The 72089-nt window shown below is 37.0% G+C and overlaps 1 long non-coding RNA gene across 1 annotated transcript; it reads left to right on the top strand.

Moving 5' to 3' along the window:
- The first annotated feature begins 19224 nt into the window (after nt 1-19224).
- Nucleotides 19225-48705, top strand: LOC132485371 (uncharacterized). The gene is made up of 3 exons (XR_009531406.1): nt 19225-19284; nt 19406-19523; nt 48512-48705. It is a non-coding gene; the product is annotated as an uncharacterized LOC132485371 (long non-coding RNA).
- Nucleotides 48706-72089: the final 23384 nt, after the last annotated feature.

Genomic DNA, 72089 nt, shown 5'->3' on the forward strand with positions numbered 1-72089 from the left:
GGCATGATATCCACCACAAGGGAGATAAATTGAGTGGTGAATGAAGACACTAAGCACATTTTTGAAGGTAATTTAGAAAGGAGTACAGCGTGAACCAGAAGTCTTTGAACCAGAAATCTTCTTACTTAGGGTAAAATGGAGGAGAAGAGCAAGTTAGTTTTGAAGTTAACAATGTGCTTGTGTTCCCTTCACCTCGTTCTTATCTTCTGCCACATACCACTTCCAGGTACTCACTCAAATATAAAAAGTAGACTGTTGGTACACACTTGTCTCTGTGTCAAGGCTGAAATGAAAAAAAGAAAAAAAAAAAAGCCTGTAAACAGACCGGATAGAAGAATTCCAGAAATAATGAATTTTAAATATATCTTGTTTGGTTACTTATCCCCTTGGGCCACCTAGGGAATGGAAAAGTGGGGTTTAACCCTAGGGAATGGAAAAGTATTTTTTTCTAGTGTCTTTACTGCATATTCATCTGTGATTAAGTAAATATTGTTAGTCACTATAACAAAATGGGAAGATGAGAAGGGGTGAAGTTATGATAGGAGAATGAGTCTTTGAAATTCAGTTAATCAGAGTTCAAAGTAATTTGGTTACATTGACCACAGAAATAAGGGGTCAGCCTTATTTTTGACAAAACTGCCTACAAATGAAGTCCAAGTGATTCGATTGGACATGATGGACTGTCCGTGACAAAGAATCCACTGTTCTTCATGCCATGAGTTGTACTAGGGTCATTCCTGTTTTTAATGGATACAATGAAGTGTGTCGTTTAGTCCACGTCCTGCCTTATTTGCTGCTTCTCAGCTCTTCCTGGATTCAGCTTCACTGTCTCAGAACCCTAAAAGTTATTGAATACAACCTGGATACGATCCTCTGATATGGTGGGATAGAGGTCAGGAGAACATTTATGCTTAACTAAGGTGTCCCCATCTACTTGTCACATGCTATGATTGCAGTCCACCATCAGATTGTCTTCAATCTGCTTGAACTTAACCCAAAGTGCCTGCCTTCATTTAGTGCCCAGGAGGACTAAGACCACAGATTACTAACAACCTATTGCAAATTATATGGAGTTGTATAATTTTCTCTCTCTCCTGTAAGACAGTAGTTCTCAGAACATTTGAGGGTGTTATGGATGTTTGGAGTAGAGGCGGAGTGAAGAAAGATCTTGATGGGGCTCTAGAGGTGAAAACCTGTTTACTAATCGTTGCTCGAGATGAGTTTTGAGAATCATTGTTCTTTCACTTTCTGTTATTATTAGAAAATTGCTTATTTCACCATCTCACTTCTTCTTGATTATATAGCACCTTAAGCAAAGAATCAAAGACTTTTATATCATGGCTCTTAAAGCTATGAGAGTCTTTTAAAGCAGGTCCAGTTAGTTATATAGTTAGTACATTGTTGTAAACATGGGTTTCTTTGGCTTCTATGTATTTTCTTTTCCTACTTTTCAGCTATTTCATGGATCACAGCCATCCCTTCCAGAAAGTGGCAGATAAAAAGAGAAAAATTAAAGCTCATAAAGTGTGTGGGAACTCTGTCTCCTATAGGTCACATAATGGCACTGAACAGTTTGACCACTATTCTGGGCTACTTATGGGAACAAGACAGGCTTTTCTGCCAGTGACATATCTCTTATACTTTATTCTCAACAGTCTATATAAAGTTTTTGCAAATAATTAATACAAGAGCCTATGATACAATGGCATATTTGAAAACATTAAATGAATTGATTAAATGAAAATATTAAATGAATATTAAGTGAAACTTGTAAATGAATGTATACAACCTCAAAATGATCCGTGACGAAGGAATCTCTCATGCCCAAAAAATGAGTTGAATACACAGGGCCTTTTCAAACTTGCTAAATGGATTCTCAGTAGAAGAAGGAAATAATAAGTAAATGAATAGTAATAAAAATAAGCAAGTTAATCACTCTCTTTAAAGGACACTACCGGTCCTCTCATTAACAATAAGCATTTCTATTTCTTGTCATTTGCAATGCCTCTGGCACAGTGTAAAGTGCTTAAATGTATTACCTCATTTTATTCTCACAACAACACTGTGAGCTGGTTATTAATACTTCCATTTTATGAATAGAAAACAGAAGCTTAGATAGATTAAGCAATACGCTCAGTTAAAAATGGACAAAACTAGATCTTGAGCCTCAGGTTTATCTTGTTATAAACACTATATTACTCTTGCCATGTGAAGTAGAATAAAGGTAAGTAATAGTCTCTTTCATTTTCTTTCTTTGTTTTAATTATTGGAAAATTAGGCTTGGTGACTCACTGAAGGAGATTGTGGCCAGGTCAATTAAATGACTAGCAATGACTATTTACCTAGTGCCTAAGGGTAAATGGCTTTGGGATAACTGGTTGATGGAGATAGACAGTCCTTGGATAACTATTACCTCTACTATTTACTAACAAGGAGTTCTTGGACGAATTAAGTATTCTGAGACTCAGGTTTCTCAACCAAAAATAAAGATAATAAGACTTATCTTGTAGGAATTGTTGTGAGGATGAAATATTTGTAAGTATATGGCAGAGAATCTAGCTTACATTAGGCAGTAAGTAGATGATAACTGTTGTTAATGCTTGGTACTTGGACATTACAATTTAAAAGTCAACAAGACTATTTGTATATAAACAATTATGCAGAAAGGAGTTTTCTCTAAACATGGAAAAAGAGACATTATTTAATTTTTAAAGTGCCTGTTTTGTTACTTTGAGGCAAGAAGATTCTTTAAAAAAATAAGTCAACTTTATTTAGCTATAATTTACATAAAATAAGATGTGTAACTTGCAAGTACACAGTTTGATGAGTTTTAACAAATGCATATGTCTTTGTAATCAGCACCACAATCAGGATATAGACTATTTCCATCATTCCATGAAGTCCCCATGAGCCCTCCCCGCCCCTGCCCCAGGAAACCACAGATCTGATTTTTTTTTTCACCCAGATTAGTTTTATCTGCTCTAGGACTTCATATAAGTAGGAATTAGACAACAGATATCCTTTTGTGTCTGTTCTTTTGCTCAGCATGTCTAAGATTCATCCATGTTGTTGATCAATCTGCAGTTCATTTATCTTTCATGATGAGTAGTGTTTCATGCTATGAACATACCATAATTTGTTTTTTTGCTTGTTTGTTTTCCAGACTGGAGCTATTATGAATAAAGCTGCTATGAGTATTCATCTACAAGTTATTCAGTGGATGTATTTTTTATTTATTTTTGGTAAATACTTAGGGGTAGAATTGCTGCATCTTTAGAGTTAGGTATGTGTTTACTTTTGTAAGAAACTATCAAATCTTTTTATAAGTAGTTGTATTATTTTACATTCACACCAGCCGCATACAGAGATTCCGTTGTTCCACATCCTTGCCAACCCCTGATGTTTCAGTCTTTTTTCATTTTAGCCATTGGGTATGAAGTGGTATTTCATTGTTATTTTAATTTGCATTTCTTTAATGACTTATGATTTTAAGCATTACTTTCATGTGATACTTTTTTGTGTGCTATACATTTTTGAAATATATATTCAATTTTTTGCCCGATTTTTTTCTTATATTCTTATTAAGGTGTAAGAGTTTTTTTAGACATTCTGGAAACAAAACTTATGTGAGACATATGTATTACAAATATTTTCTCCATCCATGGGCTTACCTTTTCATTTTCTTAATGTCTTTTGAAGAACAGGAGTTTGTAATTTTGATAAAATCCAGATGATCAATTTATTTTCCTTTTGCATCCTAAGAAATCTTTTTCTAACCCAAATTGACAAGACTTTCTTCCAGAAGTTTTATAATTTTAGCTTTATGTTTAGGCATATGACCCATTTTAAAATACTTTTGGGTATAGTATGAGGCAGGAGTTGAGGTTTTCTTCATATGGATATCCAGTTGATTCAGCAAAATTTGTTGAAAAGACTATTTCTCCAAGACACCCCTTTGCACCTTTGTCAAAAATCAGTTTGCCTCTATGTGCAGATCTATTTCTGGACTTACTATTCTTTTTTACTAACATGTTTATTCTCATGTCATTACCACACTGTCATGATTATTACAGCTTTATAGTAAGTCTTGCAATCAGATAGTGAAAGTCCTCCAAAAATATTTTGACTGTTTTTGGTTCTTTGCATTTCCATATACATTTTAGAAACAGCCTGACAATTTCTACCCCAAAAAATGCTGGAATTCTGATAGAAGCTTCATTGAATCTATATATCAGTTTGGGGACAATTTATACTTTAACAATATGAGTCTTCCAGTCCATGAACATGGTATACACTCCACTTATTTAGGTCTTTAATTTCTTTCAGCAGTGCTTTGTAATGTTCAGTGTCGAAACTTTGCATCTCTTTTGTTAAATTTATAAGTATTTTATGTGTTTTGAGATTATTATAATGAAAATATTTAAACTTAATTTTCTTATTGTTTGTTGCTAGTTTATAGAAACAGAACAGATTTTATAAATTGACTTTATATCCTCTTTAAAACTTTTAGTTAAGATTTAAGGAGGAGAATAATAAGAGACTGTGAAAGAAACCTGACGGATGTAAATAAGAGAACAACAAAGAATGATTCTATATGATCACAAGGAATGACTGTATATGAACAATTTTAGAGGGTAGGTAATGAAAAAATAGCACCATATCTGCGAACTATTGCTATGTAACAAATCATCTCAAAACCTGGTGCCTTAAAATAATACACATAGTATTATTTCACAATCCTTTGGGTCAGCTGAGTGGTTATTCTGTTTTCAGCTGGACTCACTCATACAGATACATTCAACTGTACCTTTGTCTCAGAAACATATCTGGTACATACTTTATTCTATCTGTGAATGAATCAATTTATTGGGGAAAACAATTTTGCCCATAAAAAAATCTATTGAAAAGAACATGAATAATTCATTTCACATACTCACAATACTGGAAATAATCAGATACTACCAAAAATATTCACCTACTAATTAATATAAAATATTAATACTTCTAAACTAATTATGATGATTCATTAAAAAATCATAATCAAAAAGAAAGTATAAAGTATTTTATTTACTTATTAAATAAATTTAACCCATCACAGAATCAATAAAAGAGTTGCATAAGAGGAATCAGGAGTAGTATTTGTATACATGAAAGTTTGTTTAATCATGGATAGAAAGGAAATAATTTTTAAATTAATGTTAATAATGCATTAATATACTTATATGTCTAGTCCAGTACTTTTAATATATAATATAACATGTCCCAAACTGATTATTTTTCTGCAGCAAACTTTTTACTTTATTTTCCTCTCTCTTAGTAACCATAACCCCAGCTGGCTAGTCCAGAAACCTGGGAGTCATCCCTCAGGTCACCCTGTCCTTTACCCCAACATCCAATCCATTTTAGAATATGGTCCATTGGACCTCCTTTAACATTTCTGCTTTTCCCCATCTCCATTTCAAACACCCCTGACAAAGTCACCAATTATCTCTCTCTTAGGCAATAAGTTCCTAGCCAACTTCCCCACATTCATTGACCCATGCCCACCCTCACATAGTCCATACTGTAGCTAGGGTGATTATTTTTACAAACACACATATGACGATGTCATTCCTGTCATCAAAACAATTTAGGAGAAGCTCACTTCCCTTAGAGTGAAGTAGAAAATTCCTACTACGGCCTAATGGACTCTGCTCTTGCCAATTTATGTAAGTTCAATGCCACCACCACCGCCACATCCCCATAGCCCCATCTACACTGCTACTGTTCATTGCAGTTTCCAGACCAAACTGTCATACTTTCTCCCATCAGAGTCTTTTTTGCATGAATCACTATTTCTTCTAATCTTTAACTAGCCAACTTCATCGCATTCTTCAAGTCTTAGAACAAATATCATTTCTTTCTGGAGACTTTCACCCCAAAACAAGGTCAACTCCTTCTTTTTTGCACATACGTAGTATACTGCACTTGTTTGTAAAACTAGCCTCACCTGTAATTATGTGCTCAATGCCCGTCTTCTCAATTGAACCATAGTTTCCATAAAGATATAAATTTCATCCATATATATTCATCCAAGTTGTTTATTTCCATCTGTAGGAATGAGGACTTCCTTTATGTGTTGTATGTGGACCAAGTACAATATCTATTCTCAATACATGTTAATAAGTAGTAATAATAAAAATACTTTGTCCTAACTTAGCATGGTTTCAACAAATATGTATTGCACCCCCAGAATCAGTGTGCCAAATGAAAAGTCACTTCAGCTGTCTCAGCATGGGAACTTAAGTGTTTACTCACTTGGGAGAAAAACGGGCTTAATTTAACCAGAATAGCAGAGCATCTGCTCCAGAAAGGCCTTGGGCTGAAGCAATTGGAACCTTAATCTCACCAAAATGACAAGGTTTTGGCTGAAGTGAATGGGGAATCTTGCCCAATACTTGACCACACCAAACTGGCTTTAGTCAGGCCCTCACATATCATGTACCAACATCTACTTGTTTCTTAATTTAAAAAGGGTAAAGGTAACTTAATTGTAAACAATGCCATTTTATAGTGGACTAAATAGTTTTAGAGTTATCCCATTTAAATTTTCATTTGTAAATTGAATAATTCATTTAACTGAGTATTCACATTTTCTTAGGACTCTGGTTATTTTATGAGCTGCCCTTTGTTGAGAATGGTGTTTGGACATCTCAACAATGACTGCATGGTGAATTGTGAATGAGATGAGGAGAATAAATAATTTGAGGTGATCTGACACTAAATTGCAAGGTTTATGAGGCAGAAAGCATGCATGAGCATTGAAACGGGGCTCTTAAAAATGCTGCGACTTGCTCTTGGAAGTAACAGGACCCCAGCTAAGAGCAGCTCCAGCTGCAATCCAAATGGTGATATTTTCATATGAGAAGTGCTAAATGATCATTTCGTGATCTTTCAAGCAAACCACAGAGGAAATTCATGAATTACTACAGCAGACTTTGCTTGTGTTGACACTTATGTACACAATGAAAGAGGCTTTTCTGTAAGTGTCTACATTAAAGGCTTGCTTTCACAAAAGAAAAATATCCTTTACAACTAGCTATAGGAAAAAGAATAAAGAAACAGAAGTTACTGTTTTATTTATCAATACATTTTTACTATGCTATAACTCTGTACTAATAATCAGCTATATAAGCAAGTGATTCATAAGAAAAATTGACACAGTTTACCCATTTCCTTATGAGTAAATGGATATTATCAAGTTGATTATTTCTGGAAGTAAATAATACATTTTTTGTATGTGATACTAAGGGACCACTAAAACTACTGCTATATCTGCTACAGTATATTTAATCATCTTTCACAAAAAGATATGTCTTTCATGATGGTACTCCAACTTAATTTCTGATCAGCTCTGCCATAACACTTTGTAAGAGAATGGAGATATATCTTAAATATTCAATGTTTATTTCACATTGACTAGATATTGAGACTAAATGTGATGTCTGAAGAAATTTCTTTTTAAAGAAAACTGGCTGTCGTAAGTATGTGCTCTCTATTTTGGCATTTTCCTTGGAGACTGAGTAAAGTTTCTAATTGCTTAATTACCTATTAGGATGACTGACTATTGTTTATTTATTTATTTAAAAAAAATTTTTTTTGGGGGTACGCGGGCCTCTCACTGTTGTGGCCTCTCCCGTTGTGGAGCACAGGCTCCAGACACACAGGCTCAGCGGTCATGGCTCATGGGCCCAGCCGCTCCACAGCATGCGGGATCTTCCCAGACCGGGGCACGAACCCGTGTCCCCTGCATCGGCAGGCGGACTCTCAACCACTGCGCCACCAGGAAAGCCCTGACCCTTGTTTATTGAATTGACATCCTGTTGCGCTGGTATGGAGCCCAAGTTCTATTTGAGTTACAAGTTAGGAACTATTTTTCGTGATTTTGAGCCTAGTGCATAATAATTGCTAGAACTAAACACTTACCCTATGTCTGCCAAACTATTAACAGAATAGATATAAAGGATGAAATGGTCTGAGAACAAGTGCCAATGGGTTTTAGAATAATACTAAAAGCCAATGAAATGCTGTGGAGATGTACTGAAGCAAAATGTCAATTTTGGGAACTGGATGCTCTAAAAATAGGACTAGATTTATGCAGCATTGTATTGAGGGTTATCTATGAGCTTGATTTATAATCTTTTCTCAACAGACTCTCAATTTCTTGGAATTTTTCTCAATTTTTGGTAATAATTCCTGAAAGGAAAAAAAAAAAAAGATTATAGCAGACATGTGCTTATAATGTCTCTACTCCTCTTCCAAATACTTCATGTCCTCAGAACATGGCTTCCGCTGAGAGATTTGAAATCATTTTCTGGATTTACTGATACAGGCTACTTGCTACTAGGAATTTGAGAAATTCATGGGAGGTGTCTCACCAGGAACCCAAGAAATGGAATTTTAGGTGTGGCTAGCAAATGGCTTAAAACTGCTTTAGTAGACTTCCCTGGAGACAGAAAAATACTGTCTATGGGTCTAGTGGACTCAAAGCCACACAGTTTTTTCCTTTCTGTAGTGGACTTTCTCACTGCTCCAGAATGAGTGTATGGCAGGTTGGAGTTTTTTGGAATTCATGTTTCAAGTTCATAACTATGAGTGGGTAAAAACTCTGCTTTTGCATTCCTACAGGAAACCACTAAAATGAGTCATCCTCTAGGGGGCAGTAGAGCATGATACAGGCTCAGAATTTTCTGGATCAAGTTCCTGAGGGAATGATTGATCATGAAGAACGATTAATCTTAGACTTGAGAAAACCTTAAATAGGCTCTAACTTTACTATAGTGCCCCAGAATCCCCTCAAATTTTTGTGGCTAGTGAAGCTAAACAGTGCTGAGGTAGACCAATTGATGAATGCAGCTGCCCTGAAGGAGAATCACAGATGAATGAACCTAAACCCCAGATCTGCAGAAGACTTGAAGAGGAAGGGATGGGGCAAGACTGACTGAGCCTCTTGAAGTGTGATGCTCTACAGTGAGACTTCTGACCCTGAGGAGCCCCTGTCTTGCCAAAGGAGTTCCAGTTTGGGGAGTGTCCCTCCTTATTTAACTCCAGTATGATTTTTCAGCTATCTAACTCCCTTCATTTTATAGTATTCAGGATGACAAGAAATTTTTTCTAGGCGACTTCTGATTTCTCAAAACTTTGGTTATTCAGCTTGGTCCCATGCTGCCTCAGTTATGTTGGTACAGTTCATCTAATAGTCAATTGCCTGTGTAATAGAAAGAATTCTGTGAAATTACCTTCATCCTCATGTTATGAAAACAAGGACCCCAGGAGGGTGGGTGGGCACTAAAATCCTAATGCTGATGCATTTCCTTTCCAATTTTCTAGGAGAAACTTAGACAGACACAGGTATGGTACACTTTCCAGAGTGCCTGATGGGAAGCCTGTCTGACTGAAGAGAAGAAGGAGAAAAGCATGTTGGAGTGTGATGAGTGGTGGTGGTGAGTTGTACAAACACATATGGCATTCTCCTCTTGGTCGTGGGTGCATAAATATCTGATGGGAGAAAGGGTAACAGAGAAATAGAATTACTTTGAAAGTATCCATAGCCTCCCTCACCACTTTGTTTTCTTCCAAGAAGAAAAAAGTATTACTGATTGGATCTCATTTTCTATGCAGGATTTTAGTGATGGCATAATTCTTATGAGAAAAGCAATCAAAGCACAGGGTGAGAGTAATTGACAGAGGGCTGCATGCATCAGGGAAAGTCTCTAGGCAGCTAGAGCTATTGGTAAGGGACTCATAGGAGGGTCCCTCCTCTGGAAGGAGGAAAATGAGAGAGAAAGGGTGGCAGTGGGAGAACCATATTAAGGGACTGAGTTGAATATTGAAAAGTGATGAGGAACAAGAAAACTATCCAAAAAAAAAGTTAAGTCATGTGGCTTATATTAAAAACACGCCATCCGTTTTCAGGCATTTTTCCCCCACCAAGAGACTTGGCAAAGATTCCAATTGCTTTTATTTACTATTTGAGAATAGGCCATTTGGGGACAGGGATTCAATTATATTTAGGTTACAATTAAAAAGTATGTTGACTTGGAATATCATTATATATTTATTACCCTAAGTTACTTCTTTTAGCTCTTTCTTCACTTTATATTTTGATGATACACTTTCCTAAGTAGCAATAAATCTGAAAAAAATTTTAAAAATCAACAACAACAAAAAAGTTCTAGCTGGGTATTACCAGGCTTCCTGCCAAGTACAGTAATTGTTACTTGTGGAATTTCCTTAGAATGGCCAAGGCATTTGACTCAATAACTATAACTCTGGAATGAGTAGCTGGGTGGAGACATTAGTCTGTTGGAATGTTGGTGAGTGAGTTCAAGCACATATGCTGGAAGAAGAGATTTATCGATGGATTCACTCAGGAAATCCAAGAAATACATGGTCTATGTTTTCTTCAAATCAAACACTGAATTTCATTAACCTATGCTGTTGGTTCCCCTTTTCTCTTAACAGATTGTTTGCTTCTTTTTTTCCTACTCTTCTTGCCTTTTGTGTTTTTTATACCACACTAATAATCCATTTATTAAATGATACTCTTTTTTGGATATATAAGTACAAAGGCCACAGTTAGGTCATGTTAAGAAGGGTGGGTTCAATTATTTAAGAGCACATATTGACTGGAAATAACCACAAAGTATGAGGAACTAGGGCAAATAGGAACCAGAGGACAACTACAGCACTGCTCAGCCAAGCAACACAGAACGCTCAGTTCCCAGCCACGATGTCCAGATCTGGATTTTGACATTCTTCTTTCACTGAATTTGAGTTGAAACTGAATTTCCTTGTCGTTCTATCCAAGTTGGCAATGTGTGGAGCAAATTTATAGAAACTTATAGTGTAAATGTAAGCAAATAAATTGCAAATGGTACACCCTAAGTGCAACAGTTAATTCAAAAACATTCATCTGTGAATGGGCTGGTTTATCTGCAAAGCATTAGTTAGGATGTGCCCAGTGCAGAGAACAATTAAGGAACAGTTTTGAGTTTTGAATGGTTTTTCATCACTGCACATTTATTAGGTCCTGAAAGTGATTACACTACCTTTAGTTTCCTCCCCCTTTTTATTTCAATTTGTTGAACATATCTGTACACAATTTATTTTTGCTTTTGAACTTCCAGCCATTAACATAAACAATTAAATAGTATAAAGTTGTTCTCCTCTTTGATTTGTCCATATGTTAAAAACACTAAACCATGAGATGTGGTTGTGCAGATCTCATCTGAGAATTTGCAAATATGTGGCTCCATTTGCAATGGGCCTGCTGCTGTATAGGGATGTCCATGTGCCTCAGGGCTCTCATCCATTGTTTTTCCCTTGCACATGTCACTTTAATGTTCATTATTTTAGGAAATTACTGTACCTAATCAGCATATAATTTGCCTTTCTTGTCAATTAATGTAAATAAAAAGATCATCATATTTTCTAAGAAACAGATAAAAAAGCTACTCAAGGAGATAATATTCCTCTGTTATACCTATATAACAGGAAATGTTTCCCTACCCCTTGCACTGAGACATATGAAACTTTACCCCAGAATTTCTTTTTTTTTTTTTTTTTTCTTTTTGCGGTATGCGGGCCTCTCACTGTTGTGGCCTCTCCCGTTGCGGAGCACAGGCTCCGGATGCGCAGGCCCAGCGGCCATGGCTCACGGGCCCAGCTGCTCCGCGGCATATGGGATCCTCCCAGACCGGGGCACGAACCCGTATCCCCTGCATCGGCAGGCGGACTCTTAACCACTGCGCCACCAGGGAGGCCCTACCCCAGAATTTCTTGAAATAAATTTAAACATTGTTTAAAAGGATGTTTATAGAACCTTTCAGTTCACAAATCCCTAGAAGTTAATTTGCTTTGCTTAGAATTCAGCCCTTGACCACATAGAGAAGGAAGTTTGAGAAGTAGTACAGTCCCAACTCACTAGAAGTCAGCAGAGGAAAAACACTGTGCTTAAGCTGATTTTAAACTCAGAATGTAGCTCATTAACATTTTGTAAATATGACACATCCAAGAACCACATTTATTACAAATCCAAGAATAAGTGAGGTCATCTGTTTCAAGCTTGTTAGAATTTTGCTTTGGGACTTTATGGGGGATGTGGCCCCTCTTGTGTGACTTCCTGAACTGCAGGAGTGAGAAAGGTAAAATCTACACCTCTCAGAGTCTGCTGAAGCTAGGGCTGAAGGATTAGGTTCTGCAGTCAGATGGGATGCCCAAAATTTGAAACTTACTTAAGGCATAGGTTTCCCTTCTTCAGTTTCTGCTGATTTTGCTGGTAAGCATGATTGCGCAGGAATTAGGATTCCCTGCTTCAGATGAAGGCCCCAGGTCTCTTCAGTAGCTTTGCAGGGCCCAGTTATAGTACAGAGCCTAGGAGGTGCAGAATGGTTCTAGAGCTAACAGCTACACCTTCCAGATCCCTGGATTGCACAGTTAAGGTAAGTGTTCCCAGAGCAATAGTTCCAGGGACAGCTTCCAGATTTCCAGCTTCCCTAAATGTGGTCAAGATAGCAGCTCCCATAGTGGGCCAGAATCATTCTGAAATTATTTCTAGAGTCCAATTCTCTGTCTCTTTAAATGATTTTATAAGTATCTAATTCCCTGATTTAAATTACTTCCAGCTTGAAATAGAGTGTTTTCTATTACCTGTGACTGAATTCTGATTGATAATAGTGTTTGAGGTAGTAGGTTAGGTATTTAACCTACTTGGGTTTGAAGGAAGTGAGGATTGACCTACCATTAAACAATGGAACAATAATAATCTGTGGAAGCTAGTGGTGAAATAGTTAAATTATTACCTGTATTCACCTGGCTTGAGGTGCCTAGAGGAAACATGACTTTGATAACTGAGTGATAACGTGGCACAGTATGAAGACATGATGAGTAGGGGTGAACTGGCTACTGCATACTGCGTTAGAGAGATTAAAAAGAGAAATGAAAAATTCAGGGCTTTAAATTATCCACTCAGTGTGGTTAGAGGACTAGGAAATTTTTAGCTTTAAAAAAATCTTCTTTCTTGTGGCTGTTGGTAGCCGGAAACCAGAGTCTGACCCTACAGCTTGTTAAATTACAACATGGGTTGAATTCAAACACTTGCCAGGTTTCTTACGTAAAAATGCATATCTTGGGAAAAAGTAAGATTCTGGAATTTGGAGAGGTGATCCTTGGAAGAATTTGGAAAGTTCTGTTTACTCCAAAACTAAACCCATTGACCTTCCAGTGACAGCAAATGTAGCCCCTTCTATCCTGTGTTCTAATCTTTCCTTGCTTTAAAAAGCTGTGGTGACTTTTGTTGAAGTTGTCACCTAACCAGGGGATATGAATTTGCCTCATGTTCCATTCTACTTAAAGCAGTCCTTCTGGACCTGTAAGTAGAATCTGATCCCACAGGGACCCAGTTACAAAGGCATACATGAAAGGAAAATACGTTGCACTTCAAAACACTGCAAAATTTTGCCAAAAGAAGTAAAGAAATGTGCTGATTCTCACAAGATTTATAGATCTTACTGTGTACCTCATTGCACAGAAGCAGCCAGCCTCATAGAAGAATGAAATGGCTTATTGAAGACAGCAATTATGATGGTAGGTAGAAGTCAGCTCCTTTTGAATTGGGGTCCACAGAGAACGTGAAATCTTGTCTCAACCAGTGACCAATGTATATATGGGTCTGGGAAGAAAGAGGTGCAATTGGGAATATCACTGTTCACAGTATGCTGATGACAGTCTTCCCAAACTGTTGCTTCTACCTTACTATGACTAGGAATGCAAAGCGTTCATTGGCCAGGTCTAAGTTCCATGTCAACCCTCAGTATCAAGCATCGGGTCCACTCAAAACAAATGGTTTGAGAAGTGGGCAGATGGTAGTTCTCCAAAGGAATATCTGAATATGATTGCCAGAAGAAGGGAAGGGAATTCTGGGTAGCAAAACAACTGTCATGTCATCTAGGAAGCCATTGCCCCAAGTATCCCTTATACCATCATAATGACTGAAAATCTACCACAAGCAAATAATTACTGTTGTTTAAAATTTGCCCTTTTAAAAATGGCAGGGACTTCCCTGGTGGCACAGTGGTTAAGAATCTGCCTGCCAAAGCAGGGGACACAGGTTCGGTCCCTGGTCTGGGAAGATCCCACATGCCGCGGAGCAACTAAGCCCGCATGCCACAACTACTGAGCCTGCGCTCTAGAGCCCGCGAGCCACAACTACTGAAGCCCGCGCGCCTAGAGCCCATGCTCCGCAAGAAGAGAAGCCACCGCGATGAGAAGCCCGAGCAGTGCAAAGAAAGGTAGCCCCTGCTTGCCGCAGCTAGAGAAAGCCCACACGCAGCAGTGAAGACCCAACACAGCCAAATTAATTAATTAATTAATTAATTAATTAATTCTAGAAAAAGACAAAAAAAAAAAAAACCCAAAACCTGCAAACACTTTCTACTTAGTGGATTATCCTCATTGTAAAGATGAGAGATTAAGTAATCTGTCTAGAGTGGTAGAAATGGGACTTCATACAAAGCTGTTTGACCACAAAGCCCCTACTTTTAAAGAAAACAAAGTAAGCAAATCACGCATATGCTATAAAATTTAAAAGGTGCAGTTAAGGAATATATAGTAAAAAATAAATTTCCCTTTCACCCCTGCCCATCAGATACCAGTTTACCTGGAGTGTCTGTTACCAATTTCTTATTTAATCCCCTATGTATATGTCCATACATGTACAAGCATATACACACAAATATTTATCCTAAAAACACAAAAAGATAGCACGATAAGATTATTTTATGCTTTTTTAAAAATATATCCATCTGACTGTCTTGGCGATAATTACATATTAGTAAAGCAGTATGGCCTTGTTGATTTTGCTAATATCTACAGTGTTTATTGTCTATATAGAGCTTTATTTGTGTAACTAGCCTTACTTACACATCTTTAAGTTCTTTCCAAGCTTTTGCTATTATTAAAAATTGCTGCAATGAATATCGTTGTACAGATAGCTTTTTGCTCATATTTAAATATATTTGCAGGATATAGTCCTAAAAAGAGACTTTTTGAATAAAAGGGTATGTGTGTTTTTAATTTGTTAGTCACTGCCAAATTGCCTTCCAAAAGGATGATTTCAGTTTTTACTCCCACCAGCAGTATTTGAAAGCACCTATTTTCCTGTACTATCCTGCTCAACTCGGTACTATCAAACATTTTGATCTTTATCAATCTGATAAATGGAAATGGTTATTTTTCTTATAGGTTTAATTTGCTTTTCTTTTACTATGGGTGATTTTTAACATCTTTTCTTAAGTCTAAAAGTAATTTGTATTTCCAGTCATGTTAAGTGTTCATATCCTTTATCTCCTGGGTTGTTAGTCCTTTCACTTTGATTTATGGTAGTTAACTGTAGACTAATGAAATAAGCTTTATTTTGCTCTGTTACCAATAGTACCCTCATTTGTTCACAGTACTGTTACTCTAGGCAGAATCTTATTTTCACTTCACTTATGGTTTCTATTGCTGTATTTTATTTTTATTTTATTTATTTATTTATTTATTTATTTATTTTGCGGTATGCGGGCCTCTCACTGTTGTGGCCTCCCCCGTCACGGAGCACAGGCTCCGGACGCGCAGGCTCCGGACGCGCAGGCTCAGCGGCCATGGCTCACGGGCCCAGCCGCTCCGCGGCATATGGGATCCTCCCAGACCGGGGCACGAACCCGTATCCCCTGCATCGGCAGGCGGACTCTCAACCACTTGCGCCACCAGGGAGGCCCTCTATTGCTGTATTTTAAAATATGGTAGTCTTTTTGGTGTACAGAGTGAGATTGGGATCCCATTTTCCTTTCCTTTCTAGATAAAAAAAACCTTCCCATTCCCACAACTATGCAATGTTGCTTTCTTGAGACGATAACAGCTTAACAGCTCTGTCTGCCTTGTGTCCCTCATGGTCCAGTAATTTATCAGTGCCTTTCAAGCTGCTTCCTCAGAGTTGAGCTTTATTTTCTCTTATTATTAATTTATTATTTCTATAGAGGCATAAATGTTGATTTGGTATGTTGTATAACTTAAACTTCCACAGTGTCACATGTCATTTGTATCCTGCATAAAGTGTGAAGCTCAGCCAAGAGGCGAAGTCATTTCCAATTTCACGCAGGCAGTAAGTACAGAAGCTGGGGTTGGATCAGCTCTACCGTGCTGACTACAGAAAGGGTGAAGACTGGAGGTAGTGGTTGGAGCTGCCAAAATCACAGGCCTCAGAGGTGAGCAGGCGGGGATGGAAGGAGCATGTGAGGACAGAGGGAGCGCTGCCGCTCAGGTGCCTGGGAGCCTGGGCTGGGTCCTCGGAGGGCACACCTCCCCACAGCCACCAACCCCCCCGGGCAACCCCCGTATAGAGGACAGAGCTGGGTTGGGTCTAGCAAAGTGTGGTGGATTCCTTCCCTTAAGGCACTGGGGTTGTCATCTGAAGAGAACAGGTGGACCGACTGGTCAGAGGGAATGCAAGTTCCTGCCATGCCCCCCAGCTAGGCAGCCCCTGGGCCAGCTCCCCGCTGAAAGAGCAGGACTTGATCCAGGTCCACAAGGACGGAGGGAGATGTTTAGGGAAGGCTGGCCTCTGCCTCTGCTCAACAGACTAGCACTCTGACCACACAGCAGCCCCGTACACAGTCTTCAACACATGGATCAGGCTGGGGCCTCTGGCTACAACCCACGGGAGAGGGACAGAACCAGAGGCAGGGGTTAGTCTGAGATGGCTTGGAGCTCCCAGAAATCTATCTTCTGGGTATTTTCCCCAAGGCTCAGCTGGTCTTGAGCACTCCTGCCAAGGATTGGCTCAGGCAGCCAGGGACCACGTGGAAAACCTTGCCGTTGTTTTGATGCTGATGGCTCTCAGGAAGATGGCAGCTATTCAAAAGGAATGTACACACCTCTGAGATTTTATGAACCTGACCTTTTAAAAATAAGCCCTAGATTTTCTAAAGCCTGCTATAGCACCTAGCTTGAACTTGGTAAAGTGTGTGAAACTGATTTAAAAAAATTGTGTGGGCCTCTGGGTATAAGTACATGAATAGATTTCTGAGGGAATCTACTTAAACCTTCTGAAATCTGTATTTTTTCAGATAACTGTATATTGTTGTTTCAAGAACTTGACTATTAGATTATTAAGTATTGTATCCAACAGCAAGATTTTTACCTTGGTTTAAAATGAAATAAATAAGTAGATAAAGTGCCTTAATATTGATTGAAAACAAGATCTCTTAGAAAATGTATGTAGTACTGTGTACTCGGCCTAGTCATATAGGTATACTTTTTATAGTAAGAATTCATAGTACTTTCTGGATTCTTACCAGATGCAATAAAAAAGTAATTCACTTTGTAATGCGTTTCTGCCCAAAATTGAAAAATAGAAAGTCAAGAAAGTAGTTACTGTTGCTATTAACAGAAAATGACGTTTGTGTTTCAATTTGGTAAAATAATTTATGCAATTAAGAAGAAGTGAGGCATGGTGGAGACAGCAAGGGTTAAGAGTCAGATACAGCTGGTACCAATTCTGCCTCTGCCACTAATGGCTCTGTATTCAGGGACAGTTACTTAACATCTCTGAGCTCCCTTAGTTTTTTCTTTTGTAAATGAGGATAATAAAAACTATCTTAGAAGATAGTTGAGAGGGTGATGGCACAAAACAGTCGCTCAGTAATGTTACTGTTTATTAATGACATGGAAAGTGAATTGTCAACCAAGAGCAAAATGTACTTCCTTTGAATCAGAAAGAATTAGGTTCCCAAACTAAAGCTGGTTACAGTTACTAAATGTAAATTAAACCATAATCTCTTTGGATTATTGACATTTCTTTATATCTAATAGAAACAGTTTGGAATTTGTAGGAAAAATTTATAGCAAAAAATCAAAGCCTCGTGGGTGGAAATATTACTCCCAAATTTGGAAACATTAGGTATCCACAAGCAAGTCTCTCAGCTACTCTCTGCCACAGTGTTATTATTTCTAAAATACTTACGATAAGGAGCCACTTTCAGGCTAAAATTAAAAGACAAAATGGCTTTGTTTTGGAAAAACCGATTCATCGATATTTTTTTCCCATTGCTATAAAAAGTATTTGAAAATGAATCAAAACAAAGTGGTAAAAAATCTTGGTATGTATTTTTTCCTTGGATAATGAGGTACTCATTCAAGTCCTCTTGGAAAAGGTTATTTTGTGCTCTGGTCAAGGTGGCCTACTTTCTTTTTGTGTGGAAAAGAAATACAAATAACTTCTGAAGTTATTTGAATTAGAAGTTATTTGTATTTTCCCAGGGAGAAAATTAGAAGTTATTAGAAGTTAGAAGTTAGAAGTTTGAAATTAGAAGTTATTTGTATTTTCTCAGGGAGTGTTCACTTTGGGAAGAAAGAAATTAGAAGTTATTTTTATTTTCCCAGGGAGTGTTCACTTTGGGAAGAAAGAAAATTATATGCCTGAAGAACATGGTTGGCCAATTTATTGTTGTTTGTCTATGGTAGGCCTAAAAGGAAATACATAGAATTCAAGGTTTTTTTTTTTTCCCTAGGAAATGCAGTGTCTCATTTTGTTTTATGATAGAGTACTATTCTCTCCCTCGTTTTAGTGTGTTCAAAGGTGAATTATTTGAGCCCACAATCTGAACCAAACCATATATATATATATATATATGAAATATATTTATATATATATTCATATATATATATGAAATGGAGCAAAGAGAGCATATCAGAAGTCTTTCCTTACAGGAAGGTTTCAATAAGTATGTTTTCCCTCTTCTGAAAGATTGCTCAAACACATTTTAATTCCTCTAAAGTGCTCATTTTGAGAAATTGTCTACAAAAATAAATTCTTCCCTCTGAATTTTTTCATATTCATATGGTCTTTTTCCTGTGTTCTCTATGGAAAAATGAGTATATCAGCCACCTGGGATATTACATAGTTGAGGACTGTCATCAAGAGGAATGTGTAATTGCAATTATCCTTAGCTCCAAAGGAGTTTGCTATGGACACATAAAATAAATTGATTTGTACAAATGGTAGAGCCAAAGAGGAATCTTTAGAACCAGGTGTTGGCAGAATTATTTCATTCATTTGTCCTAAGTGCCCTCTCCTGGTCACTGTGAGTAACGTGCAAGAGCTTATTCTTTTTCTAGATCTGCTTTGCTATGAAACATGGTATGTGCGACTATACATGTACTCCATGCTGGGCTTCCTATATGAGGAAAGAAATCTGGAGAAAAGTGAGTCTCAACCTTACAAGAGTTAGAGTCTTATTTCCCTCCCTCACCCTAGTACCTTTGACCATCAAGATATATTTAATTAGCCTTGTATGGGAGGGTAATACTTTTGTTTGTTGCCCAGCGTGCTCTTCTCTTTTCCTCATGACTTCACCATCGATCCAAGGGAATCCTGTATATGACCTGTTTGTACATGACAAGAGTGATGTGTGGAACAGGAAGCCAGCCTAGAACTTGAGCAGGTGAGGAAATGAACATCCTCCTCTTCTCCCATGCTCACTCATACAACAGCATTTGTGTAAGCCCTAGGAGCGACAGAACTCAGGAAAAGGGAGCATCCCAATGTGATTGAGTGTTAAACCTAAATATCTGTGAAATCACTGAATTTTACTTTAAGTTTTTGGTATCAGGCATAATGGTGGGTGGCCTCAGAATGAGAAATTATGTGAAATTTATTACTGAAAAATTTTACCTTCTATACCTGTTTAAAAATTGTGATTGAACTAGGGATTCTTCTGCCTAATGACTTCAATAGAAAAACACAATTTTTGATCAGAGAGATTAGCATATCAGAGTTGGGAGTGACTGCATATGTCGCCTAACCTAGTTTCTAGTCTAAGATATAATCAGACTTTCGATCCCTTCTGATAGAAGAGGTAAGTGTATTTCCCCACACAAAGAATAGGCTTGCTTTCTGTTTGTTAAAAAAGCAGTAGATTCCTCAAGGTCAGTGTACTTTAGCTGTGATGCAAACCCACTGTGTGCATCAAATCCAAATCGATCTGAGCATATTGGTTCATGTTGATGGGACTTGGGGACAGGAGAACCCGTGTAAATATGCAGATACTCATACTCCTTGCTGTGCCATGAGTAATGGAGTTCTGTGTTCCTAATCAAAAACTTGTGTCTTCAGCCAGCACCCATGAAACAGTAACAGGCTAATTTCTTACTCTGTAAGTAGAGCAAAATCAAATCCCAGACCTGACAATAGCCTTCCACCCAGCTGAAAATATTTTTTCACTGTAGCATTCTATAATTAATATTTTTACCTTCTTTATATGTTAGAAATGAGAGCAATTCCAAAAGCTAATTCATTTATCTTATTCATCTATCCCACTGTGGTAATAAACTATTTATAGAAATCAAATTTTAAAACAATCAATATGTTATTGGCAGAAAAGCAGACACATAACTCAATGGAACAGAACAGAGAGCCCAGAAATAAACCTACAAACTTAAGATGAATTTATCTAAACAAAGGAGGTAAGAATATACAATGGCAAAAACACAGTCTTTTCAATAAGTGCTGCTGGGAAAACTAGACAGCTACATGTAAAAGAATGAAATTAGAACATTTTCTCACACCATATACAAAAATAAATTCAAAATGGATTAAAGATACAAATGTAAGGCCAGAAACCATAAAACTCCTAGAAGAGAAAATAGGCAGAACACTCTTTGACATAAATCGTAGCAATATTTTTTTGAATCAGTCTCCTAAGGAAAAAGAAACAAAAGCAAAAATAAATAAATGGGACCTAATTAAACTTAAAATCTTTTGCACAGCATAGGAAATCATTGACAAAATAAACAGACAACCTACTGAATGGGAGAAAATATTTGCCAATGATATGACTGGTAACAGGTTAATATCCAAAATATATAAACAATTTATACAACTCGATATCAAAAAATGAATAGCTCAATTAAAAATGGGCAGAAAACCTGAATAGACATTTTTCCAAAGAAAATATAAGATGACTAACAGGCACATGAAAAGATGCTCAACACCACTAATCATCAGAGAAATGAAGATCAAAACCACAGTGAGATATCACCTCACACCTGTCAGAATGGCCATCATCAAAAAGGCTAAAAATGACTTAAGTGTTGGCAAGGATGTGGAGGAAAGGGAACCCTGATGCACTGTTGTTGGGAATGTAAATTGGTGCAGCCACTATGGTCAACAATATAGAGGTTCCTCAAGAAACTAAAAATAGAACTACCATATGATTCGGTAATTTCATTTCTTGGTATATATCCAAAGAAAGTGAAAACACTAATTCAAGAAGATACATGTACCCTAATGTTCATAGCAGCCTTATTTACAGTTGTCAAGATATGGAAGCAACCTAAGTGTATATCAACAGATGAATGGATAAAGACCTGAGATATATGAGATATATATATATATATATACACAAACACACACATACATACACAATGGAATATTACTCAGCCATAAAAAGAATGAAATTCTGCCATTTGCAACAATTTAGATGGACCTGTTATACTTAGTGAAATAAGTCACACAAAGAAAGACAAATACTGTATGTTATTTATATGTGGAATCTGAAAAAAAATTAATATAACAAAACAGAAACATACTTAAAGGTATAAGTAACAAACTAGTGGGTACCAGTGGGGAGAGGAAAGGGTAGAGGGGCAAAATAGGGGTAGGGAATTAAGAGATACAAACTACTATGTATAAAATAAATAAGCAACAAGGATGTATTGTACAGCACAGGGAAATATAGCCATTATTTTGTAATAATTTTAAATAGAGTATAATCTATAAATATACTGTATCACTATGTTGTATACTTGAAACTAATATAATACTATAAATCAACTATACTTCAATATGAAAGATAAAATAAAATTTAAAAAATCAGAATGTAAAAATATGTTACTCGTATAAATAGTATATTTCTTATTAGAAAGCAAAACTTTAGCAAAATTTTAATGAGGCATACTGTACACCTGGCTCCCCTAAACAGGAAAATAGCTAAAATCCAGCACAGATTTGATAATTCTCTGTTTCCCTCACCAAAATTTTGAAGGGAGGGAATATACATATTCAGTCACCACAGATAACCCTAGAGCCTACCACACTGTTCCTGGTACATAAAAGGTGTTCAATTAACAGTCTTAAATGAATAAATAACAATACTCTAAATTTTGTTAACTCTATGATGATGAGCCCAAGGTAATGTCTCTAATTACCATAAAAATGACCATGATGAGTAAGTTACAAACGATGGCAGGAATGGTTATGGTAAAGGGCTCATTACTTTAAGATTGATTTTATATTAATCGGATACATATTTTTCCAATGATCTTTCTTTTTTTATTTTATAATTATTAATTTTTATTAAATAACATTGCATAAAATGACAAGACTTCATCTAAAATATATTCTTAACAGGGATGACATCACACCTAAAGGGGCAAAAATTGATTATTGAGGGCCAAAAAAAATCTTCTTGTTTTTATGTCTAAAGCATAGATAATACATATGTTACATAAACAGATATTCGGTGTATCTATAGTATTAAAATTTCATGGGGAGAGTGATTAGGAAAAAAATTGTCTAAAAAGGGTCCTTGGGTCCATGATTTTCTGATTCCTCATTCATATAGAATATGAGCTCCTGCTGTGCTAATTAAACTATTAAAAGATAAAAATTTTGGCTCTGGAGCTCATTCATTCCTCTTGAAATGCTCAGGGCAACCAGAAGTCCCAGATTTTCTGCCTAAGATATTGGCTCTTGTTGCCTAAACATGTATCATGTATCAAATTTTCTTCTGTCTCACATTGAGAATCTGTCTTCAAACCAAATGGTATTAACATGTCAGAGAACTAAAGGAGAGATGAAAAAGATTTACCTATGTATTATCCCTTCTCAAGTTTTCTCTTCTATTCCCACTCCTACCCCTGAAATATAATCTTTGACATGAAGGATAAAAAGATGATTTTCCCAATGCACTTTAGCTACCACCCTCATCCCCACCCCATCTCCCACCATCACCCCTCCACCTCACACACAAAAGGACTTTCAGGGCAGGCCCCATCTAAAGTCATGCAGTAGACAATATTTTTTTTTATTAGTTTCTGCTTTATAACAAAGTGAATCAGTCATACATATACATCTGTTCCCACATCCCTTCCCTCCTGCGTCTCCCTCCCTCCCACCCTCCCCATCCCACCCCTCCAGGTGGTCACAAAGCACCGAGCTGATCTCCCTGTGCTATGCGGCTGCTTCCCACTATCTACCTACCTTACGTTTGGTAGTGTATATATGTCCATGCCTCTCTTACGCTTTGTCACAGCTTACCCTTCCCCCTCCCCATATCCTCAAGTCCATTCTCAAGTAGGTCTGTGTCTTTATTCCTGTTTTACCCCTAGGTTCTTCATGACATTTTTTTTCTTAAATTCCATATATATGTGTTAGTATACGGTATTTGTCTTTCTCTTTCTGACTTACTTCACTCTGTATGACAGACTCTAGGTCTATCCACCTCATTACAAATAGCTCAGTTTCGTTTCTTTTTATGGCTGAGTAATATTCCATTGTATATATGTGCCACATCTTCTTTATCCATTCATCCGATGATGGACACTTAGGTTGTTTCCATCTCCAGGCTATTGTGAATAGAGCTGCTATGAATATTTTGGTACATGTCTCTTTTTGAATTATGGTTTTCTCAGGGTATATGCCTAGTAGTGGGATTGCTGGGTCATATGGTAGTTCTATTTTTAGTTTTTTAAGGAACCTCCATACTGTTCTCCATAGTGGCTGTACCAATTCACATTCCCACCAGCAGTGCAAGAGTGCTCCCTTTTCTCCACACCCTCTCCAGCATTTATTGTTTCTAGATTTCTTGATGATGGCCATTCTGACTGGTGTGAGATGATATCTCATTGTAGTTTTGATTTGCATTTCTCTAATGATTAATGATGTTGAGCATTCTTTCATGTGTTTGTTGGCAGTCTGTATATCCAATGATCTTTCTTTTCCATTTTAAAAAGTGAATTAGAAACATAAGTATAATAATGCCTAAAGTAATAAACAAAATGGAAGAGAAAAAAGCTTTCTATTATGGAAAATTTCAAACATATATAAAAGTAGAGAGAATACTATAATGAGCCTCCAGGTACCCAGCAACCGGTTTCAACAATTATCAAACATGGCCAATCTCATTTCATCTATAACCCCTATTCCTCCACTCCTCCACTTTGAAACAAATCATGAAAGCATGAGAGTTTATCTATAAATACTTGAAAACAAACATATTTTTAAGTGAAAAGAATAAAAATTTCCATAAATAGAAGACTGTCATGAACTTAATATTTCTAGTCAACTGAAACATGACCAGAAGTGGTGTTTCACACTTTTTAGTACTTTTTAGTACTTTTATTTCATTGGTATGGTCAGCTCTAATATCTGCTCAAGCAGAGAGATATATTAAAGCTCTCCTTTTTTTTTTTTTTTTTTTTTTTTGGCCACACCGCATGGCTTGAGAGATCTTAGTTCCCCAACCAGGGATTGAACCCAGGCCCTGGCAGTGAAAGTGCCTGAATCCCAACTACTAGACAACCAGGGAGTTCCCTAATTTTTATTACTGAATTTAGAATATATTGATTTAACTAGATCAATATTAATGGAAACAAAACCATTTCAATCCTAAATAAAGTTTTCCATCAGAAAAAAGAATATTTTCCAGTTACCACCATTTTCGGGATAGAATTGTTAATACTTGACTTCTATGATAAGAAGTCTAAAAATAATTATTTTTCTCTATTAAAATGGCCATATTGGGCTTCCCTGGTGGCGCAGTGGTTGAGAGTCCACCTGCCGATGCAGGGGACACGGGTTCGTGCCCCGGTCCAGGAAGATCCCACATGCTGCAGAGAGGCTGGGCCCGTGAGCCATGGCTGCTGAGCCTGCGCATCCGGAGCCTGTGCTCCGCAACGGGAGAGGCCACAACAGTGAGAGGTCCACGTACCACAAAAAAAAAAAAAAAAAAATGGCCATATTGATTTTTTTCAAAACTCCTGATATTATAATTTGGCAATAGAAACATTTTTTTCAACATCTTTATTGGAGTATAATTGCTTTACAATGTGTTAGTTGCTGCTGTATAACAAAGTGAATCAGCTATATGTATACATATATCCCCATATCTCCTCCCTCTTGCGTCTCCCTCCCACCCTCCCTATCCCACCCCTCTAGGTGGTCACAAAGCACCAAGCTGATCTCCCTGTGCTATGTGGCTGCTTCCCACTAGCTATCTATTTTACATTTGGTAGTGTATATATGTCCATTCCACTCTCTCACTTCGTCCCAGCTTCCCCTTCTTCCTCCCCATGTCCTCAAGTCCATTCTCTACGTCTGCATCTTTATTCCTGCCCTGCCCCTAGGTTCTTCAGAACCATTTTTTTTTTTGCTTTAGATTCCATATATATGTGCTAGCATATGGTATTTGTTTTTGTCTTTCTGACTTACTTCACTCTGTATGACAGTCTCTAGGTCCATCCATCTCACTACAAATCACTCAATTTTGTTTCTTTTTATGGCTGAGTAATATTCCATTGTATATATGTGCCACATCTTCTTTATCCGTTCATCTGTGAATGGACACTTAGGTTGCTTCCATCTCCGGGCTATTGTGAATAGAGCTGCTATGAACATTTTGGTATATGTCTCTTTTTGAATTATGGTTTTTCTCAGAGTATATGCCCAGTAGTGGGATTTCTAGGTCGTATAGTAGTTCTAGTTTTAGTTTTTTAAGGAACCTCCATACTGTTCTCCATAGTGGCTGTATCAATTTGCATTCCCACCAACAGTGCAAGAGGGTTCCCTTTTCTCCACACCCTCTCCAGCATTTATTGTTTGTAGATATTTGATGATAGCCATTCTGACTGGTGTGAGGTAATACCTCATTGTAGTTTTGATTTGCATTTCTCTAATGATTAGTGTTGTTGAGCATCCTTTCATGTGTTTGTTGGCAATCTGTATATCTTCATTGGAGAAATGTCTATTTAGGTCTTCTGCCCATTTGTGGATTTGGTTGTTTGTTTTTTTGATATTGAGCTGCATGAGCTGCTTGTAAATTTTGGAGATTAATCCTTTGTCAGTTGCTTCATTTGTAAATATTTTCGCCTATTCTGAGGGTTGTCTTTTCATCTTGTTTCCTTTGCTGTGCAAAAGCTTTTAAGTTTCATTAGGTCCCATTTGCTTATTTTTGTTTTTATTTCCATTTCTTTAGGAGCTGGGTCAAAAAAGATCTTGCTGTGATTTATGTTACAGAGTGTTCTGCCTATGATTTCCTCTAAGAGTTTTATAGTGTCTGGCCTTGCATTTAGGTCTTTAATCCATTTTGAGTTTATTTTTGTGTATGGTGTTAGGGAGTGTTCTAATTTCATTATTTTACATGAAGCTGTCCAGTTGGCAGTAGAAACATTTTTTGAGAGTTATGTTAGTGAGCCTATGTATCAAAATTTTTGTGTTTGCATATACACACAGTGAAAATGCCTTAGAGTTATGAGAAAATTCTGTAGTTTGTTGGCTTATATTCAGTAAACACACACAGGTTTAGCTGTACTTTCTCAAATAATAAAATAACAATACTTGTAGGTAAATAGCTGCTGTTCTAAACCTCCTGACTGTGTTTCTGCTGCATAGGCCACCTGGATCTCCCCATGATCCAGCATCTAAAAGGTTAAAATTTATCCCAGCAGAGAACATGGATGACACTGTCCTAGCAATAAGCAGCCCTCAATCTGATTGATAGGTACCCCTGCCTTACTGATTGTTAAACAATTTGAAAAACTGATCAAGTTTAGAAGATGGTATAGTACTGATCCACGTAGAAGATGAAAGGTGGGATAAACAGTGACAGGAAAATAAGGAATAGTCCCAGAAAAGCAAGCTGGAGATAACTAAAAAACTTGGCTAAAAGTTCCCTATGTACATAAAAGAAACAGAACTTAGTATTTCAAAGCTAGACTAAGGCTAAATAGAACATAAAGACAACAATAAAAAAAATCACAGTAGGATTGTATATACTGTGCCTGAACTGAACACTATAAAGCAAGTAAATGAAAACAGAGTTGACTTTGTTGATAAAGGATGTTGCTGGTGGGCACCATAAAAAAAAAATTCTCCTGTAATACAATGAATTTGCTGTGAATGATTTTGTAAGAAGCTCTATTAACTTATGACTATTTGATCAACTTGCCATACTAGCCAATCTTTTCCACTCCTCTCCATAAAGCACAGATTGGTGCCCACAGTTAGCCAAAGGTGGACAGTCGGCTGAGCTCCTACCAGTTGAGGTATGTTTACCCATATAAGAGTCAGTTCATAGAGCTAATAAGTGAGTTTAACAAGGCTGTAGGATATTGAATCAATATACAAAAATCAACTGTATTTTTATGCTAGCAACAATCAGTCAGCAACTGAAAGTAAAAAACAATATCATTTCCAACATCCTTAGATAATATGAGATACTTAGAGGTAAATCTGACAACATATATACAAGTCTCATTCACTGGAAACTATACAAGAGTATTGAGTGAAATTAAAGAAGACCTAAAGTAATGGACAGACATTGCTTGTTCATTGTTCAGAAGATGTTAAGATATTGTTAAGATGTTAATTCTCCCCAATTGATCTATATGTTCAGCTCAATCTGAAAAAAAAAAATCCCAGAAGGCTGTTTTGTAGAAATTGACAATCTAATTCTAAAATTCATATGGAAATGAAAAAAGACTTAATATAGCCACAACAATTTTGAAAAAATAGAACAAGTCAGGAGACCAAACACTACCTGATTTGAAGATTTATAAAGCTACAGAAAGCAAGGCAATGTGGTATTGCTTTTAAGGTAGGCATATTTTTCAATGTAACAGAGTACAGAGTCCAGAAACAGACCCACGGGCCTCCCTGGTGGCGCAGTGGTTGAGAGTCCGCCTGCCGATGCAGGGGATACGGGTTCGTGCCCCGGTCTGGGAGGATCCCATATGCCGCGGAGCGGCTGGGCCCGTGAGCCATGGCCGCTGGGCCTGCGCATCCGGAGCCTGTGCTCCACAACGGGAGAGGCCACAACAGTGAGAGGCCCGCATACCGCAAAAAGAAAAAAAAAAAAAAAAGAAACAGACCCACAAGTATATGGTCAATTGATTTTCAATAATATGCAAAGGTAATTGAGTGAAGGTAGGATGTCTTTTCCACAGATGGTGTTGGAACAAATAGCTATTCATATGCAAACAAATAAATTTCAACCCATATCTCACATCACATTAAAAAATGAACTCAAATGTAGAATCTAAAACTATAAAATTTCCAGAAGAAAACACAGGAGAAATTTTTTTTTATCTTGGTTTAGGCAGAGATCATAAATACAACACCAAAAGCAGGAACCCCCACACACAAAAATGATAAATTGGACTCCATCAAAATTAAAACTTCTGAGAATTAAGACAAGTCAGAGATGGGGAAAACTATTTGTAAATCATATATCTGATAAAGAGCTTCTATGCAAATTATGTAACGAACTCTCAAAATTCAAAAATGGGTAAACAAAAATTTTAAGTGGGAAAAATATTTTAACAGACTCTTACTAAAAAGACCTATGAATAGCAAATGAGCATCTGAACAGATGTCAAAAATCCTTAGTCATTAGGAAATGCAAGCAACACCACAAATACGAGATACAACTATACAGCTATTAGAGTGGCTGGAATTAAAGGACTAATATCATGTGTTGGCAAGGATGTGGAGGATCTTTAACACTCATATATTGCTGTTGGCAATATAAAATGATACAACTGCTTTAGAAAGCAAGTTGGCAGTCTCTTAAGAAGTTAAATATGTACCTATCACGATCCAGCCTTTATACTTCTAGGCATTTACTCAAGAGAAATGACAGTGTATGTCCATACAAAGACTTATAGACAAACATTCCTAGCAGCTTTATTTGTGATAGTAAAAAACTGGAAATGACCCAAATATCTATGAAATGTGAATAGATTAACAAAATTTGGTGTATCCATACAATGGAATACTACTCAGCAATAAAAAGAACTGAGCTATTTATGAACACACAACATGGGTGAATCTCAAAATCATTATGTTGAGTGAAAGAAGCTAAATGCAAGAACATATGTTCTATATGATTCCATTTATATAAAATTCCAGAAAATGAAGACTAATCTATAGTGTAAGAAGGTTAGCACTGGTTGTCTGGGGATAGTAGATTCAGGTTGAATGGGGGGCAGGAGGGAGGGATACAAAAGGGACAAGGAAACTTTTAGAAGTGATAACGTGTTCACTAATTTGATTATGGTATTGATTTTCATGTGTGTGTATATATATATATATATATATATATATATGTTTGATGCACCGTTATGATTTTAAAAATCAACAAAAATGTGTTAAGGCCTATTAGGTACAACCTATCATACTAATAATTATTCAGCAAACAAATAAATATAAAAAGCTATCTTTGCCATTAAAGAGTGTGAAGGGTAGCTAGAAGAAAGTTTTAAATGAGAGAAATTAAATAGAATAAAAATTTTAAATAACTTTTATTACAAATGGAAGTGGTACCTCTCACAAGGCAGTACATGGTTAAGTGTCCAATGAACCTTCCAGACAATGGTTGCCATGGGAAATCAGAGGTTCATCAAAATCTGGGCTACTTGGGGAAGATTTTCTTCAAAGAAGTACGACTGAAGTTTGGTCTTGGAGGGTTGTATAACATGCACCAAATGTTTGGCTAGACCTAAGAAACACACAATTGCTTTTAATAAATTGTTGGGCTGATGTTCTCTGTTCAGAGAGTCAATATGTTCAGGAATGCACTCTGCCAGTAAAAAGTCAGTCCCTTTAGATGATGATGCTGACAACCCTGCCAGCAGGTCACCCTTCTCCCAGGCCAAATGCACAGTGTGACTGAAGTCTTAAGAGGTCGGTCAGAAATAGCCCACTTGTCGGACCTGGGATGTGTTTGTGGAACTGTGTGTTGAAGCACCTGTACCCACCCATGTCTGGATGTAGTTATTAGTCCTTCATTTTCCCAAGTGGTAAACTTGTTCACAGATGTTACTGGAGGGAAAGAAAATGTTTAGTGTCTACGCAGCAAATCTGTTCTGAAGAAATCATTCTGCTCAACTGAGGAAATGCCACAGTTATTTTGGTATTCCTTTAATTTTGGAAGTCTGCATTATTTGCAGGGCTGACCAAAAGACTTTTTTAAAAAGCCACAAATAAACATCAAATTCCTGTTTAATATGGTGATGTTACCGGTTCTTGAAAAACAAAAAAAACAGTCACTCTTGCACCCAACCCCAAAAGCTAGTGGACTTTCTGGTATTGATAACCCAGAAACCTCATGACATAAACCTTATTTTATTTCTGAGTTGGAACATCTACCTCAAAAAGTAGGCTCTGCAGGAAGGCCCTTTCTATTCTTAACGTTTCTGAAACTTGTAGCAAAGAGCAGACAGAGATAAAATAAAGCTAAGAGGAAAGTTTCCAAAATTGATCTCTCATCAACAGACAAGGAATTCCCACCTCAAAAAAAATTATCTTTATATCTTTTTAACTTAAGCCTTTTCTCAGCTGAATAAATGGAGAAAAGTGCATTTGGGTTCTTTATTTTATCCTTCTTATTGCCTAAGAAAATGTTTATTGTCTCTCAGGAAATAAAGACAAAGGAACGATAATTTATAATTTTTTTCCCACATGTGTAATAACCTGTGTCATTTGGCAAACTGAAGTAATTCTAGGATCAGTTGGGATTGCCTATTCTATGATTAGTTTAAATAAAACTTGATGTAAGCCCCTCTCTGAAGGTTCTCACTTGGGGGTAGTTGAAGTAAGGGGAGGAGGGGGAATGTCTTCATTTTTTCCTGGCTTTCATCTTTCATCTTAAGCTCCTGCTTCTATTGAATTTCTTATCTCCACCTTTCATTTCACCTACAGTCTATGACACTGACTCATACTCCCCTAAATAATACTGCTGTGTGGGGGGGAGAATTTTCTGAAGATTTGGAACCAAGGGTATGGATAGGATGAGGTGGAGCACTTCACACTGCATATTAGCTGTGTTTGTAAAAATACTCCAGACATTTCTATAACCAACAGGCCCCCTTTTCTAATAAGGACCTTGCCTCTCCCACACTGCAGCTTTCATCCCCATGCTTCACATCTCCTTGTCACTTCTTTAGAGTTTTACTGGTCCCTCAAATCTAAGATTCCTATAGAGTAGTTCCTCTCTCAAACTTTCCCTAGATCAGAACTCTCCAACTGTGGTGATGGAAATGTTCTATAATCTGCTCTATACAATATGGTAGCCACGTGTGCCTACTGAGCACTAGAAATGCATTAAATGTCACATTTAATCTTAATTAATTTACATGTACATTCAATAGCTAATGTGGCTATTATAATGATTGTTATATTGGATACCACAGCTCCCAACCATCCAACATTGACCAAGAGGCCATTCTTTCCGAACTGGACAGGCTTATTAAAGTGTGTTTCTGAACACAGATATTTAAAAACAGGAGCAGTTATAAACCAGGAATATAAAAAACAGGAGTTTTTTTTTCTTTCCACTTGCTAAGTATCTAATATGGTCTGTGTCCATGTGCATGAAACCTAGCCATAAAAATACTGAAAAGGGGAAAAAACCCTCAATTTAAACCTTTAGTATTCTATTGCCCCAGCCATTCTCTCTCAAATACATCCTTTTAAACATGCTTATATATTCATTTAATGCTAGTGTCCAAATGTAAATTAGTAAATCATGATTCTGTGTTGAAGTTCCTGACAAATAACTTCTTAGAGTAGCCAAACAATTAAATATATCTAAGTCATGGTTTTAAGATGTGCAATTTGTGTTTCTAATTTTTAGGACACACTCCAGTTACATTTTTTTTTCTTTTGTCAGTTACATCTAAGGAAGTTTGGCATGATAAACAATGGAATCATGTGCTTCAGTCTCAGCTTAATAGTCTTTCCTCTCAAAGAACTAAATATGCCTCTGTTAACATTGTGCATCAAATTGTTATTTCTTCTGGTATAAAGAATAAGCTCTGGAGCACTACAATTCCTTTGAAGGAAATATTACTTATCCCAAGAGTGTAGATTTTATTTTACAATATATATTTGCCTTCTACATTTCTTCCTTTAAAATGTTTATTGCAAATGTTAATTTTAAACAGATGGGTTTTGTTTTGTGATGGAGAGGATCGAGTGTGCATTTAATAGATGCTGTGAACACTTCTCTTCGCAAGTCCATTTACTTTTGGGCCAAGTCCTAACATGATTATTTCCTTGCTGAAACACTCCCTTGTTTAGCTATTTGCTTGTTCTACCTTTCCATTTCTTCTACATTTCCTCCCTGCTTGGTAAGCAAGGCAGCTGCCTTCATTCTGTTGGGCAAAAAGAGCTCTGCCAAAGAAACATTTGTTATCAAACTAGTAATTTATTTCCTTTTAATTTGTCACACTAAGTAAAATCTCTACTTTTATCCAGTCAATATTAGTTTCCATTATTAGCATCTTGTTTTTTAAACGTTGAATCATAATGATTAGTTAAACTCTTATTTTGTCACCCATAATGTATATTAATTTGCTTTTAAAGTCACGAACATCTTTATTACATACTTTAGTTATAAAAGTAACATAGTCACATGAATTAAAATATGAACCGAAGGAAAATATAATGTATTTCCCCACAATCCACCACTTTAATGCAATCACTAATTTATTTATTTTCCCATGCATGTTTTCACATAGCTATAATAATGATGTCCATACAATTTAGTGTCTTATTTTGTAATTATTTAACATTTTATCATAAGGCTTTTCCATGTTATGACATAGTCTCTTCAACCCTCTTTTTTATAATCATCATTTCAGTGACTATATATTATTCTATTCAGGGGCACACTATAATTTATTTAAATAATCCCCTATTGGTGACCATATGAAATACATCTGGTATTTAAGTTTGATAAATGAGACTCTTAAGAGCATCTTTGTGCTTATAGCTTTTTACATATTTTGTTTAAGTTAATGGGTGTTTATTTATCTATAGACTATCTATTAATTTGTCTAGATCTAAATCTAATAGAGTATATCTGTGTAAATCTATTTATTATTGATTTACTATGATAGTTAAAATTTGAAACCCTAACATCAGGCAAGGGTACAGCCAATTAGTATATTAGGAAGAGATAATTTTTTACAATTTAAATATATTAATTAATTTACTCAAAATATCCTTTTTGAGCAGTATGTCAAGTACTATTCCTGACATATTAGGAAGGCAACAATGACCAAGGGAGACACCATCTCTGTCCAGATAAAGCTTTCTTTATTATGGGTGGTGCAGAGTAGTCTACAGAAGAGACAATACTTTGATGGAGGACATAGATATCCTATAAAAACACATAGATGGGGCTCAACCTTCTAATTACAGAACCTTCTAGGGCTTCCTAGAAGAAGTAACTTTTAAATAAAGCGTAAAGAATAAAGAACTAGTCAGCAAAGATGTCGGGTGGGATAGGGAAAGAGGGTAATGCACTTCAGGCACCACTAATGGCATGTGAAAGCCCACAAAGCAAGGGAATGTGTGTGGTGAAAAAAAAAAAAACAAAAAGCAGTGTGCTTGCAGAGGAGATCGTGTGTAGGAATATTTGAAGGTTTCTTTTGCATTTTGCTTAACATTCATCAACAATCAGATTTAAACCTTGACGTATTTGTTGAGCAGATAATCCAAGCTTCCTTTCCAACGAAAGTCATCCTATCCTAATACCAAGCAAAGTATTAGAGGGCCAGTTAAACTGCACCCTTGCCAGCATCAGATGGTGTCATTTAAGTTATTTTAATAGCAGGAGAATGAAAAAGATATTATTTATGTTTTAAGTATCATTTCAAGATCTATAGAGTGAGTTGAGGGAAACCCTCAAGGGAAGCTGTATTCAACAAGGTATCCCATAATTCTTTTCCTGAACACTGAAATTTGTATTGTTTCTCTCTCCTTTGGCTTCAAGTATTGAAAGCCCATGTTAATTTGTAAATTTGTTAGTGGAAAGGATCATGTATTCTATTCCTTTTGGCCATGAACACTTTATAATAAATTATCTTTTCATATTGATTAACAAAGAGCTGTATCCTTAAAGAATGTGTCGCAGTAGAATTAAATTTTGATTGTGAATATTTCAATAAAAACAGTTCCTAATAAGCGTTTCTCTTTAGAAAAATGAAAACTTAAGTGTGGATCGTAGACTTGCAGAAGACTTGGAAAGCAGGAGTAGAGAGTGTAAAGAAGGTATTAGCCCCAAACAATAATGAAATGGCTCCATATCATACCCTATTCACAAATTTTCCTCGTCTGAGCCCTGTCCACAATAGCCATTCAAGGGGAAACTGGAAAATACTTTTGAAATGTAACTTCTTATAAACATCAGATGTGAGACCTTTTTTGTTACATGGCCAATTTTTCAATGTAATATAGACCAGAAGAATCATGGTTTCCTTTATACTCTTTGGCTATTAGGTCATACATTAGTAGGTACAACCTTTATCTTGGGGAGTCATGAAGAGTTGAGCTAGGTGAGGAGGATAGTAATTAATGCAGTTGTTACCCCCAAAATTAGGTGGAGTAATTTAATTTTGATTTGGTTATAAAAATCATCATAACTAATATTTCCAGTCCTATCATATGACACTTGATAGTCACTGTTTAAGTAATTAAACAGTAATTCACTGTTTAAGTACTGTGGCAGTCATTTTACTGTTAACTTCTGATTCTCCTCCTTCTGGGCATATGGTAGTTATCTTCATTCCCTGCCCTCCTTAAGGCTGTACTTGCTTTGGCCAATGGAATGAGAAGAAAAGTGATGTGTGCCTTTTTCAGATGGGATCAATAGCTGGTGGAAGATGGAATCAAACAGGCTTGATTTGAACCATATCCATACAATAGCCATTGGGAAATGTGGAATTGTGAGAACTATTGAATGAAGAATGAACTTATATAATCATAATAAGAAGAAAATGGACAATTACAAATCAGTCTTTTTCTAGCCACATGTCACCTGTTTTGTGGAAAAGCTAGTAACCCTCAAATTCTTCTAAAGTAGTCCTGAAAGTTCAAGGAAATTCTTCCTGTGCTTTGCAGCCAAATATTTTGGCTGCAGTGTGCCATCTGTGATCTTCTCTTTTGCTCCAAATCTCTATGGCAATGGCAATGAACGAAGTAGTCGCTCTTTTGACAATGCACAGCCGAGGTGTTTCTACCATAGTACAGCAATTGCTGAGCCAAGATGGCAGTGCCCTAAGCCAATGACAGTGGCACCTAAACCAAAGCTCTGACTGTTGCATTTAATACAAATGCCCCCTTACATTGTCATGTAAGCTTCTAGCATCAATATAGCAATGCCATATATGCTCAAAAATCTTACTTGTATTAGTTTTTATTCATTTTTAAAATTACAATCCTCTTTGTCTCTGAGCTCAAATATGAGATCATGGCGACTAGACCACAGTTACAGACATAAATGGGGCTATGCTCAGAATCATCCTTACCCTCTGTCCTGGCAATGAGTACCCCAAAGAAACCAATGCATCTAAAAGATTCCCTCTCTTCAGATAATTTCTCTTCTGGGAGTCTCCATAGGCCCTTTTGCACATAATGATTTAATAGATGCAGTCTATCCATGCTCCACACTTGTCTTAGGGTGATCATTGGTTAGCCCCAAGTTGTGTACTCACCTACAAATACTTTTCAAGCTTGCTGAGTTTCTTTGATCATATTAACAAGAATGTTGCGGATATAAGAAGATACTGAACTAGAATTGAATTAGAGTGAAATGGAGAAAAAGAAAATAATTACAGTACCTGGACACTTTCCATTCTCCTTTGCTGTTCTCAGTTTGTTGGTTTCCATCCGTCTTGATGCAAGATAGCTGACACAGCCCCATACCTACCTCCTTCTTCAATCCTATTCAAAGCAGGAAGCCAAAGGAAAGGACAGGAAGCAGCTTTCTCTTTGCACACCTCTGTCCAAATCAAGGGGGAAAATCCTTGCCAGAAGCCCTCTGACATCTTGCTACTCAAATTGTGGTCCTCAGACGACAGCATGATCCATCACCTAGGAACGTAAAATGCAGCATTTGAGACCCTATCCTGATTACTGACTCAGATTCTGCATTTTAGCAAGATCCCCAGGTAATTCTCATACACAATAAAGATTGAGAAGCACTGCCCTTATAAACTTTTTCTAATGTCTTTTTAGCTAGAACTTGGTGACATAGCTATCCCCAGGTGGAAGGGAGGATGGGAAAGTAATCTTCCTTTTTTTAGCCTCTTTAGTAGGAAAGAGGAAAGGGAAAATGAGGCAGGGAATGACTGTTGGTGGAAAAACTCCCAGGATCTGCCATAGTATTTCTCTGGAGAAAGGGTGGTGCAGAACGCCATGCTCCCTGCTGTTCAGTGTTACCCTCTGTGGCTCTCTGGGTTCATGTAACCTATGAAACCCGCCCAGAGAAGGAAGCACTGGCCTCATCAGTAGTATTTTTAACAGCAGGTTGAGACTTTACCTGTGTGGTTTTAGAATGGTTTCTTGTTTTTACAATCTTGAGGTTTAAGAGGTTGTCTAACCCAGGGGAATTCAAAGGAAAAATATTAAAGCTAGTATAATTGAAAGGAAGGTGAAAATTGTAAAATAGCAGGTTTCTTTTCTGCTCTGGTTGGTATGCAACATTTTTTCACTGAAAGCTGCTAATAAAATTTATTTTCATGTACATTTTTTTTCCTTGCTATGCATTAGTTTTCTGGCCTTATTGAAAATTTGTTAAGAAAGTTGTTTATAAGTATGAAGTAACTGGCTTAGAGGTTTTTAGTTTAATTTTTTAAATGAGAATTATGTTGTTTCAATGTTGAGGCATTAATAAGCTAAGCTGTCTTAAGGATTTTCATAAGGTAAAATTCTAACAAGTTTTCCAATCATACAAAGTAATAACACAAGGATAAAATGGCATATAGAAAAAAATAATAAAGGAAAAGTGTGGGGGACCTCTCAATCATGGGACAAGGACCTTGTAAACTCCAATTTAAGCCAATTTTGGTTTGACTTCCTGGTGATTATGTGATGATTTATGTGTGGTAGTATAGAAATAACAGATGTCCTTTTTTGTCTCAAAATACCTCTACATATTTGTTTGAAGCCTCCTAAATCAGTGATCTTTCCCACTGGTTGTTTAAAGGACATTTTGAGAGTGGATATGGGGCTACATTCCTATCCTTCCCAACCAAATCTTTATTTTGTTTAATTCAAGGGAAAATGTATGTTCCCAATGAACCCATCTTGCTATTGCCTTAGCTGTTTGATATGATAGAATAAATTGGGTGTAACTCCAGAGAAACAGAAATTTTTGCAGAAAAAAAACAAAAACAAAAACAGAAGAATCTTCAATATAGAGATGGCTGTTTGATTTCGGAAATGCTGCAGACACACTCAAGAGCATGTCCTTAAATCCAAAGTACAAATGAGTCAGTGGTCGTGTACAGACGAGCAAAGAGTTGGAGGGCAGGTCAGTCCTTACAACACTTGGCATGTTTTAGGTGCACATAGTTCTCATCAAGTTGGCTGAGAGGCCTCTACAGAGATCTCTTGGGAGACTGTGGTGCCCACTAAAACAACTGTGACTTTCAATAAAAATTTATGCCATGGATGCCAAAACAAACTTGTGAAAATTGTTCACTTTCAGGCAACCTGGACAAAATCCTTAGGAGGGCTGAAGTCACCATTTAAAAGGCTCCCTATAAGAGCCAAGAGAAATGTACCTTTGATTTATTCAAATACAGGTTCTAGTAAATGGCATATCCACAGTCAGCCAAATTTGCATTTCATACCTGGAGTCTGGATTTGGCTTAACCTAATCTGGCCAGTGAAAAGAGTGAGACTCCTTGGTCCTTGCTCTCTGAGCTGCTAAATGGAGATTTCAGGAATGTGGTCAAACTAGATCTTAAATTTAAAGATTTGGTGGTTAATTGGAGGTTTGGGGGACGTCTTGTTTTCATTCCTTCAGATAGAATATTCATTGAACCAAAAGGAAAATAATATTTTCAACAAAGCAAAAAAGCAAGTTCGATTATGAAACTCAAGGAAATATTTTTTTTCTTTATTTGAATTTCAGATTCTCATCAAATGTGAGTTGTATTCAGTCTGCTTAGTAGTAAATCAGAATGTCATCACTTGACGTTGGCAAAGTTACCTGGTAATGAGGATGAAAGGTGTATGGAACAATTTGTGTCTGAGTCACCAAGCTTTCCTTCAACAGGACAAATGTGTCATCTGTTTTGTCATGGCTGGTCTTGAGCAATAGAAGCTGTGGTGGCCATAGAGAGGAATGGGAAGGGCACCAACGTGCAGGTCAGAAGGTGATATTCACACATAAGTATACTTCTGTAAATGCATAGACTTCCTGGAAGAATGCACAACAAACTGGTAACAGAGGTTGCTGCTGCAGTAGGTCCTGAAGTGGGAACCTGGTGAGTCTAGGGTGGGAAAAAAAAGTTATTCTTTGTGTATACCCTTTTTTCATTTTTAAACTTTTCTGCATGTTTATATCTATCTCTCTCTCTATATATATGTATATCCCATTCAAGAAAATGAATAATGATATCAAAAGAGTGAGAAAGAATACATATGAGTATATATATATATATATATATATATATATATATATATATATATATATGTATGTATGTATTTGACTCCACATTAAACCAGATGGATCATTTTCTCCCTCTAGACCTTAGAAACCTGTTTTCTAAAATGAAGTGGCCTAGAGTTTAGACTAGAGAAATAGCTAATATTTGTTAAATCAGGGACTCCACAATTATAGAAAATAAAAATTTTCATCTGAGTCTGATGTTGGAGAGATACAACATATATAGTTGATAATAACAATATGAACCAAAACATATCTTACTAGCCATGAAGTTCAAAATTCTATTGAGCAGCTGCCCTGAGAAGGAACATTCGGGAAGTAAGAGGGGAAGAGACAAGTTGCTTCTTATTGGGTGGAAGCTGTGGTGGACAGGAGAGCGAGGTGGCTAGCGGCCCAAAGGACAATACGAAATAGGACACATTCATGGGCATAATGGCTTAAGACCATGTTTGTCTAACTGGGGTCATCGCTTCACAAGAGCCTCTGCCCGTGTTTGCTTTATCTGGGAACAAACTTCGGTGTGGCTGCCTTTGACCAGCCCAGTTGACCTTGTCTTAGCAGTTTCCTGTAACTGGGCTCTGTCCTCATACCTCAGTGTATTCACTTGCCCACAATTCAGACATCTCCTAACTTTATTCTTGCCCACTCTAATTCCATTATAGCTTTCACTGGGGAAGACAGCTCAGTTCTCTGTCCTTGCACTTTCTCTAGCTGGCTTTTGAGTTGCAGAAGTGATTTCACCTTAGTCACGTAAGACTGAATGTCTGCTGCCTAGTTTGGGGCAGATAATGTGGAAAAGAGACTAAGTTTCAAAGCCCATCAGGCAGGGCCTACATTCACATTTCAAAGGTTTCCTCACTTGGCTGTAGAAATATGACTAAGCTGCTTAAAATCTCCATGCCTGCTGCTTCATTTGTAATGTAGTCCCTTAGTTATGTACCATGAGTCTGGAAAAAACTGTTAACACAAGCTATTCTGGAAAGACAGCATTCTCATTTGAACACTCGGAGAATCCAGAACACAAGCCTCAACCATGGCACTATCGACCCTTTGAACCAGATAATTCTTTGCTGTGGAGGGCTGTTGTTGTGTGTTGTACAATGTTTAGCAGCATCCCTAGCCTGTACCCACTAGAAGCCAGTAGCACTTACCCAAACCCATAAGTGACAACCAAAAATAACTTTAGACATTGCCAAATGTAATGTCTCCGAAGGTGGAGGGGGAAATTGCCACCAGTTGAAAACTACTGATTCAGAGGATGATCTTCCTATCAAGTTTCATTTTGGTTCGTACAGAGTCAGACTAGGGTGGATATCTGGACAATATTGTCTTTTTTTCTGATGTTCCTTACCTTGTGCCTTCAATCCAGCTTCATTAGGCAGCTCTCTAGGGCGACAGGAACATGGTTGCCTCAAGAGTTAAGGCTTTCAGAGTTTAGGGAGAGCTTCTACAAGGCAAACAAACTTGACCTTGCTGATATTGACCAACTCTTAGGTAAAGCTTTCACATGTTATTACTGTAATCAAGTTTCTATCTCAGCAAAGCTCTGTAGGAAATCAGGGAGTGAGGAGACGCAGAAAATTCCATAAAAAGGGAGAACTCAGTAGCAAACTGCCTGCCTCAAGAACTGGCAAACTACAAGAGTAATCCCTCTCCTTTCTTTCTTTCTAGGTCTCAGAATACAGCACTCCCTGCCAACCAGCTGCCATCTCTCCCCACTCAGTCAGTCTGGTGATCAACAGCATCCATGTCAGGAACTGCAGGCTGTGACTTAGGTTTTGAAATCTTCTTGGATGGATATTTATATTTGTCAGGTCTTGAAGTCAAGCCAAGGAATTTGTACTCTCAATAGGATGGTTAAGAGAGAAGAACATTTGTAATAGGTGGGAGGGTGACAGTGTTAGATGCTTCAGAGTCATTTTGGGTGATGGGAACTGAGAAATACTCCAGGATGAGTTGATCAGGATGGCACTCATGATGTTCTAAGACGATGCTTCAGTGAGAGAAGAGGATAGGAATCAGAAGATAGGCAAAGAGGATGTTTAAAATGAAGAGAGATATGAGGAGAATGGGGGCAGTGGCTTAGACTCTTCTTTATGAAGAAGAGGGTGGGTGCACACAGCATATACAGATTGTTTTTAAGACAGAGGACACCTGAGACTCTGATCGTTGAGGGGAAGAAGCCAGTAGAATAGAAGAGGTGCTAGAGAGGAGGGACCAACCAAGGAAGCAAAATACCAGAGAAGAAACATCCCTCCCCTTGAGACTTGTGAAAAGAAGTAGAATAAGAAGAAATTCCCTTATAATTTACTGTTTTCAATTAAAAAGTTGAAATGCCCTTCATAAAATGCACATGAAAAAGTAAAATATGAGACTGTTATCAGCCAGGAACACTCTAATTTAAACCAGCTTTAGAAATCTGTGGGTAATAAACTAGTGATTAAGTGTTTATTAAACTTTTATTGTTCACATGCCCTAAGCGTTTGGACTTCTGCCAATTCTCTGAAAAGAAAGACAAAATTATTTCAAAATGTTTACATTATATTAAATAGAAAACTTTGAGTATTAATCTGGACTTAACATCTTGTAACTTTTAGTCATCTTCAACCAAGCTGGTCACTAATATCTCTTATAATGAAAAAGGTGTGTGCCCAATTAAGTGGTTGAATATTGACTAAGCACCTATGATTTACAAGTACTGTGCTCAGTCCTGGTTTAGTGGCTGTCAGAAAAAAGGTGGAGGAACAGGGTGGAGAGCTGTGCCAGGATGGCCTGGAAAGCCAGAACTGTGATGAGCTGTCCAGACGCACAGCAAATATTTAAAGCCTAGAATCTCCGGCCCTTGAAACAGGAGGTTTTATAGCACAGTATATACAAAATATTTTATTATCAGTGGAGTAGTGGATATAATACTGAAGAAACATCCTCTGTCCGTAGGAAGGGAGATCAAAAGAAAGAAATCCTTCTCTTTGCCTTGGCAATGTTTTCATTGTGCCAAAGATAAAGCAAGGGAGTCCTTTGACGAACTTTTTATTGGAGTCTGAGTTTAAATATGTGGCACATAAACAAATAACAATCTCCTCAGCTTAGACGCCTCATCAGTTTAAAATAGACCAATAATATCTTCTTGCCTGAAGACAGTTGGCTGGGCTGGATGCTATTTTTAAAGTCCACTTGAGCTCCAAGATTTCTATTTCTATGATAAAACCAGTCTGATGCATAGAAAATATAATGCATGTATTGTTCCTTTTCAAACAAATCCATTTTTCTCTTGAACACAGTTAGGGACAATTTACCGTGCTTTTTTGTTTTGGCAATTTAGGAAGGGTTTCCATGGTCTCTGTGGCCTCTTGCTCAGTTTTTCTGTGCATCAGCTTGACCATAAGATTATCTGAGGCCAACATTGTCACCTCTTTGGATGTATGTCTGCTGGGCATGCATTCTCCCTGGGGGCAGTAAAAATTGGTTTTGGGGGTGATGTAATCTTAGATAATACATTGGTTTGTAGGCCACCAAAGGGCCACGATACATTAACAGATATAAGGTATATCTGTGGTAATTAAATTTCATGGTGATGGTGTGGGGGAGAATTAGGAAAAAAAATGTAAAAATACTCGGAGGGGGAGCAATAATAAAATAAATGGAGAAACACTGCCCCGGGCAAAGAGTCCTGAGGGAGTGTAGGGGTATAGGATATTTTGGGTAAGACTTTAACCCATCAAATACAACAGTTTTTTTTTTTTTTAAGTTTTAGAAGCCTATATTTAAAGTATATCTTCTGCCTTTCTTTCTAATCTACTACAGGACACATTTTGCAATGTTTTAAATTTAGACATTTTCAAATTTACTTTCTGTAAAGACCTTTCTTGTGACAAAAGGCATATCTTGAAAAACGACTGTCTCTTTTGAGGTCAGACTGTTCTGTGTGACAGTCTGGAAGAGAGGTCTTGCAGGAGGCAGTAGAAGGAGAGTCGTTGAGCACGCAAAAGACATACGTTTAAATCCCAGATTTGCTTTGGATGAGCCTTGCAATAAGGGGCAAGCCGAGTAAAGCCACGGAGCCCCTGTTTCCTCATTTGTAGAACAAGGCTGCTAATGCCTCCTGTTGCAGTGTTCTAAAGGATTTGAGACAACTGATGTCAGGTGGCTGGCGCTGGCTGTTAGGTGGTAAGGCAAGGGGTAGAAGAGGCCAATAACTGGGTAGAAGAGGACAAGATTCCCAGTGGACCTATTTTGGCAAATTCCACAAACATCCTATTTGAGTTCCTGCTGCTGTTAAAAAAAAAAAAAAAAAAAAAACTTCCACCCAGAATGTAGCCCCTGCACAGTTTAAATAAATTCAAAAGGACTATCAGTAACTTTCAGAGTAAGATTTGGGCTTTGCATCAATGAAGAGACATCAGGACAAGCAGAGATACCATCAAGGAGCAGCATTTCGCCTGCGCCATAAAATCACCGTGATTTAGTCCTTTAATGAAAAGGGGTTGTGCAGGCACAACAGCTGTGGTTTTATGAGGGGAAAATAAGCCAGAATTCCTTGTGGTGGGGCTGTTGCCACAAGGGGTCAGATCTGGATTATTGGTGGAGGCTGGCATATCCTACAGTGACACAAACACGATTGGAAGTCAAATAGCTTGAAATAACTTGCTTGTTTTAGGGGAGAATAGCTCAAGCAATAACAAACCTGACTAGCTCTGTTTAAGTAAGGGCTTCAGTGTTTTTGATCTGAGGTTGAGTTGAGTGTCTGGAGTGGGAACAGAAGAAGGAATACCATTATCTTTAAGCTTGCCCTGGTTGCTGGTTGCCTACTTAGCACATGTGAACAGTTTAACTGTCACCATGAATAAGGGCTTTTTCCTCCCCAAGGTTATAAACAGAGATGCATAAATATTTTGGATCCATCAGCCTCCAAGTATTCTTCAGATGTTTTGAGTTCAACAAAACAGAATACACTGTGCTGAGTACATTCTCCCTTGCTTTTTGAGGATCACTTGTGATTTATAGGAAATGGAATCCATATGTTTCTGCTTCATTTACACTTAACTCATCAAAAGACTGTGTTGTAAAGCTATATGATGTCCAAGACGGCTTTTTGAGCTTGGTGTTTTTTTTAAATAAGCTGCTTAAAAGTTTTTGTTCCTTTAAAAGTTAGAGAGAGAAGAGAAAGATACCTAGGAAGGCCTGTTTTGCCAAGATGAAATAGATTTGAACACCAGGAAGTTCAATTTAAGCTGAAACTACAAACCAAAGAATTTCAAATGGGTCCAGAATTTGGAAGAAAACAAAGGTTCCTCTCCAGTCACTTTCCGAAGCATCTCCGATGAATGCAGAAAAGCAGCTGGCAACTCAGCAACCCCACTAAGGAAAGAGAGGGCTGTGAATGCACCATTAGTGACCCAGCTAACACATGTGCCCACTGCTGGAAGAGCTGTTATTCTCAGGCATCCTGAGAGCAGTCACTCTAGTCCAGATAAAGAGCTTTTTGCCCTATTTTAGCATGGAAATATCTGCGCTCCTGGTGTTTTCCCGGGGTTGTCCTGTCCTAGGCCAGCATTTCCTATTTGTTCTTCTGCCATCTGGCCCAAATAGCTGGCCACTAGACTGAATACTGTGTGTGCATTTGGGATGGTGTTTATTTATTGGACAATTTCTTTAGAGCAATATCTCGTTTAGCTCACAATAGGGCCAAGAAAGCATGCAGTATGTATAAAGGAAGAAATATATTAACGAAGGACCCACAAGTTTGTAAGAAGCCAAATGTAAAACTAAGTTTTCTTTCGCCATCTCAATATTTAGTCACTCTCATAGCAGCTCTTTAATCATTTTAGACATGCTTTATCATCTATATATGGCATCTTATGAAAGTTTTCAGGAGAAAAGCACCCAAATTAGAACTATTTAATGTGATAGTATAATTGAGATAACTATAAATCTCTGTAGAGGACTTATCTGCTCATCTCTAGAACAATATATAGTGTTCAATGTGAAACTTCATTATCCAGTGAGGTCTTTTAGATTGTGTGGACTGAAGTCATTTCAACAGAATTAATAGTCCTGTGAATTACTTATATATACCAAGTCAGTTATCTGGGGGTAAGGGGCAGGATTTTGGAGTCTTTTTTTTTTTTTTATGTGCAGTTTATTTTTATTTATTTATTTATTGACTGCGTTGGCTCTTTGTTGCTGCATGTGGGCTTTCTCTACTTGCAGCAATCGGGGGCTACTCTTTGCTGCAGTGCACAGATTTCTCATTCTGGTGGCTTCTCTTGTTGCGGAGCACCGGCTCTAGGTGCGTGGGCTTCAGTAGTAGTGGTACGCAGGCTTCAGTAGTTGCTGTGCACGGGCTCTAGACTGCAGGCTCCGTAGTTGTGGTGCATGGCGTTAGTTGCTCCACTCCACATTTGGAATCTTCCCAGACCAGGGATTGAACCCATGTCCCCTGCATTGGCAGGCGGATTCTTTTTTTTATATATATACCATTTTTATTGGAGTATAATTGCTTTACAATGTTGTGTTAGTTTCTGCTGTATAACAAAGTGAATCAGCTATATGCATACATATATCTCCATATACCCACCCTCTTGCATCTCCGCCCACCCTCCCTATCCCACCCCTCCAGGCGGTCACAAAGCACCGAGCTGATCTCCCTGTGCTCTGCGGCTGCTTCCCACTAGCTGTTTTACATTTGGTAGTGTATATATGTCCATGCCACTCTCTCACTTTGTCACAGCTTACCCTTCCCCCTCCCCATATCCTCAAGTCCATTCTCAAGTAGGTCTGTGTCTTTATTCCTATCCTACCCCTAGGTTCATCAGAAGCATTTTTTTTTTTAGATTCCATATATATGTGTTAGCATATGGTATTTGTCTTTCTCTTTCTGACTTACTTCACTCTGTATGACAGACTCTAGGTCTATCCACCTCATTAGAAATAGCTCAATTTTGTTTCTTTTTATGGCTGAGTAATATTCCATTGTATATATGTGCCACATCTTCTTTATCCATTCATCTGATGATGGACACTTAGGTTGTTTCCATCTCCAGGCTATTGTGAATAGAGCTGCAATGAACATTTTGGTACATGTCTCTTTTTGAATTATGGTTTTCTCAGGGTATATGCCTAGTAGTGGGATTGCTGGGTGATCTGATCTTTATGATTTCTTTCCTTCTGCTAACTTTAAGGGTTTTTTTTCTTCTTTCTCTAATTGCTTTAGATGTAAAGTTAGGTTGTTTATTTGAGATTTTTCTTGTTTCTTGTGGTAGGATCATATTGCTATAAACTTCCCTCTTAGAACAGCTTTTGCTGCATCCCATAGGTTTTGGGTCATCGTGTTTTCATTGTCATTTGTTTCTAGGTATTTTTTGATTTCCTCTCTGATTTCTTCAGTGATCTCTTAGTTATTGAGTAGTGTATTGTTTAGCCTCCATGTGTTTGTATTTTTTACAGTTTTTTTTTCCTGTAATTGATTTCTAATCTCATAGCGTTGTGGTCAGAAAAGATATTTGATATGAGTTCAATTTTCTTAAATTTACCAAGGTTTGTTTTGTGACCCAAGATATGGTCTATCCTGGAGAATATTTCATGAGCACTTGCGAAGAAAGTGTATTCTGTTGTTTTTAGATAGAATGTCCTATAAATATCAATTAAGTCCATATTGTTTAATGTGTCATTTAAAGCTTGTGTTTCCTTATTTATTTTCATTTTGGATGATCTGTCCACTGGTGACAGTGGGGTGTTGAAGTCCCCTACTATGATTGTGTTATTGTCGATTTCCTCTTTTATGGCTGTTGACATTTGCCTTATGTATTGAGGTGCTCCTATGTTGGGTGCATAAATATTTACAATTGTTATATCTTCTTCTTGGATTGATCCGTTGATCATTATGTAGTGTCCTCCTTTGTCTCTTCTAATAGTCTTTATTTTACAGTCTATTTTGTCTGATATGAGAATTGCTACTCCAACTTTCTTTTGATTTCCATTTGCATGGAATATCTTTTTCCATCCCCTCACTTTCAGTCTGTATGTGTCCCTAGGTCTGAAGTGGGTCTCTTGTAGACAGCCTATATACAGGTCTTGTTTTTGTAACCATTCAGCCATTCTATGTCTTTTGGTGGTAGCATTTAATCCATTTGCATTTAAGGTAATTATCGAATGTATGTTCTTATTACCATTTTCTTAATTGTTTTGGGTTTGTTTTTTTAGGTCTTTCCCTTCTTTTGTGTTTCCCGCCTAGTGAAGTTCCTTTAGCATTTGTTGTAGAACTGGTTTTGTAGTGCTGAATTCTCTTAACTTTTGCTTGTCTGTGAAGGTTTTAATTTCTCCATCAAATCTGAATGAGGTCCTTGCTGGGTAGAGTAATCTTGGTTATAGGTTTTTCCCTCTCATCACTTTAAATATGTCCTGCCACTCCCTTCTGGCTTGCAGAGTTTCTGCTGAAAGATCAACTGTTAAACTTATGGGGATTCCCTTGTATGTTATTTGTTGCTTTTCCCTTGATGCTTTTAATATTTTTCCTTGTATTTAATTTTTGATAGTTTGATTAATATGTGTCTCAGCATGTTTCTCTTTGGGTTTATCCTGCATGGTACTCTCAGCCCTTCCTGGACTTGATTGACTATTTCCTTTAACGACATTTTTGACTATAATCTCTCCAAATATTTTCTCAGACCCTTTCTTTTTCTCTTCTTCTTCTGGGACCCCTATAATTCAAATGTTGGTGCATATAATGTTGTCACAGAGGTCTCTGAGACTGTTCTCAATTCTTTTCATTCTTTTTTCTTTATTCTGGCAGGCCGATTCTTAACCACTGTGCCACCAAGGAAGTCCAGGATTTTGGAATCTTGACATTTAGAGTTGTTTCCCCTAATTCCTAGCCCTATAAAACACTTAATTAAATGTTTCTTAATTTCATCATCCAGTGCTAACTGCTGTTAACATTTTAGTATATGTTCTTTCAGCTCATGCATGTGGGCATGTGCATGCATACACAGACACACACACACATTTTAATGAGATCATATTTATTCTGCTTTATAGCTTCTCTTTTTCGTTTAGAAATATATTATGGACTTTTTCCTATGTTAATAAACTTTTTTACCTCATCAGGTTTAATACTTACAGAATTTTAAAAATAATGTTTTTAGGATTGTACTATGATTAGCTTAATATTTCCGTCTTTTAATATGTAGGGTTTTTAAAAATCTTTATTTTAGATACATTTTTAAATGTTGACCTTAGTTTTTAAAAATGTTTTCTATATTTTAAGACACATTAGAAAATAAACTAATTATCTTCTGCATCTTGCATTTCATTATATTTTGGACCAACGCACACTTTGAGAACCATGGAGAATATCCATCTCCCTTTTTTAGAAGAGGCCAAGCTCTCCTATATAGATGATACTTTTTAAAGACCCTAGAAAATATCAATAGGACAATCAGTAATTTTTTTCTTCCTTAGGGAAAAAAAAAATGTTTCCACCCCATTCCATTGCCAAGAAGAGCCTTGTGACTTAAATTAATCTGCCTCCCTTTCTGTGATGTTTAGTCCACTGGTAAAACTCTCAGAGTCAACTTCAAAGAAAGTTGAGATCCATACCTATTTTGCTGTTTGTTTCTGAGTTTCTTCACCCCTTGTTTTGGAGTTTTCCAATCTGTTACTATAGAACTCAGTCCTGTCCCTTTTGTTGACAGGTTGCCAGGATACATCCTGGCAACAAAGGCTGGGGTTCCTGTTCCAGGCAGCCAGCCTCACATACTACATGAACTCTTGCAAGAGGGGATGTGAATCGTGGAGCTCCCAGCTATTCTGCTCCTGTTTCCACCAGCTCCCTCATTGAGGGGTTCAGCAGGTCATGACAGAAGCCAAAATAGAAAGATGAAGAACAAATGTTACAAGGTGAGTCTCCCAGAAGGTGTTCTTTCTTGGTTGTCTGTCTCAAATCTTACCTTTCAACTAACAATAATAATCTTGATCTCTTCCACTTCCTTCTCACCACTATGTAGTAATATTTCCTTGCTATAGAAAAGGAATCCAAAGAAAATTAACCAATTCTTAAGTTAAAAAAACGCCTCAAATACTACTAAACACATGAACAAATATCGTTTTACTTCATTGGATGATTCTGACAATAATTGAACTATGGATTAAATGTTTTAATGGCTAAAAGAATCAAATTCCATTTAAAGGGATGATTTTTAAAATTTTCTTAAGAAAAGTTGATAAAATATATTTTTAACATAAATTCAGAATTATATGTTTATAACCCAGATTATCTATGAAAGAAAAGGGGTGATAAAGGCTATAGTTACTCAGTTGACTTGGTAGTTTTTTTTAATTGAGATAAAATTCACATGGAGTGAAATGTAACTGATCTTAAGTTTAAATTCAAGTTCCTAAAAAAACAATGAATTTGATATATATATACAACCATGTAAACCATCACCTTAATCAAGACATAGGACATTTCTATCACTCAGAAAGTTTCCTCACATCCCTTCCAGTCAGTCTCCCCTCCATAGGCAACCACTGTTCTGATTTCTATTACTAGAGAATAATTTGGCTGTTCATGAATTCTATATGAGTAGAATCATACAGTATGCATTCTTGTATCTGACTTCATTGGCTCAGCAGAATGTTTTTGAGATTGTTCCTGTTGCTGTGTATATAAGTAGTTCAATTCCTTTTATAGGTGAGTATTAATGCAGTACAGAATTATTCCACATCTGTTTATCTATTTTCCTATTGATTGATATTTGGTTTGTTTTCAGTTTGGATCTCCTATAACTAAAGCTGATCTAAACATTCTTGCACAAGTCTTTTGGTGGACATATGTTTTCATTTATCTTGGGTTCAGACCTAGGACTAAAACTGATGGATGATAGGGTAGACATATGTTTATCTTTATAAGGAGCATGAAATGATATGTCACTGTGGTTATAATTTGCATTTCCTTCATGACTAATGAAGTTAAGCATTTTTACACAAGCTTGTTGGAGATTTGCATCTCTTTTTTGTTAAGTATTCATATTTCTTGCTCGTTTTAAATGTGTTTTTCTTTTTATATCATCTTTATTGATACATAATTCACATACAATAAAATGCACACATTTTAAGTACACAGTCTGATGAGTTTCAACAAGTGATTACATCCATTTTACCACCAACGATAAAATATAAGAATATGTCCATTAACTTTGTATTTCATTCTCCACCCACCTATCCACCAAGTAATCACTGATCTACTTTCTGTCACAGATTAGTTTTGCCTGTTTAGAATTTCATATAAATGAAATAATTCAGTATATTCTCTTCTGCATATGATTTCTTTTGTTCAGTATAATATGTTTGAAAGAGATCTATGTCATTGTGTGTAATTTGTTCATTTTTATTGTGAAGTAATATTCTGTTGTATGAATGTGCCATAATTGGTTTATCCATTTACCTGTTAATGTGTATTTATGTTGTTTCCAGTTTTTCACTGTTAAGAGCTGTTATGAACATTTGTTTTATATTCTATTTGTGGACATATATTTTCATTTCTCTAGGATAATTATTTAGGGACAGAATGTCCATGTCATTAGGTAGGTATATTTTTAACTTTATGAGAAATTGTCCGATGGTTCTCCAGAGTGGTTGTAATGTTTCACATGCCCACCAGGCATATATGGGAGTTTTGGTTTTTTCACATCCTAACACTTCGTATTGGCAATTTTTAAAATTTTAGACATCCTAGTGTGTGTACAGTGGTATCTCTGTGGTTTTAATTTGCATTTTCCTGACGAACAACAACTAATGATATATACTATTGTTTCATGAGCTTATTGATATTTTATACATTTTCTGTTGTGAATAATCTATTCAAAGCTTTTGCCTGAATTAGGCAACCCATATTGGGTTGCTTGCCATATATGTGTCAAATATATGTATTGAAAACATTTCTTCCCAATCTGTGGCTTATCTTTTAATTTTCTTAATGGTATTTTTAAAGAGTAGAAGTTTCTAATTTATATGAAATAAAATTTTAAATTCTTTTTCTTTTATGTTTAGTGCTTCTTGTGATTTGTCTAAGAAATCTTTGAAAATATTGAGGTCATAAAGTATTTTCCTATACTTTCTTCTAGAAGCTTTATAGTTTTAATTTTTATATGTAGTTCTATGATCCACCTCGAGGTAATTTTTGTGTTTGGTGACAGTAGATGGTTGATATTCATTTTTCCACTACATGAATCCAGTGGTTCCACCATCATTTGTTTAAAAGATTTTCCTCGCGCTATTGAATTGTCTTGGCATCTTTGTCAAAAAAGAATTGATCACATATGTGAATCAGCCATATTTCTGGACTCTATTCCACTATATTAATCTATTTATTTGTCTTTATTGGCATCATTAATTTTTAATAAGCCAGCTCATCTTGGCTTGCATGTAATGAAACAAATATTCAAAACAGATATACAAGTTGAGTCCTTCCATGACTTCTTGCCAGTGGAACCATGCACAAGTGTTTGAATCAGCTTGGGCATTATGTCTTGTATGTTGTCCAAATCTTTACCTAGGCAGTAATCTGATTTTAAGCAATTCTGTAATAAGCAAAAGCCAAAAATATACATTTATAAATTTAATCAAGAATGATAATCCCAGTAAAAGGGATGCATTTTTCAAGCCCATTTACACAGAATGTACCTTGAACTTAATTTTCATTCGTTCAATAATTTATTGAGTGTCTACTGTATTCCAGACACTGTTCTAGACAAGGAAAGTGGGAGTAAAATATTTCTTTGTTCATAATTTCTATAAGGAAACAATACTTATAATCTCTACTCTATTGCCTGTTTAACAGTGTATGTCTCACAATTACAGAGAAAAGAAACCCTATGCCTGATAAAATAAGCATCAGATTAAAAGTTTTTATGCATTCCTATGAATTGACAGAAAATTACCAGCACTCAAATGTTTAATAAGGAAAAATATTTCCTCAGTCTTTCCAAGTTTGCTATCACCATCATAAATATCCATTTCTTCTGAGCCTGAGAATGTAAGCTATCATTTCTGTCAGTTGCATTTTCCAATTTGTTTTAGAAATTGAATCTTATATATTATTTCTAAGAGAACTTTGTTCACAAACTGGACCTTAATACGGCTGTTTCTTCTCCAGATCTATATAATTTAAATGAAAATTATTTTATTCTAATATATATTTTTTTATACAGCAGGTTCTTTTTAGTCATCAATTTTATACACATCAGTGTATACATGTCAATTCCAATCACTCAATTCATCACACCACCATCCCCACACCCCGTGGTTTTCCCCTGTTTGTGTCCATACATTTGTTCTCTACATCTGTATCTCAACTTCTGCCCTGCAAACCGGTTAATCTGTACCTTTTTTCTAGGTTCCACACACATGTGTTAATATACGATATTTGTTTTTCTCTTTCTGACTTACTTCACTCTGTATGACAGTCTCTAGATACATCCACGTCTCAACAAATGACCCAATTTCGTTCCTTTTTATGGCTGAGTAATATTCCATTGTGTATATGTACCACAACTTCTTTATCCGTTCGTCTGTTGATGGGCATTTTGGTTGCTTCCATGACCTGGCTATTGTAAATAGTGCTGCAATGAACATTGGGGTGCATGTGTCTTTTTGAATTATGGTTTTCTCTGGGTATATGCCCAGTAGTGGGATTGCTGGATCATATGGTAATTCTATTTTTACCTTTTTAAGGAACCTCCATACTGTTCTCCGTAGTGGCTGTATCAATTTACATTCCCACCAACAGTGCAAGAGTGTTCCCTTTTCTCCACACCCTCTCCAGCATTTGTTGTTTGTAGATTTTCTGATGATGCCCATTCTAACTGGTGAGAAGGGATACCTCATTGTGGTTTTAATTTGCATTTCTCTAATAATTTGTGATGTTGAGCAGCTTTTCATGTGCTTCTTTCCCACCTGTATGTGTTCTTTGGAGAAATGTCTATTTAGGTCTTCTGCCCATTTTTGGATTGGGTTGTTTGTTTCTTTAATATTGAGCTGCATGAGGTGTTTATATATTTTGGAGATTAATCCTTTATCCATTGATTTGTTTGTAAATATTTTCTCCCATTCTGAGGGTTGTCTATTCATCTTGTTTATGTTTTCCTTTGCTGTGCAAAAGCTTTGAAGTTTCATTAGGTCCCATTTATTTATTTTTGTTTTTATTTCCATTACTCTAGGAGCTGGGTCAAAAAGGATCTTGCTGTGATTTATGTCATAGAGTGTTCTTCCTATGTTTTCCTCTAAGAGTTTTATAGTGTCCAGTCTTACATTTAGGTCTTGAATCCATTTTGAGTTTATTGTTGTAGGGAGTGTTCTAATTTCATTCTTTTACATGTAGCTGTCCAGTTTTCCCAGTACCACTTATTGAAGAGACTATCTTTTCTCCATTGTATATCCTTGCCTCATTTGTCATAGATTGATTTCTAATCTCATAGTATTCTGGTCAGAAAAGATGCTTGATATGATTTCAATTTTCTTAAATTTACTGAGGCTTGATTTGTGACCCAAGATGTGATCTATCCTGGAGAATGTTCCGTGCGCACTTGAGAAGAAAGTGTAATCTGCTGTTTTTGGGTGGAATGTCCTATAAATATCAATTAAATCTATCTGGTCTATTGTGTCATTTAAAGCTTCTGTTTCCTTATTTATTTTCATTTTGGATGACCTGTCCATTGGTGTAAGTGAGGTGTTAAAGTCCCCCACTATTATTGTGTTACTGTCAATTTGCTCTTTTATAGCTGTTAGTAGTTGCCTTATGTATTGAGGTGCTCCTATGTTGGGTGCATATATATTTATAATTGTTATATCTTCTTCTTGGATTGATCAAGGGATCAATGTTGATCATTATGTAGTGTCCTTCCTTGTCTCTTGTAACATTTTTTATTTTAAAGTCTATTTTATTGGATATGAGTATTGCTACTCCAGCTTTCTTTTGATTTCCATTTGCATGGAATATCTTTTTCCATCCCCTCACTTTCAGTCTGTATGTGTCCCTAGGTCTGAAGTGGGTCTTTTGTAGACAGCATATATATGGATCTTGTTTTTGTATCCATTCAGCAAGCCTGTGTCTTTTGGTTGGAACATTTAATCCATTCTCATTTAAGGTATGTTCCTATGACCATTTTCTTAATTGTTTGGGTTTTGTTTTTGTAGGTCCTTTTCTTCTCTTGTGTTTCCCAGTTAAGGAAGCTCCTTTAGCATTTGTTTTAGAGCTGGTTTGGTGGTGCTGAATTCTCTTAGCTTTTGCTTGTTTGTAAAGCTTTTGATTTCTCTATCAACTCTGAATGAGATCCTTGACGGGTAGAGTAATCTTGGTTGTAGGTTCTTCCCTTTCATCACTTTAAGTATATCATGACACTCCCTTCTGGCTTGTAGAGTTTTCTGCTGAGAAATCAGCTGTTAACCTTATGGGAGTTCCCTTGTATGTTATTTGTCATTTTTCCCTTGCTGCTTTCAATAATTTTTCTTTGTCTTTAATTTTTGCCAATTTGATTACTATGTGTCTTGACATGTTTCTCCTTGGGTTTATCCTGTATGGGACTCTCTGTGCTTCCTGGACTTGGGTGGTTATTTCCTTTCCCATGTTAAGGAAGTTTTCAACTATAATCTCTGCAAATATTTTCTCGGGTCCTTTCTCTCTCTCTTCTCCTTCTGGGACCCCTATAATGCGAATGTTGTTGCGTTTAGTGTTGTCCCAGAGGTCTCTTAGGCTGTCTTCATTTATTTTCATTCTTTTTTCTTTATTCTGTTCCGCAGCAGTGAATTCCACCATTCTGTCTTCCAGGTCACTTATCCGTTCTTCTGCCTCAGTTATTCTGCTATTGATTCCTTCTAGTGTAGTTTTCATTTCAGTTATTGTATTGTTCATCTCTGTTTGTTTGTTCTTTAATTCTTCTAGGTCTTTGTTAAACATTTCTTGCATCTTCTCGATCTTTGCCTCCATTCTTTTTCCAAGGTCCTGGATCATCTTCACTATCATTATTCTGAATTCTTTTTCTGGAAGGTTGCCTATCTCCACTTCATTTAGTTGTTTTTCTGGGATTTTATCTTGTTCCTTCATCTGGTACGTAGCCCTCTGCCTTTTCATCTTGCCTATCTTTCTGTGGATGTGGTTTTTCATCCACAGGCTGCAGGATTGTAGTTCTTCTTGCTTCTGCTGTCTGCCCTCTGGTGGATGAGGCTATCTAAGAGGCTTGTGTAGATTTTCTGATAAATATTATTATTTTAAGTAATTTCCCCAAACTCTCTGGTGAATGAAACATTTTCAGGAGTATATGCAATTCAGGAAATAAGTTGTGAGTGGTGAAGAATGTGAATGATTCCAGAGCACCCTTCCTGAGGCAGCAGTGGAGATTCCCATGGAGTCTTAAAAACATAGAGAAAGCTTTTCTAAATATTACAGTATACAAGTACAGCAGGAGGCACACACAGTGTTGGGGGTAACAATAAAGGAAAATGTAAAGGAGGCAAGTTGCTAACAGTTCAAAAGTGATGACAAACTGCAAACAGAATTTCCACAGTGCAGTGCAACCAAACATTTATTTCAGAGAAGCCTCTAAGAGGAGGCTAATGGAGTTCTCTGCAAACAAAATTTTGTAGGATTCTGGTTGCGCTGAGTGCTATTTAGTAGATTCACATTGATTAATAGTTGGATGTTTCACTGTTAAAATATAATGGAGTATCATTTGTATGCTCTAATTCAGGGGTTAGGAAACTTTTCCTATAAATGGCCACATAGTAAATAATTTAGCCCTCGTAGGCAAAAGCAGTCAAGACAAATACATAAATGAACAAGCATGGCTCTGTTCCAGTAAAACCTGATTTACAAAAAGAGGTGGACGGCTGGCCAGGTTTGACCAGTGAGCCCTAGTTTGCCAACACTTGTTCTAATCTTCAAGGAATTCTGATAAAATATCTTCCAAAATTATACATTGACATTTAAAGAACTGTGGCCTCAAAACTGTTCTTCCTCAGAGTGCCCGGTACTTTGGGGGGCTCTCTTCAGAAGAAATATGACTTCAAAGGAGAATTAAACTTTGAAAGTACTATGCATTCAAACTGCATGTGGTCAAGAAAGACAATATATGAATAGCTCAGCTCAGGAAAACCTAACTGTGTGTTTTTCCTTCAGTTTTCTACCTAGTCATACAGCACCCGATACATGTGTCTACCTAATCATAAGGCTACCTCTGGTGTACTTGTCTAGATCTGTTCTTGGCGGGGAGCTCTATGCCGTAGATGCTCATTGCTCATTACTTGATGAGCAGTCTTTACCATAAGGTACAGGGCTTGGTCCAAGCCAATGACTGGATTCTCTTTTCTCTTAGATTTGGTAAATAGACAGTCTTCCTTCAGTATTCTTGGGCGTTTGGATCCAGGACCTCCTGTGGGAACCAAAATTAATGGATGCTCAAGTCCCTTATACAAAATGGTGTAATATTTGCATATGACCTATGCGCATCCTCCAGTACACTTTTAAATCCTCTCTAGATTACTTGTAATACCGAATACAAAGTAAATGCTATGTAAATAGTTGTAAATACAATAAAGTAATATGTAAATAGTTCCCAGTGTATGGCAAATTCAAGTTTTTTTTTTAACTTTCTGGACATTTAAAAAATATTTTCGATCTGATGTTGGTTGATTCTGCAGATGCAAAACCCACAGATATGAGTGACGTACTATAGTTATGCTTCTAAATATAGAATGGTAATCCCTTTTTAAAAAATTATTGGAATATAGTTTATTTACAATGTTGTGTTTGTTTCAAGTGTACAGCAAAGTGATTCAGTTATACATATACAAATATTTATTCTTTTTCAATTTCTTTACCCATATAGGTTATTACAGAATATTGAGTAGAGTTCCCTGTGCTATACAGTAGGTCCTTGCTGGTTATCTATCTATATATAGTAGGTGTATATGTTAATCCCAAGCTCCTAGTTTATTCCTCACCCCACCCCAGCGTTTCCTCTTTGGTAACCGTGACTTTGTTTTCGAAATCTGTTAATTTGTTTCTGTTTTATAAATAAGTGCATTTATATCATTTTTAAAAATTAGATTCCACATATGAGTGATATATTTGTCTTTCTCTGTCTGACATACTTCACTTAGTATGATAATCACTAGGTCCATCCATGTTGCTGCAAATGACATTGTTTCATTCTTTTTTATGTCTGAGTAATATTCCGTTGTATATATGTACCACATTCACTTTATCCATTCATCTGTCAATAGTCATTTAGGTTGCTTGCATGTCTTGACTATTGTAAATCGTGCTGCTCTGAACATTGGGGTGCACGTATCTTTTCAAAGCATGGTTTTCTCCAGATGTGTGCCCAGGGTTGGGATTGCTGTATCATATGGTAACTCTATTTTTAGTTTTATAAGGAACCTGCATACTGTTCTCTATAGTGGTTGTACCAGTTTACATTCCCACCAACGGTGTAGGTGGGGTCCCTTTTCTCCACACCCTCTCCAGCATTTATTGTTTGTAGACTATTTGATGATGGCCATTCTGACCAGGGTGTTGTGGTACCTCATTGTAGTTTTGTTTTGCATTTCTCTGATAATTAGTGATGTCGAGCATCTTTTCATGTGTTTTTTGGCCATCGTATGTCTTCTTTGGAGAAATGTCTATTTAGATCTTATGCCCATTTTTTGATTGGGTTGTTTGTTTTTTTGATATTGAGCTGCATGAACTGTTTGTGTATTTTGGAGATTAAACCCTTTCAGTCACTTCATTTGCAAATATTTTCTCCCGTTCTGTTGGTTGTCTTTTCATTTTGTTTGTTATTTCCTTTGCTGTTCAAAAGCTTTTAATTTCATTAGGTCCCGTTTGTTTATTTTTGTTTTAATTTTCATTACTCTAGAAGGTGGATCCAAAAAGATATTGCTGCAGATTACTAATCCCTTGAGTTAATATTGTTAGGAATATTAAACAAGGGTTAGATGGTCAGATATTCCTAAGACTTGAGAAAATACCACAAAACTAGCTTTTAATCCTTTCTTTCCAAAAGTCCTTTTCTGGTTTTATTCATCTATTTAATTAATGAGCTTGATTCTTGTTTAAAAATTTAGGTTAAAATTAAGCTAATCTTACTCAGCTCATTCAACATTCAACATATTTTGTCAGTGCCTACAACGTGCCTGGCACTGGACTAGGTGCTGGGCATCTAACTATGTAGAAAGCAAATGAGCCCCTAATGTTCATGGAGGTTACACCCAAGTGAAGGAAAAGAATACTACACAAGTAAACAAACAAACAAGGTAAAAACATGCTGTAAGAGCTGTGAAGAAAATAAACAGCCTTGTCATAACTGTGATAGTGGTGGTGGCAGTGGTACATGTGTATGTTCATGTGTGTGCATGTGTGCACACCTGTTTCTGTATGTTGCATGTGTGTGTGTGTTTCTGTGTGTGTGTGTTTTAGGAAGAAATTATTTGAGAAAGAGTAGTCAGGAAGGGTCTGTCTGTTTGAGTCAATGATATTTTAACAGAGATCTGGAAAATGAAATGAGAAAGCTATGCAAAGACAGGGAAGATTCTAGGCAGTGGCAAGAGCATGTGCAAAGCTCCTTTTCAGTCTCTCCCCTAACCTACCCCAGAGTGAGAACGAGTTTGGTTTATTTGAGGAACCAAAATGTGAACATGGATGAAGCACAGTACAGGTGGGAGAGAGTAAAGGGAGACCAAAGCAGAGGCTTAGGGACACACCAGGTTGCAGAAGTTCAAGAGTTTGGATTTTATTTTGATAATAGTGCAACAACCACGGAACATTTAGTCAGGGGAGGTATAGGATTTGTTTTATAACTTAAGTAGGTGAATATGACTGCTCTGGAAAAAGAAAGATTAGGCAGTGGGAGTGGTTATTCACCCACTATGCCTGAAACAGCATGTGGATGGCGAGGCCATCCATTCACCTGCGTGGCAGTAAACTTAAGAGGGCAGGCAAAACATCACAAGAAGTTTTCCAACATCACTGGAAGAATGGAGACAGGTGTGAAAGAATATGAGAAAGGAGAGGCATTAAGATGCAAAAAGCAAAAAAGACAGGAGAGGAGAAAGTGAGCAGAAAGAAAATATAAGAAAATGACTAGTGTAAAATAAAATGTTTACTTTTCTGTGAAATCATTAAAATGCACTTATACAGGGATAAAAAATACTAAATCTTTTTTTTAGAGTGTCTACTAGTCCCTTTTACCTTTTCTCTTGATCTCCTCTCCAAACCCCACATCTCCCATGCAAGCCCACAAGAAGATCAAGAACTTAGTTAGAGAGCTGGGCAAAGGAAGGCATCCTCATGATCATCTCACCTGCCTTCACTATCAGTATGACTTCTCCCAAGTCAAAAGATGTGGTCAAAGTTTACTTTAGTAATTACTGTGAAATAAACAAAGAACAAAGTGAAAAGTATTGAGGATTGGAGATAGAAGAAATACACGGTTGGAGAAAGACTCAGAATTCAATGTTTAGCCAACAATTGTCCTTATTAGTACCATCTGACCTAGTTACAATCCAGCATATCATTACCAAATACATGCTAGATGGACTGGAATCTTGGCATGGATTCACTGCCAAATGAAGATTTTGACAATGATTATCAGTCTGTTCTCTTGACCTAGAAGGAATATGGAGAGAAATGTATAGAGGGGTGTGTGTGTGTGTGTGTGTGTGCAATTAGAAGCAGAGTGCTCACCAAAGTGATAATAAATATAACTAATAAGATTCCAGCCTCTTGCCAAGTGTATATATTAATTGAAAGGATGGAAATACATATAGTTTGTGAAAAATTATTTATATTGTAGCTCTTTTTAAAATCAGAAATGTGTAGTAATTAGTTTTCATATTATTTGAATCACTTCAAGGCATTTTCTCTCAAAAATACCAAATGATTGTGCAATATTAAAATAAGATAAATCTTGGATTGCTTTATCTGTTCAGTTTCAAGTGAACCATATTATATATGAAACACATAACATTTCAATCAACAAAAATTAAAATCACATTTTCCTCTTCAGTTAGCCTATTTCCTATGTCAAATACCATGTCAAGTGGAGTTTAATTATTTTAACTATTGGGGTGGTTATGGGTAACAAGAAGTTTCCAAATAAACTTTTCAACAGAGACTCTTAGGAAATGCTTACTGATAAGTAACACAGGAACACTGTTCTAGCTGTAATTACTGAAATGGACACTATCGATTGTGTGACTAAATAAAATAGGTTAGGTTTTGATTCACCAACAATTTAATAACATATAGTGTAACTGAATCTATTTCAATCTTAATTTTGTAACTGGAATTCTATAATTAATCTAGAGAGATAAAAATTTGTAGCCTAAAATTGTGTCATCCTTCCATATGATATTTACAAGACAGATTTAAAATCTATACATTTTCAAATCGTGATTTCATAATGTCTTACGATAGTTCAGCTTATTCTATTTCTCCCATATAATTGTGATATTATAAGATTCTGGTGTTCAAAAAATCAGAAAATTAGAAAAACTATGAACAAATAGTTACAACACTTAAATGGAAGCTTCAGAAGACAACTGTGAGAAAAGAACAGTGAACAGAAAAAGTGAAAACAAGAAATTTATAAAGCCCACTGAAAGTAAATGTGGACTTACTAAATGCATCTCATCTGCACCCTCCCACTCTGGGATCCAGAATAATGAAATAATTCTCAAGATAGAGAGGAAGGAAAAGCTTTTTTAGTCACCTTAGGAGTTAATTGTCATATATGTCTTTTAGTGGAGTAGCCTTTGCAGATGGGACTTCTGGGCCTAAAAGGACAGGAAAGGTAAAGGAGGAGAATGAAAGGAAGAGGATGCTCACAATGACTCTTGTTGGTGTCCCATGGACCTTGGCTGATGGCATTCTCTGAAAAGTTCACCTGGAGGCTAGGATAACGACAAACCTTTACAGAAAAACTACAAAGGAAAAGAGCTCTGCCAGACCCTAGGCTTGGTCCATCTGTCCTATATGAAGATAGTAGAATCACATAATTCAAATAATGCCATAGTAATAGTACAGTAGTTGCATCCATGAAGGAAAGGCCAAGACCATCACTGAAGCACTGGTATTATTGAGAATCTGATTGCTTTTTTTCAAAAAAGACTTCTTACTTTGATAAAAAGATATGCCTCTGTTTCTTTAAGTGACTAGAATAGGATTCTTTTTATTTGTAGTGACACACAATCCTAACAGATACATAAGTGAAGTAAACGTGCTGTAATAGCCTATTAACTCATAGATGGAAGGGTTGGATTATTTGGAAATATCTCTAATGGTGGTCGTGGTAATGGGAACTCAAAAATTATGTCCAAAATATCTGTTCCAGGCTCCACTGCCAGAGGCAGCATTCTGGGCTGAATGAATTATTAAGTAAATCCAGCTCCAGCCAGGCCTTCTTAGTGGACTCAAGTGTACTTAGGGCATTTATTATAAGGATACATGTGCATGGAAACACAGGAGAATCAACAGCCAGGCCTCAGGAAGCTCAAGAACTACCTGTTCCAGGGGAATTCCTGGCCAAAGAGTTGAGTGGACTCTGTTCTCCAGGCCAAACACCAAAATAATGAATAGGTAATTTTTATAAAACCTTCAGAATTCTTGAGGGAAATCAAAGGAATTTTCAACCAAGTTCTTTTTATTTCTGCTGATTATTCAGTGTTAATAATCAGGTATTGTCCCCATTGGCTTTTCAGCTCTATACTCATTAGGTCTCTTTCTTGAATTATTTCAAAAGCCTGAGTAGAACTAGAGACCCGACCCTGCTTTCCCGTTTAGGAGAGGTGAAGAAAGAGCCCTATCCACAATCAAGCTCTGCAAGCCTGACCCGGTCACTGCTTTTCCACCTGTGAGGTGGCCTGCTTCCTCTTTTATATTTGACATTACAAACATTAGTAACATCTGAATATAATTTCTCATTTCTTATTTGGAACATTGTGACAAGCTTCTTCCATTCTCTAATAGAATTATCACAAATCTCCAGGAGTGCAGATATTCTCTAGAAATAGTGCAAGTTATAAAGACTAAAGAACATTGTATGTCTTCTGCACCCAGGCAGCAGTGACAGCCCCTCATGGTTGCTCACCTGAGTGTTCCAACATTGGCCTGTTCCCATGCTCTACCCTGTTTCACCCACAGTCACTCCATCTCCTTTTCTATCTTCTTTTTTTTTTTTTAATTTTTAAAAATTGAAGTGTAGTTGATTTACAATGTTGTGTTAGTTTCAGGTGTACAGCAAGGTGATTTGCGTGTGTGTGTGTGTGTGTGTGTGTGTGTGTGTATATATATATATATATATATATATATATATATATACACACATATATATGTACAAAAGTATATATATTCTTTTTCAGATACTTTTCCATTAGGTTATTACAAGATACTGAATATAGTTCTTTGTGCTATGCAGTAGGTCCTTATTGTTTATCTATTTTATATAGAGTAATTTCTGTCTGTTAATCCCAAACTCCTAATTTATCCACCATCTCCCTCCCCAGCTTTCCCCTTTGGTAACCATAAGTTTGTTTTCTATATCTGTGGGTCTATTTCTGTTTTGTAAATAAGTTCATTTGTATCATTTTTTTGTAGAATCCACATGCAAGTGATATCATATGATATTTGTCTTTGTCTGACTTACTTCACTTAGTATGATAATCTCTAGGTCCATCCATGTTGCTGCAAATGGCATTATTTCATTCTTTTTATGGCTGAGTAATATTCCATTGTATATATATTCCACATCTCCTTTTTTATTTTATTTTATTTTATTTTTATTAATTTTTATTGGAGTATGGTTGCTTTACAATGTTGTGTTAGCCTCCACTGCACAGCAAAATGAATCAACCATACACATACAGATGTCCCCTCCCTTTTGGACTTCCTTCCCATTTAGGTTACCACAGTGCATTAGGTAGAGTTCCCTGTGCTATACAGTATGTTCCCATCAGTTGTCTGTTTTATACATAGTATCAATAATGTATATGTGTCAATCCCAGTCTCCCAACTCCTCCCACCCCACCTCTGTCCCCCTTGGTATCCATACAATTGTTCTCTATGTCTTTGTCTCTGTTTCTGCTTTGCAAATAAAATCATCTGTGCCATTTTTCTAGATTCTACATATATGCATTATTATACACTATTAGCTTTTCTCTTTCTGACGTACTTCACTCTGTATGACAGTCTGTAGGTCCATCCACTTCTCTACAAATGACCCAATTTTGTTTCTTTTTATGGCTGAGTAATATTCCATTGTATATATGTACCACATCTTCTTTATCCATTCATCTGTCTGTGGACATTTAGGTTTCTTCCATGTCTGGCTATTGTAAATAATGCTGCTATGATCACTGGGTTGCACATATCTTTTCAAATTAGAGTTTTCTCTGGGTATATGCTCAGGAGTGGTATTGCAGGATCCTATGATAACTCATTTTTATTTTTTTAGAGAACCTCCATACTGTTCTCCACAGTGGCTGCACCAATATACATTCCCACCAATGGTGTAGGAGGGTTCCCTTTTCTCCACACCCGCTTTAACATTTATTATTTGTGCTCTTTTTGATGATGGCCATTCTTATTTGTGTGAGGTGATACCTCATTGTAGTTTTGATTTGCATTCCTCTAATAATTTGTGATGTTGAGCATCTTTTCATGTGCCTTTTGGCCATCTGTGTATGTCTTCTTTGGAGAAATATTTAGCTCTTCTACATAGTCTGTCTTCTTCTTAGGCATAATTTATTTGTTGTGATGTTTCATGCTGCTGTTCTTCAGCTTCACAGCTCTTTCTCAGTGTCCTTTCTTCTTTAGCAACCGTTGCTGTTATCTTTTCCAAGAGAGGAATTGTGATTGAACCAGTTCATCTCTTCATATCCAGCCATGTCATAGACTACTGGTGAGCCTATGATGGATAGCCCTTGTCCAATGCCCAAGTTCTGACACAATCAGCTTGGGTTGGGGATCAGGAGTTGAATAATATGCTACAGAACATGACCACCCAGGGCCACATATCCGGTGAGGGGGTGGGGCAGATTTCCTTAGCAGGGGCTGAGTATGACAACACCATAATTATAATATTTCATACTGCTTTGATCTGATAATTTTAAAAAATGTACTCATATTTCCCATAACTTTTCAGTATTTTTTTTCCTTTTCAGGACTACAGGTTGGATTGTCTTTTAATGAAATATGAATAAAATGTTATTTGAATTAGCTGCAGAATGAAAATTTTGGAATTCATCAGAATACTTTTAAAAAGGAAGAATAATTTTAAAAATCTATAGTTAGTCTTCTAATTACATTTTTCAGCCTGCAGGATTATTTATGAAAATATGGGGCAGAAGACCTATTAGAACCATATAATAACAATTATGATATCATACTTACTACCTACCAGACAGTGTGCTAAGCATTTTATCTTACTTTTAATCCTCATAATAACTCTGCAAGGTATTATCATCCTACCAAACATAAGGTGAAATTGAGGCACAGAGAGGTTACATATCCCAAGATTCTGTAGCTGATAGACATTTTGGAGCAAGTGTTTAAAATAGACCTGAGTTTATTGAAAAAGTACTTTAAAGTGGAGATTAACAGAGTATTACTGGGTTCTTGGTGTAAGCTACTTTTTCTGCTTTTACTTAGCAAATTAGACTGTACCAATGTATTTGAGAGCTTGCTTTAACTTGGACTCTATTTCCTAGATGTGTTAGTGAAATCTTGATTACGATTTTAATGACCTGAGCCCATGACACACAGAAAGAGGCATGGGAATTGAGTTAGCATCCAAAGGGAAGATGCTGTTGTAAATAAACTCTTTCATTCTTGAAGCTCTGTCTAAATGCAGCAAAATTCTACAGCAAAAGTTCACTTTCTAGTTCAGAAGTATTTGTCAAGATTTTTAGCAAAAATGTTTAGACATATGTCAGCTACTAGTAACATAAGATGGGGCATGGAGCTAACTGCCTGAAGCAACATTAAACAGAATTTCAGAATTGGAAGGAGCATACAAGTCTGCCTCTGTGTAGTATACCTAGTCTCAAGAAGTTAGGTACAAATTGCATTTAATAAATCAGAGGAATCTATTTTCCTACTAAAAGTTTACTTGCAGAGTAGACTCTGCAATGGATCCTTTTAGGAAATCAAAGAACTTCCTTTGCCTAGTCTTTAAATGTTAAATGTTGATGTTCTCCAGATTTCCTCACTCATGATCTTTTTTCAGTTGTATGTTATATATAAGAAACTCTATAAAAGTTCCCCATTTCCTATAGGGAAATCAAAATTCTTGAGATTAGTCATAAGGCTTTTCATAATTTGTTCCCAGTATACCTTCCCAACTACTTATATAAGTTATTCACCATTCTTTTCCCTTTCTCACTTTACCCACTACCCACCTTACTGCCCATCTACACACACGCACACACACACAAAACCACTCACATCCATCTACAAACTCATATATACACATCCATTTACATACTCATATCCATCTACACACTCACACCCACACACCCATATACATACACACTCACACTCTTCCACTCACACCTATTCACACCCCCCAATCACTGACACCCATGTACATATACACATTCACTTACATCCATACACATTCACTTACATCCATACACATACCACATCTAACAATTCACACCTCTATCCATACACTCATATCACACCCATCCACTCACAGTCATGTACATACCCACACCTATCCACTCACCATCTACACACTCACATATACATACACTCACACTCATACACATACATTGATATATATACCTATAATCTCACCCATCTGCCTTCCCATTTGCTCAAAGTAATCCTTATGTCAAAGTGGCATATTCTGATTCCTACAATTCTAAATAGGAAATGACTCTACAAAATGGAAAAGTGTTTTCAGCTCAGACTCGGAACTGGAAGTAACCTTTTCCACCCAGGAAGGGTTTAAACATCCACCTCCAATTGTTAGAGAAGGCTGACTGAGGTCCTGAGGACAGAGTCAAAAGGAGAGAAGGAAAATATTATGCATGCAGCACTTTGACAAGAAATATAGTCAGTTAACCAAGAGCAGAATGTATTAAAGTCAAGTTTCTGAAGATAATAGTTAATAAAGACTCTACCAGTTGTAAATATGCAGATACAGAAACAAAGAATACAGTCAAAGAGGACAGGGGAGAGCAAGCTTGAAGTGTGTACAGGAAAGACACATAGACCACACAGAGAATGCAAAATCTGAAGGATTATTTCTTCAGTCACACTGGTTGAGGATTCTCACAAGAGCTAGAGAGAGATACTGGAACCCATTCTATAATGTTATGTGAATATTTATGTTTTTGTTACTATAGAGTAAATTGAATTATAATTCTCATTGTAGAGGGCTGACTGGGGCTTCTCAGCAAGGCCCCTGGGATGGAGTCACCCTCGTGGGGTTTCCAATGGAGACTAGAACTGGGTGACCCTGAGCTGACTATTAAGATTCTGGGTCACAGTGGTGCCAAAACTAGTTGAGCAACATTTTTGCAGAAGGCTCCATTCACAATGCTGACATCTTTTGGTGTGTTTTAGTCTTCTATTACTGCCTTAGCAAAATACCATAAAATAAGAAGCTTAAAAGAATCCCATTATTTTATCATTCTATAAGTCCATAACTCCATTATTTTATCATTCTATAAGTCAGAAGTCCAACATGGGTATCCTGGGGTAAAATCAGGGTGTCAGCAGACCGTGTCCCTTTTTGCAGACCCTGTGTTTGTTTCCTTGTCCTTCCCAGCTTCTAGAGCCACCCACATTGCTTGCACACAGCCTCTTCCCTCCACTTCTTTTAAAGTCAGCAATGACTACTTGAATCCCTTTTTCCTTCAGTTGTCCCATCTCTTTCACTAGATGGGGGAAAGTTTCTCTACTTTTGAGAACTCATGTGATTAGTCTGGGCCCATCACTTCTCATCCTGCTTTCTCCAGAATATAATGGAGTTGAAATATAAGACACACTTTTCTAGTGGTGAGCTGGTCTGTGTCTTCAGAGCAAATTAGCAGTGAGGTCAACCACAGGTTGCCGCATTCTTCACCCCCTTGCAGATGGCACCTTGTTCTTAATGTGTTGGCTTGTCCTTCTAGACTTAAAGTGGATACAGACAGACAATGGGAACAATGAAACAAAGAGAAAGAGAGCACAGGCAGTGGGAGAAAAAAAAAAAGCCTGTGGAAAACACAAGAAACAGTAAAAAAAACAGCATTCACAGAATTGATTTTAAATTGAATTCTTCCAATCAAATACTCCAATCTTTCCAATCCTAGGTGTGACTTAAAAAATACACACAGATCTTCCTTTTGTTTACTAAAGAAAAGAGAACAAAGCAGTTGATACTCTCACTGACTTCCTTGCTATTTGACACTTATTGGGCATGGGGTGGAAGGAGGTTTTCAGTAAACTTTAAACCATAAAAAATTTAAACTACAAACTAAGAACGTTTGCAAATAAAGAGCTGTCACCACATTTTATGTTTGGCCTGGGCTCTGGGAACCTGGAGAATGAACAAGTTTCTCCTAGACACCAAGAGACTCCTTTTAGTGGTTTTCTCCAGCAGGGGATAGCCTTTGTAAGATTTCCTGAGCAATGACAGGTTGTAGTGGAGGATTCTAACCATCGACAAGTTCAAACCATCTGGCCTGTGAAAGAGTTCCTTGTTCACAAAATTCAGAGATGTTGAATGAATGACAATAGCTTTTTAATGACTTATTTACATAGGAGGATGAGAGATGTGGGGAGAAAAGCAACAGAAAGCCCCTGTTCAGAAACACCCTTCAGCTGGTGGGCGTACCCAAAAGACTGAGACTCCAGGGTCACCACCAGAGAAGACATGCTAAACGTATCAGGAAGTAAGAGCCACATTCATTTACACATAACAGAAACCCAGCCTTGCCTTTTGGGCTCCATCCTGGTTTTGACTTTCTTCCCAGGGACTTTCCTCAGAAACAGCTTTGTGTGGAAAGAGCATTATTAACAAAAGGTGTTGATGTCTGTAATGAATGGTAATGATGATCAGTTTAAGTGTTAACCAGGCTTTGGGAGGCACCAACCTCCTGGAGCTGGGTAGAGCTAAGGCACAACTTTGAGGCTCTTGTAGGACAAGTGGGTGATGTGGTTAAAAAAGGTTCCTTCAGAATACAGTGAGGCCCATCTGTCTTATGCCAATCTATCTTGGCCAAGAAGATCCCATCAAGGGCAGCTATATTCTTCATTGTGTTTGTTTCAACCTGGAGGCACTAGTCTAGTAACTGCACTTCTGACACTAATGCTCTGTGGCTTGGAAGTCTTTGCCAAAGATATTGCACTGAGTTAGCTCTCTGAGACAGTAAATCAAGAGTGTGAAGACGGTGGGAACTCTGTGCAAGCATATCACATAATGGGAACTGGTAAACAATGAATCTATTTGTAGTTCTTTTTAAAATTTAATACTGAAACAAGGGTATCTAGTTTTTTACCCCATTATTTTTTATCATAATACATCAAATTTAGACACTTAATGGATATTGGATATCTCATTCTTTATGAGAAGGAATTATTGTACTGTGCTGTTCTTATACATTTTCAGTTTAAACGAACATAGATGATACTTGAGAAAATGGTCAGCTTGGCAGAAAGAAAAAGTTCACCAAATTCTATAATCCCTGCAAGGAAGCATAAGTCTCTTAGGAAGTATTTCCAGCCCAAATCTTGGAAATGTAACAATAGTCTATATTATTAATAGCTTATTTATGGTTCTTTTTATTGACTGGTTTTTTTTTTTTTTTTTTTTTTTTTCTTTTTGCGGTATGTGGGCCTCTCACTGTTGTGGCCTCTCCCGTTGCGGAGCACAGGCTCCGGATGCGCAGGCCCAGCGGCCATGGCTCACGGGCCCAGCCGCTCCGCGGCATATGGGATCCTCCCAGACCGGGGCACGAACCCGTATCCCCTGCATCGGCAGGCGGACTCTTAACCACTGCGCCACCAGGGAGGCCCGACTGGTTCTTTCTTAATCTAATAACTTAAGATATCCAACATTCTTCACTTGGGAAATCATTTAATGGTAAATCAAGGGCCACTGACTAAAGCAGAAGAGTAGCTCTTATTATATCAATGGATAACTAAATAATTATGGGAATGCTTCCAAAAAGTTCAGATGGTTTCCAAAACACATTTCTTGCCTGTTTATGTTTTTCTTTTTCCTTTCGTTCTTCCTTTTTTTTTTTTTTTTCCTTCTATCATCTCTCCTGTGGCTGATCTAAACACAGGCTGCTTGATTTTTTTTTTTTTTCCTTCTGAAATTAGGTTCAACATTTCCTATGACCCTTTAATAATGTATGAAAATTCTTTCTCAGGTCACTGGTTCTTTTCTTTTTGCCTTGGATATTTCTCTCCTTCCTTGAACCAAGTATTTCATCCTGACTCAACTTTCATTACGAAGTTTCCCTGCTGAGTTTTTACCAGTGAGTATGTCATGTTTTTAGTAGTTGTCTCCCAGAGAAAAGACTTCAACTGTGTTCTCAGTTTTCCGAGGGCAAGTGCTCCTTATAGTGATTTTCAAATATTTAACTGAGGAGAAAAATGGAGGAAAAGGGCATTTTAAAGCTAGAATCACAAAACGGTCACAAACTCAATTGAGTGAGAATCAAGCATGACTTTTTATTTTATTTTATTTTATTTTCTGCGGTATGCGGGCCTCTCACTGTTGCGGCCTCTCCCGTTGCGGAGCACAGGCTCCGGACGCACCGGCTCAGCGGCCATGGCTCACGGGCCCAGCAGCTCCGCGGCATGTGGGATCTTCCCGGACCGGGACACGAACCCGTGTCCCCTGCATCGGCAGGTGGACTCTCAACTGCTACGCCAGCAGGGAAGCCCCAAACATGAATTTGAATTGAACAAGGGGCTGATGAGAAACTTTGTAAGAGTGCAGATTGGCTGTCTGATCTATAGGTTCAGCCTTTACTCAGTATCCCAGCTTATGTTTGATGTTGCCACATTGGAAGATGGGCTCTAGGCCTGATCTTCCAATTTTTCAAAAGAAACCAAAAATCCCAATTTTGTGTGACATCTCTCAATTTTAAAATAATGGCAACTAATTCACACATTTTTAACTCTATGCAGGCCAAAAGGGGCATATCTCTGAGCCAGGTCTGGCTTATGAAACATTTCTTTAAAGTCTTGAAAAAGAGCTATTGGAATAGAGTTATTTTATTGGAATCGAACTATCCCAGATGTCAGAAAATATGGCATGTAGATTTGTTTGTTATTCAATGGCTGACTCTCCCAGTTTTTTGTCTATCCTTTGAATTTCTATACATTATAGGCCTCTAATGCGACTGTCCTGGTGGTTTCCATAACCAGTTCTCCATCACTCCAAATGTCAATATTACAATTACACAGTCATACCTGTGTGGCATTTATGACTCTTGCGTACTCTGTGATTTGGATACTCAATATAGAGTGAAAATTACAGGCTCGGTCTAATAATAGCTTTCATAGGGTGATATTATGAGCCTTAACATAAAATGCCCTTGCAGAAGGCTCTACTTAGAAGCATAAAGAGTGCATTTCTCCCATTTTTGGTTTTCATAGCTTTCCTAACACCATAGACTCTTATGTCTACACCTGACAATTAGATGGAATAAAAGTGAAAGAACTTATATCTTGGTTTAAAATTCTTCACAGTGAAGGAGAGACAAGGAAGGGGAAATTTTTCATTAGCTATTCAAAATCAGCCTGGGAATGTCAGTATGGACACCCAGATTCCCTAGAAGTCATGCCTCAGGCTAAATGGCTTTTCTGAAAGTGTTTCCATTTTTTACCTTTCAAACACTGCTCCTGTCTTTCCCAAGTCCTACCACCTCCAGTTCCCAGTTGCTCTTTTGTCTACACATATCAGAATTACTGAGGACTGCAAATGCCACTGGCCCAGGAGGTACCCAGAAGGGAGTGAGAGAACCAACCAGGGTGACTGGACCAGCTCCCCTCAACACTTCCTGGTCATCTCTGATCTATGAATGGGATTGCCTTACTCTGACTCCCTCTGTGGCTGCAGTGGCCTTATGGCTGGGAAGTCAGTACAGGAAGAGTATCATATAAAATTAAGAAGAATATGAATATGCCTAAAATGGCAGGTTTCCCCTTATGATATAATTCAGTTGATCACAATGGAAGAGCAACATTTTCTAGCTCTTGAAGGCTCATGATGGTGTAAACATTATAAAGATATGTTTTCAGTGGTCTGAATGAGTTGAGGGTTGAATATTAAGCATCATATTATTTTCTAAGATGCTATGAAATAATTCATTTAAGTTTATTGCAATAGTAAGGTAATATGCAGCTTGAATATCACAGATTTGTATTGCTTATATTCTGAGAGTGGCTGTATCAGTCAAGAGACAGAAACCATACCAGTTGTTTAAACAGAGAGAATATAAAGAGTTGTTAACCAGGAATGAAGTTGTTACCTAGGTAACTAGCAAAGTAAAAAGAGAGAACTATTGTATAAGGGAGGTGGCAGCTACCATTCCTAGGGCTGAAGTATCAGAGGGAAGAGGTTTGAATTATTACGACTTAGCAACTTAGAAGAAGCACCCTATGGAGCTAAAAATCTGATTTCCAAAGAGGAAGAACAGACTGGCTGATGGTGCTGTCTGCTGGGGGAGGGGAAATCAATCTGATTTGCAAATGTTGCAAAAACTGTAAACTGGTTTCAGCTACTGCTACAGGAAAGAACTGCTTTTGCTGAGATAAAGAAGTACTGCTGGGTGATACAAGAATCGAAAGCAGGCAGGAAACGCTTTAAAAAGACACAAGTCTTCTCTCTCCTCTAACCTCACATTTTCCCCCCATTACCAGTATTGGTAAATCATAATGCAAGGCTGGCTGGCAAAGCAGAAATGAGGTGTGCAGAGTCTCAGTGCCAGCATCACAAAGATGGATATAGGAAAGAGTATGGAATACAGAGACAATGCATTAATAACTGGCACAATAATGATGCCTCCTAGCTCTTTCAAAATCTCATGGAAAAAAAATAAGATTGTATCCTTCTGAAGCAAAATGTCAATTAATTTTTTTCTTAAAAAAAAAAAATTCCAGGAAAGGAGGTATTGTGAATCAGTTTCTTAAGAACCATTGGCTTAGTACTTAAAGTTTCAAGCTTTTTTATTTCTGATTTTTAGGGAAAAGTATATATTTAATAAGTCAAT

The sequence above is a fragment of the Mesoplodon densirostris genome, chromosome 3 (genome assembly GCF_025265405.1).
Source record: "Mesoplodon densirostris isolate mMesDen1 chromosome 3, mMesDen1 primary haplotype, whole genome shotgun sequence".
Classification (NCBI taxonomy): Eukaryota; Metazoa; Chordata; class Mammalia; order Artiodactyla; family Ziphiidae; genus Mesoplodon; species Mesoplodon densirostris.